The 67,091-nt window shown below is 42.5% G+C and overlaps 1 long non-coding RNA gene across 1 annotated transcript; it reads right to left on the bottom strand.

The window, feature by feature from the left end:
* Positions 1-25,963: 25,963 nt before the first annotated feature.
* Positions 25,964-27,005, bottom strand: LOC109189874. The gene is made up of 2 exons (XR_002055652.1): positions 26,820-27,005; positions 25,964-26,071 (listed from the first exon to the last, which is right to left on the bottom strand). It is a non-coding gene; the product is annotated as an uncharacterized LOC109189874 (long non-coding RNA).
* Positions 27,006-67,091: the final 40,086 nt, after the last annotated feature.

Here is a 67,091-nt window from a genome sequence, read left to right as displayed (position 1 = left end):
CAGGCCCGTGGGGCCTGCTTTAGCCCATATAGAGAACGATGTAGATGACACACAAGGTCGGGGTGCGTGGGGTCTTCGTACCCTGGTGGTTGCTTCATGAAGAAAGTCTCAGAAAGATGTCCGTTGAGAAACGCATTATGAACGTCCAATTGACGTAGTGTCCAGTTATTTAACACAGCAAAAGAGAACAATATACGAACCGTAGTCGATTTGACTACGGGACTGAAGGTGTCAAAGAAATCTTCCCCGGCAACCTAGTTGAAACCTTTGGCAACAAGGCGCGCCTTGTACCGCTCCACTGTCCAATCGGCTTAGCACTTGGTACGATAGACCCATTTGCAGCCGATAATGTTCATTTGCGGCTTAGCTGGGACAAGTTGCCAGGTGTTGTTATGTAGCAAGGTATTGAATTCTTGGTCCATGGCATCACGCCATTGGGAATAACCAACGGCCTGGGAGTAGCAAGTTAGGTCCACAGTCGTATGAAGAGCATAAAACTGTTCACCCGTACCCCGTGTCTTGCGTCTAGTGCGCATGACATGACCTTGTTGTGACGGTTGGTCCTGAGTGATAGGAGGAGGTGGCGGTGGTGGCACATCTTGCAGTGCTAACGGAGGGGGTTCCCGAGCCAGTGGGAGGTCTGGTACTACTGGTACTATGTGTGGTTGAACCACGATAGGTCCGGACCCCCAAGGCGACGTGTGTTGCGCCAGTTGTGAATGGCCCTGCAAAGATAACGGTTTAGAGAAGGGAAAGACCGCTTCATCGAACCGAACATGGCGGTAGATAAAGATCTTTCCCGTTAATAGATCCATACAACGATATCCCCTAAACGAAACCGGGTAACCTAAGAAGACACATGGTGCCGACCAAATATCTATCTTGTGCCGATTGTAGGGCCTAAGCTAGGGGAAACAATGGCACACGAAGACACGAAGGAACATGTATGTGGGTGGGGACTTATGCACACGATAATGTGGACTTTCAAATTGGATAGCAGACGATGGGAGATAATTGATTAGGTGGGTGGCTATTGGCTATTTCAAACGCATAATCAAAATATTTAAGCGGGACTGAACTTTCAGCGAGTAGAGCTAAACCAGTTTCGACAATGTGTCTATTCCGGCATTCTACTCTGCCATTCTGCTCGTGCGTGTAAGCACATGATTTCCTGTGTATAATGCCAAGGGAATTGAATATTTTGTGTAGGCGACGGTACTCACCCCCTAAATCGGACTGTATGGCTTTGTTAGAACGGGAAAACCGTCGTTATACCATTACCCGAAACAAATCAAACACTTTATATATGTCTAATTTTAACCGTAAGGGATAAAACCAGCAGAATCACGAATAGTCGTCTACAAATAATACAAAATAATGAAAGCCTGAAGCAGAAATAATCGGGGATGGCCCCCAAATATTTGTGTACAATAGATCTAGCACATTTTCACTAGAATTAGGAACCCCCTTTAATAGAAAACGCGCCGACTTTCCAAGTTGACATGCCGTACACAACTTTGACGAACTTGAGTTATTTGACGTGACCTGACAATTTCGGAGGACCTGTTGTTGGACACGACTATGCGGGTGACCCAGCCGCCGATGCCACACCTCGTATGATGGCCGAGCACTTATGAACGCAAAATGTGACCGCGGGACCGTTATCCTGTATAAGCCGCCCGAGGTTGGTCCCTTAAGCAGAACTGCCTTGGTGATGCAATCCTTCACAGTAAAGAAATCTTTATGAAACTCGAAAAATACAATATTATCGTTAGTAAAACGATAAACGGATAAAAGCGGTAATGACAGATTTGGTACATGTAAGACATTAGACATATTTAGAGACTGTGACAAAGAAGGGATCGTTGTATGTCCTACACGAGAAACAACCAAACCTGCGCCATTGTCGACCCTGAGCACGTCCCCGCCGGTATACACATCGGATTGAGACAGCATTTGATCGTCAGGCGTGGCATGCAAAGTTGCCCCGGTGTCAGCGTACCATGTGTCCAGGGGAGTGGCCGGCGGTGCCTCGCCGGAAACTGCAACATTTACTTGTTGCTGCTGCGGAGGATCTGTGTAGCGCCTGTAACAGTGAACAGTCGAATGCTCGTGAGATCTGCAGATCTGGCATCGTGGATTTCCACCTCTGCCACGCTCTTGGCCATTTCTGCCATGACCTTGTCGTCCGCGGTTGTGCCCACCACCTGCGGATTGACGACCACCAGTGCGACCTTTGCTAGCGAACAAAGCGGTGAGAGAAGCGGCGGCTAGACCATTACCTGCAGAGAAATCATCGGAGTAAATAAACTCCTGGGCTTGCAGTAGATTGGCCAGCTGAGGAAGGGTGATCGGTGCGCCGGGGGCTGTGAGTGCAGCGGCTAGGGCTCGGTACTCCGGTCGGAGCCCTTGCAGCACGTACAAGACCTGTTTGTCGAGAGATAGCGGACGACCGGCGAGAGATAAATCCTCCATAATTAGCTGGGCACGGCCCAAGTACTCCGCCGACGTGCTGTTTCCCTTCCGGAGGAATTGGAATTGTCCTAGGAGGTTGAGGCAGCAAGCATGAGTGGTTGAACCAAACGCCGTCGTGATGGAGGTCCAGACTTCACGAGCGGTGTTCCGTCCGATAGCCAGGTGCATCACCTCGTCGGAGAGTGACGAGATGAGCAACGACAGGATCGATTGATCCTGTTGCACCCATGCAGTATAAGTGGGATTCGGTACGGTGGTGGTTGTAGTGGCGCCGGAAGCTGCATCGCCGGAGGAGCCAGTTGTTGTGAGGGTGGCCAGCGGGCATGGAGAGTCACCGTCGATGAAGCCGAGGAGTCCATGGCCGCGGAGAAAAGGCACCAATTGCGTCCGCCAAAACAAAAAATTCCTCATCGTCAACTTGAGAGAGACAAAATGGTGAGCAGCGTTGAGTGTGTTCGTGGTGGGCTATTCACAGAAATATTTTAGCGATAGTATCAAACAATTAAAATTTTGAAGTATTCGATTCTTTTCATTTTCCTACTTTGAAAAATGAACCAAACACACAAATATAGTTTTTCGTTGTGTAGCCAACACCGGAAAGAAAAATGTTTTATGAAAAATGAATCATTTTCCAGAAGTCATTTTCCTGCTTTCCAAACTGAGCCTTAGTTAAGTACATTTCTATTCTTAAATAGCTTTGAACCTTTAAATTGTTTAATCAGTTATTTTAATTTCAAGTTATTAAATTGCATCGTTACAATTTCCTGTGGGTTCGACCCTTACTTTGAAAGCTATAACTACAATTGACTCGTGCACTCGCGAGGACATAATTAAAATTGTCCATCATATAGATAAATCCATAAATGTACACACATAAGTATATAACATATATAGACGCAACTCACATTGATGCTTGAACAATTATTATATACCCACTAAGTAAATATAAGCATAGATACAAATGATTGAGGATGAGTAAATATGAGTAATTCATAATGAATATCATGAGTAAAGGGATCAATATAATGCAAATATATACCATCATGACAAGTAACTCGAATGATAAAACAGTCACCGCATTCCAATCACATTTATATGAAAATGTAAGCATCATAGTAAAAGGTTTCTCAAATAGATATGCAAATTATTTAAAACAAATACTCTCACCCTCAAGAAAAATAGAGTATCATAATAGTACTACTGGAGGAATCTCATATCAATCTTATCAGTCTCATCTGTATCATCATAATCTCATCATTCTCATTTGTATCATCATAATCTCATCATTCTCATCTGTATCATGACTCTGGGTCATAGGAGGCAGGCACTCCACCGCGGCGAAGCCCTAGTGAACGGTGTTTCCCACAAAACCACCACATCCACAACAACGGAACCTCAATCATATCATACCGTGGGGAGGGGGGGGGGGGGTAGGAACTTCAAGAATCGTGACTGAACCTAATCCGGGCTTGGCAAGTTTCGGCCGGCCTAATCTCATCTCGCCCACAAATCTCATATCAATTTCTCTTTCTTTTCTTTTTCGGAATCAGGTATTGTACTTTCAGTGTGCGCACCCCCTACTAGGATTCCAAGGCCAGCGAGTACTATCCAACCTAGTAGCCCATGATTTTTCTACCAAGATACTTCAATCATATTTGTCCAGGACTTTTCTACCAGACTTTCTCATCATCATATCTTTTCATCATGTCATCTCATCATTTTTTTTCATCATTTCATCTCATCATTTCATCTCATCAATTCTTTTCATCATCTCTCCTGAAAGGACCATAGTCCAAACGGATCCTCCAAAAATATACATTTACCTCACTCTTTTGAAAAGAGAATGGTATAAGCATTTGAAAATCTTTCTTTTCCAAAATGGGGATCATATATATCATATATGTTTTTCAAAGTGTGTAAAAAGATATAAGTTTACATAGACATATATATTTATAGGTTTTGAAAGAGTTTAAGGCATTAGTATAGGCCTTTCATAAATAGATATATAGCTTTTAGTACAAAAACTTAGGTTTAGGTATAAAAGGATGAGGAATAGTAATTTATGCATAAGTGTTCATGTAATCATGCCAATTTACTCTTCAATACAACTAATCAGTACAAGCTGAGGACTTAAACAAATCCATCATCATTTCATTATTTAATGATAACGTCAACATATACTCAATATTCACAAACCAATGTACCCAAATAACACTTAGTAAAATCATATCTCATGCTTTGGTTGAAAATGAATTTTATTCACATAACATTTAGGCAATTTCACATAAACAAATTGTCAAATTCCCGAGCCTCATGAGCCACACGGGCTCACGAGTTTCGGACTGGGTCAGGACTTCGACACTGAGCCACAAGGGCCCTGCATCGAATCCGCGACCTTGCGAGACTTAGTGGCGGGACTGGAGAGTCCCACCACTGCGTACCGTAGCAGCTACGGCACAGAGTGGCAAGGCTCAAAGAGCCTGCCACTCTGAGCCCTTTGCTCTAGCAGGACTGTCCAGTCCCGTGGCAAGTGCCGCCAGGCCAAATCGCCTGACGAGGCAGTAGCTTCTGAAATGAAGCTCTGCAATCCTTCAATAGCGGAATCTCTTCCTCTAACTACAACATCATATCCAAAACACCCATCAACAACATAATAGCATTAAGACATCGTCATCATCACATTATAGGCACAAAACAACACATAAATCTCTATTTCTAAACACCACAACATTATATGTAACACACAACATCATTCACAGTATTTAGGAAAAAAATACTAGGTTTTGGACATCCATGCATTATATGTAACACCCCGTGTTACGACCCCTAAAACCAATTAATCACTTAACCAATTATCCAAAGAAAGAATTAAATTACAATAATTAATTAGAAAAAAGCCCACCAAAGTCCGTGGGCCCTCACCCCTAAAACCCAACCCCTAGTCCTAAAAGGAATAGAGTTAGCAAGCCTATAGTAATTGGGCCCTAATTAGGACTCTTAGATATATAAATAGGGGACATAGGAGGCACCTAGAACCCCCACCACAATAATCTCTCACCACACAAGGAATTCCAAGAATTCCCCTAGGAGAAATCAAGAAAGAAGAAAGACTTAGAGAAAGACCCTTCATAGCCAAGGAAATCAACTAAGGCTAAGAGGTAACCCATGTCTCAACAAAACCTATTTTCTTAGCTATGATCTCCCTCTAGGCATCCCTCTACATTTTTCTGTATTGATGATTCGGTTATGATATTGATGATGCGATCTTGATAATTGATGTTATGATTTCTTGGGTAATCTTGATAATCTTGATGATAGAAAGAGATTCTTGATAGTTGTGTGATATTCTTGATAAACCTAGATTCCTAATAATTGTGTGATATTCTTGATAAATCGTATTGTTTCTTAATGTTAAAAGATGAATTACGTTCTTGGTAACTTGGATATGATTAGAACCCTAGAATGCGTCGTGAAACTCGTATGTGGTCATTCTTGATATATTGGGTGGAAATTCACATGTTTGGGTGTTAATTATGTTTAGAAAGCATGATAGGATATGTGTCGTATGATTCTTGCTTTTGATCCGTTAATTGTTTACGAATTGTCATCAGTTGCGTTTGAAGGTGTCTAAGCATGGTTTCGGGTTCCACAAAGGTTCCCGAGGAGTTATTTGTGAAAAAGAGTGTAACACCCCAGATTTTCAAGACTTTTTAAAACTTATAATAAAGGTAGAATCTTATTAAATCCCAAGGTATAATACAAGCGTTCGGGGTGTTATGCCACACCTGGGCTAGAGAACCCAAGTGCACAGGCTAACTAACTAATATCCTCAAAGTGTGATTTCATAAACGTGGCACGCAGGCCGAAAGGGAAACTATCTACTTCTACACTCCAAGTTCTAGCGCGCTCCAGTGACTTAATCTTCTGTGCCTGAAAGCCAAATATATCTGTTCAGCGAGAGATGCTGGTAACCCACTCCAACGCGTTGAAATACAATACATATAGAGATATATATAGATATACGAAAACCATTTTGAGCATAAAGATATATCCTACGAACTCTAGCTTTAAAACCGGGAATGACTCGACAGATAAGACCAGACACAAGCAACAGTTATAACGAGCATATGCAGTTCACAACAGGTAAGGCAGATAAGGCAAAGCATAACAATAATCACAACCCAACATAAATCCCACAGTCACATTCCCCCAAGACACTCATAATCACAACTCATCCATATCACAACACATAACACACTTTGTTGGCGCCACAGGACCAATCGCATGCCCATACATGAGGGTCAGCGCATATAGCTCTGACACGGCCCCGCAGCACCCTGCCCCGTATTGCAACACGGGGGGGTCGATCGCAACCGACCGATGAACCGCAGCTCATCATAGTGTTTGATCGCAACCAAACAGTGGACCGCAGCGCAAGAGAATGTCATCTGACCGCAGCCAGGAAAAAGGACGAACCGCAGCTCGTATAGAAACGTTTGATCGCAACCAAACGGTGGACCGCAGCCCAAGAGTATCAATCTGACCGCAGCCAGCTTCTGAACCGCAGCTCAGGATAACCAATCCGATCGCAACCGAATTGGGGTAACACACACACATAACACATAGCAAGCACATGCAACCCATATTACACATTGGGAAGGGGGAGAAAGCGCATAACAAAACCTATGCATGATCCATCACATACAAAGAATAGTCCTAAGGGTTCATACTCCTTCCACCTAGGTCAACGGGATACCAATTCGACTAGCATGCAATATAATAGACTCATAAACCTAAGAACGGTACCCGAAACATCAAACTAGACATAGGCATGATAAACGGAGTCCGTTGGGACACCACGGGGAACGGGGGAACATCAAACGGGGAAGCCGGGGTCCCAAAGAGGGATAATTTCCAGCGGGTAGCCGGTGGGTGGGGGGCCACCCGCCGGCTGCCCGCCGGACTTTACTGTTCCGGGCAGCGGGTTGCCGGCGGGTAGCTGCCCGCCCGCCGGCTGCCCGCTGCCGGAGATATACTTTCCGGCCGTGGGTAGGTGGCGGGTCCCCTACCCCCCACTGACTCTCATCACACAATTCACACCCCGGGAACCGTCGTGGAACCCGAAACCATGCTTAGACACTTTACAACGCAATTAACGACAACACGTAGACAATTAACGGATCACATACAAGAAACGAACGGCACATAACCTATCATGCTTTTCTAAACATAATCAACACCCAAACATGCGATTTCCCCACCCGATAATCCAAGAATAATATCATACGATGCAACCTAGGGTTCTAATCACTTTTATATCAACAAGAATACGATTCGTCTTCTAATTGCAAGATTCGGTAAGAATAACACATAAACATCAAGAGCATCACACAATCATCAAGAACAACACCTAATCATCAAGAATTCCATATAATCATCAAGAGCACCATAATTATCAAGAATCTCCCAATATCAAGATTATCAAGATCCCTCATGGGATCATCACATCAGGCATCAATAATAATCACCAGATCTCGCCATTCACAATAATGTGGGGGAAACCCTAAGGGGGAATCATAGCTATGAAAATAGGTTTTGTTGAGACATGGGTTACCTCTTAGCCTTAATTAATTCCTTGGCTATGAAGGATCTTTCTTTAAGCTTTCTTGATTTATTGATTTCTCCTAAGGGGATTCTTGGAACTCTTTGGGTGGTGAGAGATTATTGTGGTCGGGATTCTGAGTGCCTCCTAAGTTCCCTATTTATATATTTAAGACTCCTAGTTAGGGCCTGAATGGTATGGGTTTACTAATTCTATTCCTTATAGGGCTAGGGCTTACTTTAGGGATAAGGGTCCATGGTCCATAGTGGGCCAAATTAATTAAAGAGGATCCTAATCATAATCTGAATAGTAAAAGGCCTACTTCCATTATTCCTAACAGGCTTAAGACTCTTATTCGGGCAAGGGTCCACGGTTCAGGGTGGACCTTACTAATTAATTAAAGGTAAACCTAACATAATTAAATCATATTTAATTATTTAATTAAATAATTAACCCGGGATTGAAGGCCGTAACACGGGGTGTTAAAAAGAGTCAGTGGGGGGGGGGGGGTATGCGGGAGTAGGGGACCCGCCACCTACCCGTAGCCAGAATGGACGTCGCCGGCAGCGGGCAGCCGGCGGGCAGGCGACTGCTCGCCGGGCACCCGTTGCCCGGAAATTCGTCGCCGGCGGGCAGCAGGCGGGTGACCCTTCACCCACCGGCTACCCGCTGGAAATAGTCCCACTTCGGGATCCCGGCTTCCCCGTTCGTTGTTCCCCCGACCCCCGTGGTGTCCCAACGGACTCCGTGTATCGTGCCTATGTCTAGTTTGATGTTTCGGGTACCATTCTTAGGATGAATGAGTCTTATATATTACATGCTAGTTGAATTGGTATCCCGTTGACCTAGGTGTAAGAAGTATGAACCATTTAGGATTATTCTTAGTATGTGGATGATCATGCATATGTTTCGTTATACGATTTCTCCCCCTTCCCAATGTGTCAATGTGGGTTGCATTTTTTTGCTATGTGTTATGTGTGCATGATACCCCAATTTGGTTGCGATCAAATTGGTTATTCTTGGGCTGCGGTTCAGAAGCTGGCTGCGGTCAGATTTACACTCTTGGGCTGTTCCTGGCTGTGGTCAGATGACTACTCTTGGGCTGCGGTCCACTGTTTGGTTGCGATCAAACATTATGATGAGCTGCGGTTGATCGGTCGGTTGCGATCGACCCCTTCGTGTTGCGATACGAGGCAGGGTGCTGCGGGGCCGTGTCAGAGCTATATGCGCTGACCCTCATGTATGGGCATGCGATTGGTCCTGTGGCGCCAACAAAGTGTGCTATGTGATGAGATATGGATGGTTTGATGTTACGAATGTTATGAAAGTGTGACCATAGGATACATGCTAGTAAACTGTATATGCTTGGTTATGACTATTGGCTGTGCTTATCTCTATCTGTCGAGTCTGTTCCCTATGCTTGTGAATTATATGACTGTTGACTGTGCTTATCCCTATCTGTCGAGTCTATTCCCTGTTTTAAAAGCTAGAGTCTCTTAGGATATATCTTCATGCTTCGAAATGGTTTTTCTTATATCTATATATATGCCTATATGTATTGTATTTCAACGCGTTGGAGTGGGTTACCAGCATCTCTCGCTGAACAGATATATTTGGCTTTCAGGCAAAGAGGGGTAGACACTGGAGCGCGCTAGAGTCTTGGAGCGTAGAAGTAGATAGTTTCCCTTTCGGCCTGCGTGCCACGCTTATGCATTTACATTATTGAGGATATTAGTTAGTTAGCCTGTGCACCTGAGTTCTCTAGCTCAGGTGTGGCATAGCACCCCGCACTCGTTATATTATGTTTTGGGATTTAATGAGAATTTACCTTTATTATATAAGTCTTAAAAGTTAAAAAATTCTGGGGTGTTACAGTTGGTATCAGAGCCTAAGTTTGACCCTAGGATAAGACTCTTAAGACTAGACTTTAAGACATTAGACTTGAACTTTAGGTATTTAGGAACATAGGACTCAGGAACTTTAGGACGCACGGTAAGACTGTGAAACATACACATAACTCTCCCTCACTTTACCCTCCACTTATCTAAGGGGAACTTTTCCTCCGCTTATCACACCAAAGTAAGGATACAAAACTCTCACCTAACGTCCCTATAATCATTGACCCAGAAAGACGACGACATGGCACCAAACAGAAGACAATCAAGGACACCGGAACCCGACATCCACGACCCTCTGACCCAAACCCTACAGCAACTGACACAAGTCGCCCAGGCACTAAGCGATGTAGCTCTTCGCAACAACAGACCCCCACCACCTCCATCGAATACAAACTCAGACGTCGCCCGGCAAGTTTCGAATCATCGACCCCCCACGTTTTCAGGAGAAGAAGACCCCGTAATCCTTGAGGAATGGATCCGGACCCTCGACAAAATTCTAGGGCTGGTGGAATGCCCAGAAGAACGTCGCGTAGAGATAGCCTCGTTCTACTTCGGACACGAAGCAGACCTTTGGTGGATCCACGAGGGACCCGCTTACCGACAAGAACCAGGGTTCGACTGGGAAAACCTCAAAACACGTCTACGAGAGAGATTCTATCCAACACACGTAAAAGCATCTATGCACGAAGAGTTCCTCCATTTGAAACAAGGAACGACCACCGTCATGGAATACCATAAGCGATTCCTAGAACTAGCGCGCTTCGCGCCAGAACTAGTCCCCACTGAGGTAACCAAAATAGAGAGGTTCGTATCAGGCCTCTACTTTGAGGCCCGAAAAGCACTAGTAGTAAGCAGACCCCAGACCCTCAACGAGGCTTACTCCAGTGCCGCGAATCTCTATCGAATCCAACTGCTACAACGAGGGGTTCAAGAACAGATATGGAAAAGAAACACCGGAGGTGGGACACCACCCGTAAAAAGGGCAAGAAACGGCACCAACACAAGACCGAGTAACCTGGCCGGCCAAAGGCCACCCCTAGGGAGCAACGAAGCTAACACAAGAAGCTTCCCTTGCCCAAAATGCAAAACAAAAGCCATAGAGGCAAAGACTGCATGGGCAATCCCTGGCGATGCTTCAACTGCGGGGAAGAAGGACACAAGGCCTTCCAGTGCACTCAACCCCAAGGGCCACGCACCACCACCATGGGTCAACACGGGGGCACCACTCACCAAGGAAACTACAGCGCTCCCGGGAAGATATTCGTCATGAGCCGCACCCAGGCCGAACTCGGGAACGAAGGAAACCTCGAGGAGGGGAAACTAACCCCAGAAGACGAGGACCACGCAAACCCCGCGGAAGAAAACCAAGAAGACGAGTTCTGTCTAGGGTAGACCGGCAAATTCCTTGTAACCACCTTCGTAGTGGAACTATTTACTTAGCTTAATTACTTCGGAATTATTATAAATAAAAGATTATATCGAAATTCGACCCTACTTACAGGGGGTGGAACTACAATTATACATAAGGAAAACAAGCCAAGCCTCCCACCACTAGAAGACAAAAGAAGGAAAAAGACAAGGACCACACCATCAAAAAACGTAATATCACCAATGGGGATTGAACCCTTGACCTCCCACAAACAAGACCAAGATCATAACCACTAAGCTAAAGGTGTTTCTTAAAACCTCAAGGGAACACTCCCTTCTTAAATCTCCCATAAATCCCTAAAACCCCCAAATCCCCAAATCAAAAACCCTTCTTCTTCTCCTTCTTCTTCTTCTTCTTCTTCTCCCACACTTCCTCTCCCTCACCCCTCCTTCCCATCTCACCTCTCCGCCTCCCCAAACGCTGGGCCAACAGCCCCAGCCGGACGCCGTCGACGACCGAAGCCGCCGCCGACCGCTCAGACGGCGCCCCACCGCACACCGTCGTCGCCGACCGGAAGCAAACCGCGACGCCTCCACCACCCGCCACTCGCCCGAGCACACCCCGCTGCCACACACACCACCACTGCCCAGCTCCGTCCAAAAGCCGCCCCCCGCCCCCCCCTCCCACCCCCCCCCCCCCCCCCCCGCTGAACCGTCGCCAGGGCCGATCCATGCCGCCGCCTTTCTGCCGTCGAGAAAATCGCACCGCCGGAAGCTCGCCAGAGTCACGCCGGAGCTTCACCGGAAGTTCATCGGAAAAAGCACTGTCTACCCAAAAAAATGCCGAAAAAGCCCATCGGAACCCGTACCCCGGAATGGAGCAACGCTGGCTATACCGTAATCGGAGGTAAAGCCCTTGAACCCGACCAATTTTCTCTGGAATTGGTCGATATGCTTAATCACCAAGGACTTTTGGATACGTACCTCACCATCAAGGGGGATACGTACCCCGAATTGGTGAAAGAATTCTATCAACATCTAGTAGCCACCAAACGGGGTGATAAACTAGAAATCACCACCAAGGTCCGCGGCAAGGAAATCATACTCTCCGAGGCCGCTTGGCCAAGCTCTTGAAATTGACCACCACGGGTGTGTTAAATTACAACCGAAAGGGGTGGATTGATACCCAAAATACGGGGTACAAAGACTTCCTCGGGTACCTACTCGGGAAAGAGGAAGGGTTCACCTCGGCCACGCGACCAAATAGGAAGTAGCTAACGGCGGAGCAAAAGATATTGGTTATGATTGTAACTGACAGCCTCTTGCTCACAAATAATAAGAGCAAGGACGTGGGGAGCTTCGAGTGCACTTTTGCCTACCTCTTGAAACACAAAATCAAGTTCAACCTACCGGCCCTCATGCTAAAACACATGGAATTTTGCAAGACAAGCAACCGACTTAGCCTGCCCTACGGGATGATCCTATGTTGGATCATGGAGAGAAAGGGGATGGATCTAAGCCACACTGAGGTCAAGACTGTAAATGGCATGATTTTTAATGCCCAGAACCTCCGACGCAATGATATCTACTACACCGAGGGAGGACAGTATGTCACCCTCGAGGAAATTTGTCTCAAACCCGAGGAGGAGCATAGAGAGTTGGTTGACCGATTGGACATCTCTAACAAAAAGCTTAAACCGGCAATGCAAGATTGTGGGGGACTTGAGGGAAGTGAAGATCAGGAAGAGGATAGCGAGCCTAACCCACCGACACACACACGATCGGGAGGAAAACCAAGGGGACAAAACGAAGACTCGGTCAATGAGCGCATCCTAGCACAACTCACCCGGCAAAACCAAATCATGGAAGAAGGGTTCTCATCCCTAATCCACACGACGCGCGCATTAGATCAAAGGGTGGCAGCAATCGAGGCCACCTTGGGCACTCGCAGGGCACCCAGCTCCGGAGCAGGAAACCAAGGTAGACCTAAACTTCCCTATCACCACGACACCAGAAGTCCAGTCTACCCCAGCAAGGACAAAACGTGGGGCCGTGTTCCTAACCAGGAGGCCAAAATACGGGATGTCCAGGGGTGAAAGAATGGATCAACACACCGGGCTTCGGGGACGAAGCCCCTTGTAAGGGGGGGAGAGTGTAACACCCCGTGTTACGACCCCTGAAACCAATTAATCACTTAACCAATTATCCAAAGAAAGAATTAAATTACAATAATTAATTAGGAAAAGGCCCACCATAGTCCGTGGGCCCTCACCCCTAAAACCCAACCCCTAGTCCTAAAAGGAATAGAGTTAGCAAGCCTATAGTAATTGGGCCCTAATTAGGACTCTTAGATATATAAATAGGGGACATAGGAGGCACCTAGAACCCCCACCACAATAATCTCTCACCACACAAGGAATTCCAAGAATTCCCCTAGGAGAAATCAAGAAAGAAGAAAGACTTAGAGAAAGACCCTTCATAGCCAAGGAAATCAACTAAGGCTAAGAGGTAACCCATGTCTCAACAAAACATATTTTCTTAGCTATGATCTCCCTCTAGGCATCCCTCTACATTCTTCTGTATTGATGATTCGGTTATGATATTGATGATGCGATCTTGATAATTGATGTTATGATTTCTTGGGTAATCTTGATAATCTTGATGATGGAAAGAGATTCTTGATAGTTGTGTGATATTCTTGATAAACCTAGATTCCTAATAATTGTGTGATATTCCTGATAAATCGTATTGTTTCTTAATGTTAAAAGATGAATTACGTTCTTGGTAACTTGGATATGATTAGAACCCTAGAATGCGTCGTGAAACTCGTATGTGGTCATTCTTGATATATTGGGTGGGAATTCACATGTTTGGGTGTTAATTATGTTTAGAAAGCATGATAGGATATGTGTCGTATGATTCTTGCTTTTGATCCGTTAATTGTTTACGAATTGTCATCAGTTGCGTTTGAAGGTGTCTAAGCATGGTTTCGGGTTCCACAAAGGTTCCCGGGGCGTTATTTGTGAAAAAGAGTCAGTGGGGGGGTAGGTGGGGGTAGGGAACCCGCCACCTACCCGCGGCCAGAATGGACGTCGCCGGCAGCGGGCAGCCGGCGGGCAGGCGACTGCCCGCCGGGCACCCGCTGCCCGGAAATTCGTCGCCGGCGGGCAGCCGGCGGGTGACCCTTCACCCACCGGCTACCCGCTAGAAATAGTCCCACTTCGGGATCCCGGCTTCCCCGTTCGTTGTTCCCCCGACCCCCGTGGTGTCCCAACGGACTCCGTGTATCGTGCCTATGTCTAGTTTGATGTTTCGGGTACCATTCGTAGGATGAATGAGTCTTATATATTACATGCTAGTTGAATTGGTATCCCGTTGACCTAGGTGTAAGAAGTATGAACCATTTAGGATTATTCTTAGTATGTGGATGATCATGCATAGGTTTCGTTATACGATTTCTCCCCCTTCCCAATGTGTCAATGTGGGTTGCATGTGTTTGCTATGTGTTATGTGTGCATGATACCCCAATTTGGTTGCGATCAAATTGGTTATTCTTGGGCTGCGGTTCAGAAGCTGGCTGCGGTCAGATTTACACTCTCGGGCCGCGGTCCACCGTTTGGTTGCGATCAAACGTTTTACATGAGCTGCGGTTCATATTCCTGGCTGTGGTCAGATGACTACTCTTGGGCTGCGGTCCACTGTTTGGTTGCGATCAAACATTATGATGAGCTGCGGTTCATCGGTCGGTTGCGATCGACCCCTTCGTGTTGCGATACGAGGCAGGGTGCTGCGGGGCCGTGTCAGAGCTATATGCGCTGACCCTCATGTATGGGCATGCGATTGGTCCTGTGGCGCCAACAAAGTGTGCTATGTGATGAGATATGGATGGTTTGATGTTACGAATGTTATGAAAGTGTGACCATAGGATACATGCTAGTAAACCGTATATGCTTGGTTATGACTATTGGCTGTGCTTATCTCTATCTGTCGAGTCTGTTCCCTATGCTTGTGAATATGACTGTTGACTGTGCTTATCCCTATCTGTCGAGTCTATTCCCTGTTTTAAAAGCTAGATTCTCTTAGGATATATCTTCATGCTTCGAAATGGTTTTTCTTATATCTATATATATGCCTATATGTATTGTATTTCAACGCGTTGGAGTGGGTTACCAGCATCTCTCGCTGAACAGATATATTTGGCTTTCAGGCACAGAGGGGTAGACACTGGAGCGCGCTAGACTCTTGGAGTGTAGAAGTAGATAGTTTCCCTTTCGGCCTGCGTGCCACGCTTATGCATTTACATTATTGAGGATATTAGTTAGTTAGCCTGTGCACCTGAGTTCTCTAGCTCAGGTGTGGCATAGCACCCCGTACTCGTTATATTATGTTTTGGGATTTAATGAGAATTTACCTTTATTATATAAGTCTTAAAAGTTAAAAAATTCTGGGGTGTTACATTATACCTCAAGCTTTTTAACCTCAAGAGTCCTTCTATCTCTATCCTCTAGCTAGACCTTCTCCTTTCACCACCTTCTAAGACTCCAAGACCACCCAAACAACAACACATATACACATACACATTCACTGTGAGAAGAAAATAACGCAGGAAGAAGAAAGAAGGAGAACGATGAAAGAGAGAAGGATGCTTACTGATAGGGTCTCTAGCTAGCTTGAAGTCTGGACCCAAAGAGAATAATGAAGAAGGAAATGGAAGAAACTCACTTAGGCTTTGCTTCTACGTTCTCAGAAGAAATAAGATGGGAGGGATGAAGGAAATGAGAGTGAATACTGTAGCTTTTATAGTGAGGGTGCAAAACCCTAGGAGGACACACGACTAAGAGAGGGCAAAATGAGAATTTTGGTTTAAAATTTTGTTTTAAAATTTTGGTTTAAAATTTTGGGTTATAGTTTCGGGTCAAAAGTTGGGTCAAGTTCGGGTATAAATACAATATAAAATTTCAGAAATAGGTTGGTTTCGTTTTGGAATCAAGTTTGGGCTAAAAACAATTTTATCAGATTCACAGGTTCCTCTCAAATAGACTTTTGAGTAAAAATTTTGGTACATAAATATATCGTTTAAATAGGACTTTTAAAACCATAAATAAATATATAAATACCTTATATTAAATGATTTTCTAATAAAGAGTTTAAAAATATTTTATATACTCATTTGGCAAAAATCATTGTAGGAGTAAAAATAATTTTATTTTGAAACTGTTTAAAATAGGAATTTGGAGGAAAATATTTTGGGTTGTCACAAGGTATTTCCCCAAGTTTTCTGTAACCGGAATGTTAGCAATAGAACCCACATGCCGCTTCCTGTTAGGAGTGTTAGGGGAGCAATAAATAAGAGACTTGGAAAAATTTATATTCAAACCTGGCCAATTGGACAACCTTTTTAAACAATCCATAATGGTATTGTAACACCCCAGATTTTCAAGACATTTAAAACTTATAAAATAAAGGTGAAATCTCATTAATTCCCAAAAACGTAACATAAAGAGTATGGGGTACTATGCCACACCTGAGCTAGAGAACTCAGGTACACAAGCCAACTAACTAATATCCTTAATAAAGTAAATGCATAACATGGCACGCAGGCCGAAAGGGAAACTATCTACTTCTACGCTCCAAGATCTAGCGCGCTCCAGTGACTTATTCTTCTATGCCTGAAAGCCAAATATATCTGTTCAGCAAGAGATGCTGGTAACCCATTCCAACGCGTTGAAATACAATACATACATATATATATATATATATATATATATATATATATATATATATATATATATATATATATATACATAGATATACGAAAAGTCATTTCGAAGCATGAAGATATATCCTAAGAGACTCTAGCTTTCAAATCAGGGAACCGACTCGACAAATAGGGGTACACACAATCTATAGTCATAACCAAGTATATACGATTCTCGACATAGGGCACAGTTATAGATAAGCACAACCAATAATCACAATTAAACATGTATAGTTTACTAGCAAGAATCCTAGGGTCACGTTTCCATAACAGTCACAACATCAATCCTTCTTATCTCATCATATAGCACACTTTGTTGGCGCCACAGGACCAATCGCATGCCCATACATGAGGGTCAGGGCATATAGCTCTGACACGGCCCTGCAGCACCCTGCCCCGTCTCACAACACGGAGGGGTCGATCGCAACCGACCGATGAACCGCAGCTCCATATAATATTTATATACCTGACCGATCTTTACCAGCCTGGTTAACAGTTGGGATGGTTCTCAACCCATTCAACTGCCCGTATAGTGGACCTCTGTCCTATATAATATTTATATACCTGACCGGTCTCTTCCAGTCTGGTTAACAGTTGGGATGGTTCTCAACACATTCAACTGCCCGTATAGTGGACCTCAGTCCTATATAATCTTTATATACCTGACCAGTCTCTACCAGCCTGGTTAACAGTTGGGATGGTTCTCAACCCATCCAACTGCCCGTATAGCCAATTTGATCGCAACCAAATTGGGGTACATGCACACATAACACGTAGCAAGTACATGCAGTTCACATTAGCACATTGGGAAGGGGGAAGAAATCGTATAACGAAACCTATGCGTGGTCATCCACATACTAAGAATAACCCTAAGGGGTTCATACTTCTCATACCTAGGTCAACGGGATACCGATTCACTAGCATGCAATATATATAAGACTTATTCATCCTACGAATGGTACCCGAACATCAAACTAAACAAAGGCACGATAGGAGGGGTCCGTTAGGACACCACGAGGGTCGGGGGAACATCAAACGGGGAAGCCGAAATCCCGGGTTGGGGTATTTTCCAGCGGGTAGCCGGTGGGTGAGGGTTCACCCGCCGGCGTGTACTGTTCCGGGCAGCGGGTGCCCGGCGGGCAGCTGCCCGCTCGCCGGCTGCCCGCTGCCGGGGCTGCCCTTCTTGGCCACGGGTAGGTGGCGGGTCCCCTACCCCCACTGACTCTTTTTCACCAAAAACGCCCCGGGAACCTTTGTGGAACCCGGAACCATGCTTAGACACTTTCAAACGCAATTGACAACAACACGTAGTCAATTAACGGATCGAAATCAAGAAACATACGGCACATATCCTAACATGCTTTTCTAAACACAATTAACACCCAATCATGCGAATTCCCGCCCAATACATCAAGAATACCACCATACGAGTTTCACGATACAACCTAGGGTTCTAATTACTTTTAAATCAACAAGAACACAATTCCTAATATCAAGATTCGGTAGGAATATCACATAAACATCAAGAACATCATGCCATTATCAAGAATATCATGTAATCATCAAGAACGCCACATATTCATCAAGAACACCATAATTATCAAGAACCCGTCATCGTCAAGATCATCAAGAACATTAATGGAATCATAACACCAATTATCAATATAACGAATCATCAACACACAATAATATGGGGAATCCTAAGGGGGAATCATAGCTATGAAAATAGGTTTTGTTGAGACATGGGTTACCTCTTAGCCTTAATTAATTCCTTGGCTATGAAGGGTCTTTCTTTAAGCTTTCTTGCTTTCTTGATTTCTTCTAAGGGAATTCTTGGAACTCTTTGGGTGGTGAGAGATTATTTTGGTGGGGGTTCTAGGTGCCTCTTATGTCCCCTATTTATATTCTTAGGAGTCCTAATTAGGGTCTAGTATAATGGGCTTGCTAATTCTATTCCTTTTAGGGCTAGGGTTAGGTTTTAGGGGTGGGGGCCCACGGACTATGGTGGGCCTCTTCTAAATTAATTACTGTAATTCAATCCTGCCTTTGGGCAATTGATTAAACGATTTAATTGGTTTTAGGGGTCGTAACACGGGGTGTTACAGGTATTCATATGGGCTTTCGAGACTTCCCCGAACAGTAAGAGGTCATCCGCGAAGAAAAGATGGGACACACCAATGCCACTTCGCGAGATATGCATCGGATTTTAATTTTTTGCCAAAGTCTCTGCATGGATGATGAAAGAAAGCTTTTCCATCGCGAGAATAAAAAGATAGGGCGCGAGGGGGCCTCCTTGTCCAAGACCCCTCCCGGGGCTAAAGAAAGGAAACTTGCCTCCATTCCAAATAATCCCGATTTTATTTTCCCGGAAGGAGAAAAGAATCAGATTAATCAGTCTAGAAGGGAACCCAAAGTAAATCAGGACCTGTTTCATGAAGCTCCGGTTTAGGCTATCATAATCTTTTTGCAGGTCTACTTTCACAACCAAATAGCCTTCTTTTTCCTTTTTTTTTTAACCTTTTTTTCTTATTCATGGAATGAATTAATTCCTTGGTGAGCACAATATTGTCTAAGGTGGACTTCCCCGGGAGGAAACTGTTTTGATGAGGACCAATGAGATTGGCCATTAACAGTCTCATCCTTTAAACAACCACTTTAGAGATAATTTTGAAAATGACATTAAGAAGGGTGATGGGCTAAAGTCAGTCCCACTTTCGGGATTATCCTTTTTAGGGATAAGAGTAACAAAGGCTTCAAGCATTTTAACCAGGATCATACATGTATCCAGCGCCTCGTTAACGAGGTTGGTAATAGAGCAGCCTACCTCTTTGCAGAAGTCTTGATAGAAAGTAGCCTGAATCCCATCAAGGCCGGGGCTGCCCATTCTTTTCATACCAAAGACGACCTTTTTAACTTCCTCCAAGCTAGCCCCCTTGACAACCCCATCCGCATCTGCCGATGTGATTCTCCGGCCATTGAATGGCTTTGGGAGACTAATCCCCACGTTGGCGGACTTGTCAAATAAATTAGAAAAGAAATGAGAAATGTGGTCAGTAAGAGTTTTGGGATCAGAATTCCACTCACCATTGATTTTGAGGGCACGGATCCTTCCTCTATTCCGTATGATGACTGTTGATGTATGATAGAACTTGGTCTTTCTATCACCATCATGAATCCAAGCTTTTCTAGATTTTTTAAACCAAAGGAGTTCCTCTTGTTCCAACGCTTTATTAAGGTCTACAAGAAGTTTCCTTTCAAGGGCTTGGAGGCCCCAGGAGGTGATGTACCACGGGGAGGATTTGATACCGTGAATCCTAGCCTGAAGTAACCACTTTTTTTCAAGATGTTTCCAAACGTTTCCTCATTCCATTGTTTACAAAGTTTGGTCACCTCGTCAATGGCTCCACCCACATCGTTCTCACGATTCGACCAAGCCTTCTTCTAGATACCCCTATAGTCGTCGTGCATCAACCAAGCGACTTCAGACCTAAAGGGTCTGTTGCTTCTTGGAGGTGCAGAACCCGTAGAACTAACGAAGGAAATAGGATTGTGGTCAGAGTGCGTTCTAGTCAAAACCCTAGTTTCAGCTTTGGGAAACATGTCTTGCGCTTCCAAGTTCCAGAAAACATGATCCAGCTTGAGTCTAATTGTGACACCCCAAAAATCCACATTTCAATCCATGGATTAATTGAGTAATTAATCCTATTTCATTTGAGGAATTAATTCCTAAAATCCTGATTTTTAATACTCAAGGACTAGTATTTGACTAGTCAACCTTTAAGTTGTGTTGTACCTTGTGCTTTGAGGGGAGTTCCCTTGTTCCTTACACTTTCTAAAGGTTAGTAAGGGTATTCTTGTCCTTTCACCAAGAGTTAGTATTGTAACCTAACCTAGAAGACTTCTTCATTTCATTCCTTACAATTCTTAGAAATTAGCTCTACCTTCTCTCTAGAAAAGAAGTGTAGCTTATTCTCCAAGCCAAGTTAAGACCCTTGTCAAGATTTCAAGTTTTGCTTCCAAGATTCAACCTTTCACCTATTTGGGCATCTAGGAGGGTAAGATCTAAGTTTATCTTGTCTTTTTGGTTCCATCTTAGTTGTCTTTTTCTTAAAGGTAGGATCTTTATGATCTTTTGGTTTAATCTTGAAGTGGGTTTGGAAAGTAAGCCTTGTGGGGAGCTTGTTGTGGTGTAGAGTGAAGTCTTTTGGTCTACAAGAGGTAACCCATGCTCTACAAAACCTATTTTGCTTACCTATATGTGATTTCTTGGATGCTACATGTGTTTTGCTATGAAATGTGAGGGTTTATGCATTTATCTTGTGATATTGCATATCTAGAGCTTGTGTTTAGGGTTCCTTTGTGCCATTGCTTGGCATTTTCCATGGTTCAAGTCATTTTGTTGTATTGGGTGAGATTTGGCATGTTTTGGACTTGAATTTGTGTTTGGAGAAGAAAATCCCCGAAGGGATTTGTTGTGGAACAGGAATGTTCCCGCGTGCGGAATGGCGGGCGGGGCACCACCCGCCGGCCTACCCGCGGGTACATAGCCCTGTGGGAATGTGTTCCCGCGGGCGGAACCACGGGTGGGGCACTACCCGTGGGTCCACCCGCGGGTACACGGTGGTGTTTGTTCGGGATTTGTTCCCCGTGATCCGTTTGTCTCGGTATTTGGTCTTTTGACTTCCCGTTGTTCTTTTGTGGAACTATTTGAGCGTCTTCTTGATGTTTCGTATGTCTAGAACTATATGGTAGGTATCCATGTAGGACTTTGGTGTCTTGAATCGTGCTAAGTGTTCAACATATTGTGTTTCGTTGGACCAAGAGGTGTCTTGTGAGTTCCTCGGAACTATCTTGAGTTCCTCGGAACTATCTTGAGTTTCTCCGTTGTTAAGCATGCTAGTTTATTGTCTTAATGCTAGCGTGTGTGTGGTTTGTACCTTCTGTTTGGTTGATGATAACTTGTGTTATTCATCATTGTTGTCGTTTGGTTGTGACCCGTTCCTTGATTGAGTATGTTTCATACCTTCGTTGTAATCCATTGATTGACTCGTGTGAGTGGTGGTGCACTGGAATTCAAAGGAGAACACACTTGAAGATACTCAGGACCTAACGGGTTAGTGCAACGGGGATAGAAGGCCCGCCGTGCACTCCCGTGAAGAGAGAAGGGTGTGGGTGGCGGGCACGAAACCCCCGCCACTCACCCCTGTAACATACCTTGCGAGGTTGTCTCACTGGGGCCAACCACCCGTGACACGTACCCGCAAGGCCAAAAACGGCACAACAGGTAGTAGCCCTCAGCATAAGAAATTCAATGCAACAGTAACGATGTTAATCACTTCATAAGCTAAAATATCAACAAGAAGCTTATCCAAACAAGACCAAAACACCAACAAAACATAAGGAATCAAGAATAGACATCATATCTCAATACTAACACAAAGAACACTCAAGAACAAGGCTTATTTCAAGAACAACATCAAGAATATACTCAAGATTTCAACAAAGACATTCATCATAATATTGGAGTGAGAATAGATTTGTTGGACATGAAAGTTTACCTCTTAGCTAGCAATCTAACCTCTATCTCCAAGAAAGATCACCGTATCATCTCCTCTTCAACTTGATCCTCTAAGAACCCAAAACCCCAATGTAGGAAAAATGAAGACATGCAATAAAGATTGTGAAATAGTGAAGGGAAATGCAAGATGAAGGAAGATCTTACCTAGTCTTATGGTGAAGATGAATAAAAGATAAGTCTTGGTAAGATTTCTCTTGAAGAAGATGGAGATAATTTTCTATTGGGTGGAAGGATGAAAATAGCGTGAAGTAGAGTGGAGCAGGGAGGAAGACAAGTTTAGGATATTTTGGTGAATGTAGATAGGATAACATATTAGATATATGAATTGTATGTATTAGGTTAGAAGGATATACAAATGGGTTATATTATATGGTTCATGGGCCACTTTAGTATATACAAAAATTCAAGGTTCATCTTATATAAGTTGGGCCATCAATAATAAATAATATAAGTAGAATAAGAATACTAAGGTCCAAGAACAATTGGTCTTAGAAGAAATTATGCATATTACATAAATTTTTAGGAATTGGGCTTTAATATATATATTTATACAAGCTAGGGATTTATTTATACTAAAGAAATTTGGCTCAATTGAAGATTTGAAGGAATAAATCCTTTATCAAAATAATTACAAGTACTAATTATAGAATAATTAGTACGGGGTGTCACACTCAGGCTTTTGACCATTGAGCTATGATCCACGCACCATACTCATATCTAAATCTAAAAACTACTCCGTAATAAGTGTGAATTAAAGTTACAGTCTTCATTTATGTTTGTTTTTTCAGTTACTTTTTTTTTTTTTAATATATACATTATGTTATAAGAGTTGTACAATATAATATTTTGGTAAAAAATGCCTCTACCGTTATAACTTCTGTTATATTTTCCAACTGTTGTTGCAATGCACATGCATCCACCATATATTTTCTTATCTTCTTCAATGCTAATAATATATAAACATTATATATTGGAGTACTATATAAGTGATTTTCTAAAATATAAATATCAAATTTATAAAAATGGTTTACATAATAATAATAATAATAATAATAATAATAATAATAATAATAATAATAATAATAATAATAATAAATAATAATAATAATAATAATAATAATAATAATAATAATAATAATAATAATAATAATAATAATAATAATAATAATAATAATAATAATAATAATAATAATAATAATAATAATAATAATAATAATAATAATAATAATAATAATAATAATAATAATAATAATAATAATAATAATAATAATAATAATAATAATAATAATAATAATAATAATAATAATAATAATAATAATAATAATAATAATAATAATAATAATAATAAGAAGAAGAAGAAGAAGAAGAAGAAGAAGAAGAAGAAGAAGAAGAAGAAGAAGAAGAAGAAGAAGAAGAAGAAGATGATGATGATGATGATGATGATGATGAGAAGAAGAAGAAGAAGAAGAAGAAGAAGAAGAAGAAGAAGAAGAAGAAGAAGAAGAAGAAGAAGAAGAGTTAATTACCAAAGTAGTCCCTTGACTATTATAAAATTACCGATTTGATCATCGACTACCATTCTTACTCAATTAAGTCCTTTAACTATGTAAACCTTACTCAATTTAGTCCGTTGTTGCTAACACTATGCGTCTCCGTGTGTTTTAGAGACAATGATGTAATTTCACATGTTTTCTTACTCAAATTAGTCCTCTGACTATGTAAAAATATTCAAAATGGTCCACTCTTATAAAATTGGGTGGAGAAGAGTCAAAGATGCTAAACATCATAAATCTATCTCAGCTTCTTTCATTCTAAACCTCTAATATCCTGAAATAATTACACTTGAAATGCTATAACATCTGTTCAGCAACCTGTGAGGAGAGCAGAGGCAATGGCTGGATACGATCAATATCTTCATAGATTCTTTCTCCTAGTTGCCCCTTCTCCATCGAAATAATAATAATAAAAATGGAAGTGAAACAAAGAAGATGATGAAGAATGAAAGCCAAACCAAAGGAAACAATACTCGACCAAATGAGTACATGCAGATGGTGGGGAACATGGTGGATTAGTTAATAACTCCGGCATCCAATGGTTCCCAAAAGAAATTTAATTTGCTGTTTTGCAAGCTAACTTTAGCGGCTTTGAGATGGCGTACGCTCTTGGACAGTGTACCCCTGATTTATCTAACGTTGACTTCTAATTACTTCTCTTACCACACTCTTTCTCTATAATTAAAAGGATAAACCAGGAAATGGGCGTAACACTACAATAAAATGGATTTCTTGCTTGTATGATCACGGAACACATGTTCGGCTCTCCGGTACTCCCTACAAAATAATCAAAATAAGACTTAGCAAAAAGGTAAAAATCTCTGTCGACTGGCTCGTATTCATCATCGAGCACCGGCGGTATGGCCATATATGACACGCGCAGCGGAAGGAGTGCTAGAAAAAGAAGCTTCTCCACTGGTGGTGTGGAAGTGGTGGAGATTGCTGGAACTACTGTTGGAACCAAGTGAGAGATGTGGGGTACTTTGTTGCCATGTTTAATGGTTTGGGGTTGCTAAATAGGGAGGAGGAAGAAAGCTTATAGAAAAATAATTTTGCCCTCAATTTTGACATTCAACAAACAGAAAATTTAACAGAGGATCAAATTGGATAAAAATTACATAGTTGAGGACTACATCGTGTAAGAATGATAGTTAAGGACTAAATTGATAATTACGACATAGTCAAGGGACCATTTTAGTTATTAACTCTAATAATAATAAACATAACATTGGTCTACATATATAACAAACAAACTCTTAGCTTATTACTTGCAGTCACTTTAATTTGCAAGCTGAAGTAGCTACACAACAGTCTCATCAAAGTAGAAACCTTAGCCTACTTGCTAAAATACACAAGCTTAAAGCTTTAGCTAGCTAGTAAGCTATCACCAACCACATCTACACTTCTGCATACACAGTCAACTCTACCATTATTAACTTATTTATTTGTTTATCACAACACTTTACTACACAAACCTTCCAACTGCATCGATATCCTCCCTCCCTACCTCTTTAATTATTAATACATCCGTAAAGGCAAGAGGCTATAACTTTATCAAATATAAAATATATGACACGAACTCGATCACAAGATAACTAATTAAAGTTGCCATCCATCCATGAAATTTCACCTATTTGGCACGTTCTGTACTAATTGTTCACCACAGCAGCAGTGTTATCAGTGATGTTGTTAGTACTCAAAGAGGCTATGAGACTCTCATCATTATTGTTGTTCATTATTACTGTTTTCTGCTCGCTACTTGTGGTGGGAACTTGATTGGTCTGTGGAGGTGCTGGCTTTGCCTTGTTCCGAGGTGGTGTCTTCGTCGCCGCGCATCTTCTGAACATCCATCACAAAACACATCAATAAACAAACAGATCCAATTATTATTAATCAAAATTTTCATGCATGCAGCTCATCAATTTTATATATAGGATGATGTCCTTATGAAAAATCTTTCGTGAGTTCATGAGAACCAATCTGCTACATTAAAAAAAAAATAGATCTATGCATAAGATTAATTAGAGACTGAGACTGAGCCAAAGGGGGGCGGGGGGCAGCTGCCCCCCTCACCCCACCCCACCCCATATATAATATTTGTATGTATATATGTATATATCTAGTACAAGTTTTAGTATTAGTATAAAAAAAAATTTATTAAATGTTAACAAGAATAGAGTTGGACCAGTTGGTAGAGCACATGTTTGGTAATAGTAAAAGTTAAGGGTTCAAATCCTTTTAGTATTAACATAGTTTTAATTATGTTTTTAAAATTATCTCTTTTGTTTTAATGTTTCGCTTTTACTGAAAAAATTTTATGAATCTGTCCCTACTGCTTCGCCTCCCCCCCTCAATCGAATTTCTGGCTCCGTCCCTGATTAGAGAATTAAAAACGCACCATATATGAAACTTATCCATAGATCTATTTTTCAAATGGACCAGATTGGTTCATATATATATATATATATATATATATATATATATATATATATATATATATATGATACAGTGAAATTAAAACTTAACTGTGCATACATGATGCATGCAATTAACCTAAGCACAAATGAAATTAAATTAGAAGACTTACATTATTATGGTGTTGAGCTTCAACATGGGAAAACTTGGCATGGCAGTCTTGGGAATGAACCTGCAAAATAGAGCCATTCTTGGCTGCACTTGTATCTGCAGTATGGAGGATCGGAGGAGTGCTCTTAATTGCAGAGATCTTTCAGAGAGTTAGTGTATATTATTGTTGATGTAAAAAGAGAGAGATACACACACATATATATATACAAGTCTTGTATATATGTTCAGAAGGATTACAATCATTTACCACAAGCGACAAAATTCCATCCACTAACTATTCAATTGATTAATTATAAGAAAGACTTGCTTTTTGTTCAAAGATGACTTTTCTACCTAGCTTTTGTTGTTTTCATTACTTTCCAATATTACTGTGTCTCTGTCGTTCACACCTTTTTTGTCGTCTAATTATTACTGAGGGATTTTTTTAAAAAAATTTTAATGTATAGTTTTCCACTTCGATCTATCTGTTTTCTTATTAGTATTTTCGGAAAATTATCATTATGAACGTTTGGACCTTGAGAATATAATAAATTTTGAAGTTTTATAATAAATACATTTTTTGATCACGATAGTCGATATGTATGAACAACCTCAACTTTCCAATTTATATATAATTTATTTATTTATTTACTTATTTAGTTTTTATTTAGAAGACCTGGACTTGATCACATGTCAATTGTTTGACTCAAAAGCCAGATTGGAATAATTTTAATATTCCAGTCAAATAATCCGAGTATGAATGCCAAAGGGCAGACTAGCTAGCCAGTTCCCATTTAATTCATATGTACTTCCAAAGAAATTGAATTTCTTAAATACAATTTATCACGCAAAAATCAATTATGTTGTCCATGCATTGCGAGTAAGAAATTTAATTTCTAATAGGGTTGCTTGGAAACTAGAAATATAATTTCCAAAAGTTATTTTCAATTTTTTTGTTTGATTATTTTAAAAAAATTAAATTAATGAAAGATACCCATTATAGTCAAAAGAAAATGATTGATTTTGATGGAAAATAGTTTCTAAAATATTTACTCAAAATTAATTTTTTGGATTTCTATCGTATCTAACGTTTGACACACACACTCTCTCTCAAGTCGGATTAAATCAAGCCAAATAATATAAAAATCTTAAGCCGACCTGTCTCGCAACCCAAAAATGTTTTAAAAGTAAAATTTAAAATTTTTTATTCAATTTCTTTAGATTATAGTTATTACATTTATAAATTTATGAATTTATTTTTATTATAATTAATTACAATTTAAATCATTTATTTACATTTTATTATAATTACTGTTAATTTTTTGTGACTAATTAATTAACTATATATATTATTTTTAATTTATAACTATTTTAATGTAAATAAATCCACAATGTAAGTATAAGGATACAGTGTTTAACTTAAAAAATAATTATTGTTATCATTATTAAAAATAATTAATATTGTATACATTTATTTTAATTATATAATTTCACTCCTATTTTTATTTGTTGAACATTTTTTTTATTACGCATTACGTTTTGTAATTAATTATAATTTTTAATAAGCATCAAACTCACGTTCAACCTGACTCGGTAATATGTGTACATAAAATAATGGTATTTGGTAATATGAAGTTGAATGGAATCTGGCAACCTCATAAGAATACAAACTTAGGTAGGTCAGCTGATATAATCATATAATGATTCCAACAATAAAATAAAATGTCACACCTTCTCCAATCAATTTTATTTAATTGAGGGGTGGTCAGTAAAATTGGTGGAAAATCTTTATACTAGCCGATCACGTGGAACCACTTTTTATTTGTCTATACCACGTCCACACTCACGCGCGACCGCAGTTGACCCAAAAATATTTTACTATAGTTTTTATTTTTTATTTTTATTTTTTAAAAAGCAAAAACGGTATTAGATTACTGAATAAAAACTGATCTGAGACAAAATCAGGCGGACATAGTCCCAATACAACGAGTAAGTCTGAGAGTAGGCCGTTGTAGCTAACGTGTGAGCTAGCATATTAGTGTATCTAGGAACTAATAAGACGGTACAATAATCAGAAAAGGAACGCGTGCAGTGATATTCCTACAATCATTATTAATGATTCCAACATATTACCAGAGCTCAACAGTAGGAATCATTAAATTGTAATGTAGGGAAGAGCAGTCAGTGTGTAGTTGAACAGAAGTTATCCTGCAATCCTTCAACCATGATAACACCTATTTGCATGCTAAGAGCATCCACATTGGTTGGGGAGAATGAGGGGATAATGTAAGAGTGATTAGGAAAGAGAATGTGGGAGGGGAGAAAAAAAAAAAAACAAAAAACAAAAAAAAAAAAATTAAAATAAAAAAATAAGTAATCAGACGCGTCAGGCGCGCCTGACGCGCCACCGGGCGCGTGCGCTTCTTCTTCTTTTTTTTTTTTTTTTTTTTTAAAAAAAATTTTCTGACATTATGCCTACACTTGCAGGACAACTATTTCTAAATTATCTCCCCCCCCTCCCCCCCCCCCCCCCCACATTAGTTATTATCTCTACATGGGAAGAAAGCAAACTGAAATAACTCCACATTATCCACTAGTGTGGATGCTCTAAGGTCTCTGCCATGAGAGGGCAGGTACAAGTTGGTAGAGCTCCATTAATGGCGGCCACAAAGTTTCTAGCTGCCGAGAAGAGCATTGCTCCGAAGGTGGCCTTGTTTGTTGACAGAAAAATCCTGCATCAAAATAGCATGAGTTAGTATGCTCCCAGCCGGTTTCCAAAGAATCCGGAAAAGCTAAATGTCTCGAGCGGTGGAGCACTGCAACTCCGTCCACGCCATTAACCTGCCTCCATGGACGTACTGCCGCCTCGCCTCCATCCACATACATTTCTTGTAAGATTTTCCCTTATAATATATATTGATATTATATATTAAGGCCTTAATTAAGTGGTGCAAGTTGACTAGGCTTATTAAGTGGTGTGGTTGGACTTAATAACTAGTAGCTGTTAGTCAACCAAACTCTGTGCCTAATATAATCCTGTATTGATGGGATACAGGATGGTTGTTGTTAGCACATTCAGTTACGGTACTCAGACCACTCAGTAGATACCAATACACCATCTAGGGTTCTGAGTCAGGTCTGAGGCAAAACATGGCTGACGGTCTACCGTTAAGAGGCAACACAACAGGAACATCAACTATGGCTGGAGATCAAGATGGCTACGCTTCCGCTATCATACGAGGTTAGGTTTCTCGTATACTATGGTTCATATAGTTAGACTATTGTATATCTAACATTTGGTATCAAAGCCTTTATAATCTCTGTCTGGTTGATTTTTATGCCTAAAATCAACAATTAAGATTTTCATATACGTTCAGTTTTGTATATGTTAATCTCTACATAGCCTTGAATTACGTATGTATATTTTGGGTGAATTATTTGTGATTCATTTGGATGGCTAGAATTTACAAAAGAATCTAACCCACTGCCTTCATTGAGTATTGCCGGAATTTTTGTTGTCTGGTGGAGGACTGTAACACCCCGTGTTACGGCCCCTAAAACCATTTAATTAATCAATCAATAGCCCAAGAGAAGGAATAAATCATAATGATTAATTAGGGAAAAAGGCCCACCATAGTCCATGGGCCCTCATATATAAACCCAACCCCTAAACCCAATCCTTAGTTCCAAAAGGAATAGAATTAGCGAGCCTATAATATTAGTTCCTAATTAGGACTCCTAAATATATAAATAGGGGACTTAGGAGACACCTAGAACTTCCCACAAGAATAACGCCCCACCACCCCCAAAAGAGCTCCAAGAATCCCCTTAGGAGAAATCAAGAAAGCAAGGAAGCTTAAAGAAAGATCCTTCATAGCCAAGGAATTAATTAAGGCTAAGAGGTAACCCATGTCTCAACAAAACCTATTTTCATAGCTATGATTTCCCCCTTAGGGTTTCCCCATATTATTGTGTATCAATGACTTGTGATGATTATTATTGATTATTGATGTGATGATCCCATGGGGGATCTTGATAATCTTGATATTGGGAGATTCTTGATAGTTATGATATTCTTGATGATTATATGGAGTTCTTGATGATTATGTGTTGTTCTTGATAATTGGGTGATGCTCTTGATGTTTATGTGTTATTCTTACCGAATCTTGCAATTAGAAGACGAACCGTATTCTTGTTGATATAAAAGTGATTAGAACCCTAGGTTGTATCGTATGATCTTATTCTTGGATTATCGGGTGGGGAAATCGCATGTTTGGGTGCTGATTATATTTAGAAAAGCATGATAGGTTATGTGCCATTCGTTTCTTATATTTGATTCGTTAATTGTCTACGTGTTGTCGTTAATTGCGTTGTAAAGTGTCTAAGCATGATTTCGGATTCCACGATGGTTCCCGGGACGTTTTTGGTGTGAAAAGAGTCAGTGGGGGGTAGGGGACCCGCCTCCTACCCACGGCCGAGATTTCACTTCCGGCAGCGGGCAGCTGCCCGCCGGCGACCCGCTGCCCGGAATAGTAAAACCGGCGGGCAGCCGGCGGGTGGCCCCCACCCACCGGCTACCCGCTGGAAATTCCCCCACCCCGGGATCCCGGCTTCCCCGCTTGATGTTCCCCCGTTCCCCGTGGCGTCCCGACGGACTCCGTTATCGTGCCTATGTCTAGTTTGATGTTTCGGGTACCGTTCGTAGGTTTACGAGTCTATTGTATTGCATGCTAGTTGAATTGGTATCCCGTTGCCCTAGGTCGAAGGAGTATGAACCCCTTAGGACTATTCTTAGTATGTGATGGATCACACATAGGCTTTGTTATACGTTTTCTCCCCCTTCCTAATTTGTAATGTGGGTTGCATGTGCTTGCTATGTGTTATGTGTGTGTTACCCCAATTCGGTTGCGATCGGATTGGTTTTATCCTGAGCTGCGGTTCAGAAGCTGGCTGCGGTCAGATTGATACTCTTGGGCTGCGGTCCACCGTTTGGTTGCGATCAAACGTTTCTATACGAGCTGCGGTTCGTCCTTTTTCCTGGCTGCGGCCAGATGACATTCACTTGGGCTGCGGTCCACTGTTTGGTTGCGATCAAACACTATGATGAGCTGCGGTTCATCGGTCGGTTGCGATCGAACCCTCCGTGTTGCGATACGGGGCAGGGTGCTGCGGGGCTGTGTCAGAGCTATATGCGCTGACCCTCATGTATGGGCATGCGATTGGTCCTGTGGCGCCAACAAAGTGTGCTATGTGTTGAGATATGGATGAGTGGTGATTATGAGTGTCTTGGGGGATGTGACTACGGGATTTATGTTGGGGATTGTTGATGTTGAGTTATGACTGTTGTTTATGCTTTGCCTTATCTGCCTTAACTGTAGTGAACTGCATACGCTCATTATAACTGTTGCTTGTGCCTGGCCTTATCTGTCGAGTCATTCCCGGTTTTAAAGATAGAGTTCGTAGGATATATCTTCATGCTCAAAATGGTTTTCATATATCTATATATATCTCTATATGTATTGTATTTCAACGCGTTGGAGTGGGTTACCAGCATCTCTCGCTGAACAGATATATTTGGCTTTCAGGCACAGAGGACTAGAGCACTGGAGCGCGCTAGAATTGGAGCGTAGGAATAGATTAGTTTTCCCTTTCGGCCTGCGTGCCATATTATGCATTATGTTTTCAATGGATATTAGTTAGACAGCCTGTGCACCTGGGTTCTCCAGCCCAGGTGTGGCATAGCACCCCGTACACTTATGATATACTTGGGATGTAATAAGATATTACCTTTATTATATAAGTTTAAAATGTCTTGAAAATCTGGGGTGTTACAGTTGGTATCAGAGCCTAAGTTCGACCCTAGGAAGAGACTCGTGAGACCAGACTTTAGGACATTAGGCTTGAACTCTAGGTACCTAGGAACATGGGACTCAGGAATCTTAGGACGCGCGGTGAGATTGTGAAACCTACACATAACTTCTGTACACTTTACCCTTCCTCATTCTAAAACCCTTCCCCACTTATCACTTCATAAGAAGTGCATCAGACTCTAATTTAACGTTCTTATGAAACACTGACCAGAAAGACGATAGCATGGCACCAAACAGAAGGCAATCAAGAACTCCAGAGCCCACCTCAGACGACCCCTTGACCCAAACCCTACAGCAGCTAACACAAGTCGCACAGGCACTAAGTGACGCGGCCCTTCGCAACAACAGGCCCCCACCACCTCCATCAAACGCAAACTCAGACGTCGCCCGACAAGTTTCAAATCACCGACCACCCACGTTTTCGGGAGAAGAGGATCCCGCGGTCCTAGAAGAATGGATCCGAACCCTTGATAAGATTTTTGGGGTAGTAGAATGCCCGGAGGAACGCCGCGTAGAGATAGCCTCGTTCTACTTCGGACACGAGGCCGATCTCTGGTGGATCCACGAGGGGCCCACTTATCAACAAGAACCAGGGTTCAATTGGGAGAACATCAAGACACGGCTACGAGGAGATTCTATCCAACCCACGTGAAAGCATCCATGTACGAAGAGTTCCTTCACCTAAAACAAGGGACGGCCACCGTCGTAGAATACCATAAGCGATTCCTCGAGCTGGCACGCTTCGCGCCAGAGCTAGTCCCCACCGAGGTAACCAAGATAGAGAGATTCGTGTCGGGCCTCAACTTCGAAGCTCGAAAGGCGCTAGTGGTAAGCAGACCTCGGACCCTCAACGAGGCTTACTCCAGTGCCGCGAACCTCTATCGAATTCAACTACTCCAACGCGGAGTTCAGGAACAAATCCGAAGAAGAAGCGCCGGAAGTGGGGCACCACCAGTAAAAAGAACGAGAAACGACACCGGCACAAGGTCGAACAACCCGACCAACCAAAGACCGCCCCTGGGAAACAACGAAGCTAATCCAAGAAGCTTCCCTTGCCCGAGATGCAACAAAAGCCACAGGGGCAAGGATTGCGCGGGCAACCCCTGGCGATGCTTCAACTGCGGAGAAGAGGGGCACAAGGCCTTCCAGTGCACTCAACCCCAAAGACCGCGCCCCGCCGCCGTGGGCCAACACGGGGGCACCGGTCATCAAGGAAGCTACGGCGCTCCCGGAAAGGTATTCGTTATGAGCCACACTCAAGCCAACCTCGGAAACGAAGAGGACCTAGAAGGGGGAAACCCAATCCCGGAGGACGAGGACCATACGGATCCCACCGAAGAAAATCCAGAGAACGAGTTCTGTCTAGGATAAACCATCACGCTCCTTGTAACTACCCCCGTGGCGTAAAGACCACTTATTTAGCGTAGCTATTTCGAAAGTGTTATGAATAAAGGTTTTTCTTTCAAATTCCAATTTCCACTACAAAGGTAAAACACAAGTTAAACTATCAACCCAACCTTCCCTCCACTAAAGGACGAAACAAGGAAAAAGACAAAAACCACACCATCAAGAAATACTTAATGTCACCATTAGGAATTGAACCCTAGACCTTCTATTTACAAGTCCAAGCCCCTAACTACTAAGCCATGAGTTTTTCTTGAAACCTCAAGGGAATATTCCCTTGTTAAACCCCTCCAATTCCCCAAAACCCACAAAACCCCCAAATCAAAAACCCTTCTTCTTCCTCCTCCCCTCTTTCCTTCCCACCATTGCCTCTCACGCACACCACCACCCCACACAAGCAGAATCCGGCAGCCACTCGAACGCCACCCCCCCACCGATAGCCGCCACCGGCCGAACGACAACCGCCGTCGCCGCACCGCCTCGCCGCCACTCCAGCCGAGCGACGTCCACCGTCCGAAGGCCGCCCCGCCGTCGACCCGCTGCCACCGCTGCCCAGTCGACCCCACAGCGCCACCACACCCCCCACCACACCAGAGCCGGACCCCACCTCACCAGCGTCGACCTCGCAAACAGAGAACACGCCGAAACCCCGCCGCCGCCTCGCCGGAAAACCGCACCGCCTCGCCAGAGAACCCGCCGGAAAACCGCACCGTCTCGCCGGAAAAATCGCCGCAAACATCACTATCAAACGAACATCACGATGCCAAGGAAACCCCTCGGAATCCGCACCCCGGAGTGGAGCAACGCCGATTACACCGTAATCGGAGGTAAAGCACTCGAACCCGACCAATTCTCTCCGGAATTGGTTGATATGCTTAAACACCAAGGGCTCTTAGAGGCATACCTCACCATCAAGGGGGATACATACCCCGAATTGGTGAAGGAGTTCTATCAACACCTTGTGGCCACCAAACGGGGTGACAAGGTAGAGATCGCCACCAAGGTCCGTGGCAAGGAAATTGTGCTTTCCGAAGGCCGGTTGGCCAAGCTCTTGAAATTGACCACCACGGGTGTGTCTGACTATGACCGAAAGGGGTGGATTGACACCCAAACTACGGGATACAAAGACTATCTCGGGTACTTACTCAGGAAAGAGGACGGGTTCACCTCGGCCACTCGACCAAACCGAAAGTGGCTATCGGTGGAGCAAAAGATATTGGTTATGATTATAACCGATAACCTCTTGCCCACCAATAACAAGAGCAAGGATGTGGGGAACTTGGAGTGCACCTTTGCGTATCTCCTAAAACATAAAATCAAGTTCAACCTGCCGGCACTCATGCTAAAACACATAGAGTTCTGCAAAACAAACAACCGGCTTAGCCTACCTTACGGGATGATCCTAAGTTGGATCATGGAGAAAAAGGGGGTAGACCTAAGCCACACCGAGGTCAAAACCGCCAATGGCATGGTTTTCAATGCCCAAAACCTCCGCCGCAACGACATCTACTTCATCGAAGGAGGACACTATCTCACCCTCGAAGAAATTTGCCAAAAACCCGATGAGGAACGTAGGGAATTGGTTGATCGGTTGGACATCTCCAACAAAAAGCTCAAGCGGGCCATGCAAGACTGCGGAGGCACGGAGGAAAACGAAGGACAAGAGGAGGAAGACGGGCCTAACCCGTCAGTGCACCCACAGCCAGGAGGGAACCCGAGGGGGCAAGACGAGGGTTCGGTCAACGAACGCATAATCGCACAGCTCGACCGGCAGAATCAAATCATGGAGGAAGGGTTCTCATCCCTGATTCGCACCACACGCGCACTCGATCAAAGGGTAGCAGCGATCGAGGCCGCCTTAGGCACTCGCGGTGCACCCAGTTCCAGCGCAGGAAACCGAGGTACAGCCGAAAACTTCCCTATTACAACACCATCAAAAGTTCAGCCTACCCCAAGCCAAGACAAACGTAAGGCCGCAACCCTAATCAGGAGGCCGAGCTACGAGGTGTCTAGGGGTGAAAGGATGGACTATAACACCGGGCTTCGGGGACGAAGCCCCTTGTAAGGGGGGGAGAGTGTAACACCCCGTGTTACGGCCCCTAAAACCATTTAATTAATCAATCAATAGCCCAAGAGAAGGAATAAATCATAATGATTAATTAGGGAAAAAGGCCCACCATAGTCCATGGGCCCTCATATATAAACCCAACCCCTAAACCCAATCCTTAGTTCCAAAAGGAATAGAATTAGCGAGCCTATAATATTAGTTCCTAATTAGGACTCCTAAATATATAAATAGGGGACTTAGGAGACACCTAGAACTTCCCACAAGAATAACGCCCCACCACCCCCAAAAGAGCTCCAAGAATCCCCTTAGGAGAAATCAAGAAAGCAAGGAAGCTTAAAGAAAGATCCTTCATAGCCAAGGAATTAATTAAGGCTAAGAGGTAACCCATGTCTCAACAAAACCTATTTTCATAGCTATGATTTCCCCCTTAGGGTTTCCCCATATCATTGTGTATCAACGACTTGTGATGATTATTATTGATTATTGATGTGATGATCCCATGGGGGATCTTGATAATCTTGATATTGGGAGATTCTTGATAGTTATGATATTCTTGATGATTATATGGAGTTCTTGATGATTATGTGTTGTTCTTGATAATTGGGTGATGCTCTTGATGTTTATGTGTTATTCTTACCGAATCTTGCAATTAGAAGACGAACCGTATTCTTGTTGATATAAAAGTGATTAGAACCCTAGGTTGTATCGTATGATCTTATTCTTAGATTATTGGGTGGGGAAATCGCATGTTTGGGTGCTGATTATATTTAGAAAAGCATGATAGGTTATGTGACATTCGTTTCTTGTATTTGATTCCTTAATTGTCTACGTGTTGTCGTTAATTGCGTTGTAAAGTGTCTAAGCATGGTTTCGGGTTCCACGATGGTTCCCGGGACGTTTTTGGTGTGAAAAGAGTCAGTGGGGGGTAGGGGACCCGCCACCTACCCACGGCCGAGATTTCACTTCCGGCAGCGGGCAGCCGGCGGGCGGGCAGCTGCCCGCCGGCGACCCGCTGCCCGGAATAGTAAAACCGGCGGGCAGCTGGCGGGTGGCCCCCACCCACCGGCTACCCGCTGGAAATTCCCCCACCCCGGGATCCCGGCTTCCCCGTTTGATGTTCCCCCGTTCCCCGTGGCGTCCCGACGGACTCCGTTATCGTGCCTATGTCTAGTTTGATGTTTCGGGTACCGTTCGTAGGTTTATGAGTCTATTGTATTGCATGCTAGTTGAATTGGTATCCCGTTGCCCTAGGTCGAAGGAGTATGAACCCCTTAGGACTATTCTTAGTATGTGATGGATCACACATAGGCTTTGTTATACGTTTTCTCCCCCTTCCTAATGTGTAATGTGGGTTGCATGTGCTTGCTATGTGTTATGTGTGTGTTACCCCAATTCGGTTGCGATCGGATTGGTTTTATCCTGAGCTGCGGTTCAGAAGCTGGCTGCGGTCAGATTGATACTCTTGGGCTGCGGTCCACCGTTTGGTTGCGATCAAACGTTTCTATACGAGCTGCGGTTCGTCCTTTTTCCTGGCTGCGGTCAGATGACATTCACTTGGGCTGCGGTCCACTGTTTGGTTGCGATCAAACATTATGATGAGTTGCGGTTCATCGGTCGGTTGCGATCGACCCCTCCGTGTTGCGATACGGGGCAGGGTGCTGCGGGGCCGTGTCAGAGCTATATGCGCTGACCCTCATGTATGGGCATGCGATTGGTCCTGTGGCGCCAACAAAGTATGCTATGTGTTGAGATATGGATGAGTGGTGATTATGAGTGTCTTGGGGGATGTGACTACGGGATTTATGTTGGGGATTGTTGATGTTGAGTTATGACTGTTGTTTATGCTTTGCCTTATCTGCCTTAACTGTAGTGAACTGCATACGCTCATTATAACTGTTGCTTGTGCTTGGCCTTATCTGTCGAGTCATTCCCGGTTTTAAAGATAGAGTTCGTAGGATATATCTTCATGCTCAAAATGGTTTTCATATATCTATATATATCTCTATATGTATTGTATTTCAACGCGTTGGAGTGGGTTACCAGCATCTCTCGCTAAACAGATATATTTGGCTTTCAGGCACAGAGGACTAGAGCATTGGAGCGCGCTAGAATTGGAGCGTAGGAATAGATTAGTTTTCCCTTTCAGCCTGCGTGCCATATTATGCATTATGTTTTCAATGGATATTAGTTAGACAGCCTGTGCACCTGGGTTCTCCAGCCCAGGTGTGGCATAGCACCCCGTACACTTATGATATACTTGGGATGTAATAAGATATTACCTTTATTATATAAGTTTAAAATGTCTTGAAAATCTGGGGTGTTACAGGGACTGCGCTGGCTATGAGGTGCCCACGATCACGGCGACATGAAGATGGTCGCTGGTGTGTCCTCCGTCCATTCCGATGACCTCTGTAAGCAGCTGCGGTTCAGGCGGTGGCCAGCGTTGGTGGAGGTGGTTTGGCGACTTGGAGACGACGGCGGCGTTCTGGCGTTGCAACCAGTAGAGACGGCGGCGACGAAGTTAGGGTTGCCAGGCGACGTCGCTCTTCCTCTTCTTCTTCAGGCGACGCCGGCGCTGCTACTCTGGCTCCAGTCAACGACGAGGGATCTGCGGCACCAATGAGGTAAGGCTTCTGGCTAGGCATAAAGATGAAGATGATGGAATATATTATTTGGGCCGGGTCAGTTTTTTGGGCAGACCTGGTCTAATGTTATATATAAACAATATCTTGGGCCTCTTTTAAGTTTATTGGGCTTCTTTCAGTTTTTTTTTTCCTTCATCTTATTTGAGCTTTGACTAGCCAATTGTTTAATTTAATTTCTCCTTAATTAATTATTAAATTATCATTCTAGAGCAAATATTAAGTTTTAATTTGCTATTTGAATTTTAATTTAATGTTAAGGTGCAAATTAAATTGCCTCGAGTGTTGCAATTTATTTAGTATATATGGGTTAATAATGTATTAATTTGCACATCCAAGCATGCTATGTATATTTATAAATTATTGTTATAATTATATATTCATAATAGCATGCATTAAGGTTGGATTTAGCATATTATTAACTCATAAATTCATTATTAAATATCATTCAATTTTGGATCCTTAAGTCAATTTTAGGTATTATGACCTACTAAATCAGCTTGTTTGGTTTCCCCTTAATTTTGAGCACATTCCAGTTTTACGTGTCTTTGGGACTTTATAACCTATTTTGAACAAGCTATTTGTGACCTATCTTGGGTCATTAAAGTATGGATCCCACCATTTTGATTGATATTTTAATTACAGCTTCTTATAACATGTTTATTAAGTTTTAATTATTACTAACTACCATATTTTGGTATTCATCGTTGGTAATAATATTAAGTTTTGGGTCTACTTCAGTATTAGACCATTTTTCATCCATGTTATAATTCACTTGGGCCATTGAGGTTTATGTGCCTAATTTGAGTGATTAAGTGCTATAATTATTGTCTCAGCCTATTTAGAGACATTAAGGATTTAAGGATTTAATTGTTATTCTGGCCATTAAGAACTATAACTATTGTTTAAGTTGATTAAATTTTTAATCTATCAATAGTTTTCAGGGCATTAATAATAATATTAAATCTTTAATTTTATGGCAAAAGCAATATAGTTGGTATATTGTATATATAATGGTAATTTGGTTATTACCTTAACTTTAGTCTCCCTAAGTATCATAATAGTCATGGTTAATTATTATGTGGTAAAATTGAGGTTAGTATTTGACATCCCTTAATTACAGTTTTGCCTTTATTGTAATTATTATTAGTTAGCATTATTAATTACTGTTATTAAGTTTAGGGGCTAATCTCATTTTATTACTTTTCATAATAATTATCATTTAATGGTAATATGCTATATTTGGTACATTGGCATGGTTACCACTTCATTTTACATGACTATTAATGTTGGTAATTAAATCCTACTAATAAATTTTTTAACGTACCATTTGACGCTGCATCGAGTTTATTGACACCGATAGTGAAGATTGGGAGAATTCTGGAGTTTTTCTTCTCTTGTGGATCGTCATCATTGTTAGCGCAATGGGCAGATGCGATTTGCATCATTAAGGTTAGCCATTAATTATCTTTTATGACTATTATTGATAATTAGTGCTACAGTTACAGTTAACCGCTAATCTGGACTAGTCACATATTTTATCTTTAGAAAATGGAAACATTAAAAGTGCATTACCATACTTTGATTTGTCATTATTATTAATGTTAATAGTGATTATAATGTTACTTATTGTTATTAATAATTAATTAATGATATCATTAATATTGCTATGGTATTTAGATATGCATCTTAAACTGTTTCCAAATAAAGGTTAGCGGTTTTAACCATTGTTTTTCCATATTTAGTCTCCTGCATAATGTGATAATATTATTATGGCTATTTATTGTTATTTTGGTTATTTGCAATTTTTCCATTAATAATAATAATATTATCAACTGGGTTACGGAGAGTGATTTTGAATCAATTTAGTAATCTTGGAAAAATATTTTTTCTAGGCAATTGACTTTTGCCATTAATTCCATAATTCATTTAGTTTTTTGAATTATGATTGCCCATATTTGGTTAAGTATGAATAAATGAATATTTTGTTTAAATTCATATTCGTTAGTTGGTTCATACTCCTTAGATTGTTTTATGCATTCGATCACATTAAGTGCATAATATTAAGTTTAATTATGCAATTAAGGTTTGTGAGATTTTGCTTTACAAATGATAGCATATCCTTTTGGTTTGATATTGTTTGAAATTGTAAATTCAGTTATTTCTCATGAATTTGATCTTTATGCATTAAAACATTTTCCCATGGGCTTACAGTTTAAAAAAATTTTAAAGTATATATTCAATACATTATTATTCAAAATGTTGGGTCTCTTTTGGTTTGGACTCATCGGTGTTTGAATATTAAGTTTATACTTTAAAATCTCATATTGTAAATTGCTTTAAGTTATGCAATTTGTTTGGAGTATATGAGTTTAATGTTTAATTTTATGCATATTTGTCCTAAGCATAATATTATGTTTTAAATTATGCAATTTTATTATGCCTTTAGCAATGCATACTTAGATGGAATTATATTAGTTCCTATTTAAGTTGGACTTACGCATAAACTTTAGTCGCGGTAGTGCCTGAATTTAAGCACATTTAGTCCGCTATTTTTAGTTCACCATTTAAGCTTTAATCATAGGTGAACCTTATAGTTTTCTGGTGTATACCATACAGTTTACTGGTTTATACCCCAAACAGTTATACATTAAGTATATATGAATCGGGGAGACATACTAGTTTTAATGGCCATGACTTAAGAACATCTTGAGCCACTAGTCTCCTTAAATTGATACTCTATTTAAGGAATTGGTTTTCAGTGAGACTTAGTCTCTAACCGCCTTTCCTTGGAGTATATTTAGATTTTCCCATCACAATCTGGTATAATCTGTTTGTCAAAATTTTAAGTATTTCTTGCCAATGTGATTTGATTTCGGTTCATTAAAGAATAGCCAAAGCATCTTTAATTTACTGAAGTCTCTTAAGTTTTTAATCTTGGTTAATTAAGGAAATGCTACAGTATATTCAGCTACCTAAGATTATTAAGTTTTAATCACATAAAGTTTAGGCAAGAATTTGATAATTGTCTAGTGATCTTATAATTTTAATTTGGTTTGGGAGTAGCCACAACATCCTTAATCTGTTAAAATTATATATTAAGCGGTTTATTTTGATCACATAAAGTTTTGGACATATCATTTGTGATTAATTGTATGTGATATGATGAAATTTAGCCCACAGGCAATTTCGTTATATTTGTATAATTAATCAGGATGAAATACTGGACTATGGTCATAATTTAGCCCACAGGCAATTATGTATCGGATTGTAGTTTAGTAGTTTTATCAGTGACGATAGACATAAATGAACTTATTTACTTTATGGTTGTTTGTAAATAATTTTCAATTCTATCATGAAGTTTAATTTTATGATGTAAACTTTAGATCATATTTCTTAATTTGCCCACAGGGATTAAGAAAAGGAACATGATTTCTTAAGTTTTATCATAATGGTTGTAATGAATCTTATTGACTAAAACTTTAACCTACAGGCAAGTTTTATGTCATTTGATTCTTCAACTCATTTGATAATGGTTTCATCATAAATAACATTTTTCAATTAGATCTAATTGAGTAAAACTTTAGCCCACAGGCAAGTTTTATGTCACTAGATTCTTCTGGCTCTTTAGTAATTGTGAAAAATATTATCATAAGGGTTTCTTAATTGGATTTAATAGAATTAAAACTTTAGCCCAAAGGCAAGTTTTATGTCAATAAATCCCACCACCCATTAGATGATAATTTTATCACAATTTCTTAGAGTTATAAATCCAGTTCAATTATAATTCTAAGTTTCATGATTTGCATAGGCAAAACATGTATTCAGTCACTTCCCAAAATTTAGTCACTTCTATTAATTAATCCACGAATCTTGCTCGGTTCTTCGGACTAACTGTAGTAAGTTACGTGATTTGACATACCTCTTGGATTCCAATGATGATAAAATGTATCTTTTGAGCCAAATTCTATCTTGGTTTTGAAAGATGTATTTTGTTTATTTTAGTATGTCCAACTATGGTGGGGAAATATATCTTCATTATTTAGTTGGACTTTAATTGGAACAAAAAATTGATTATTTAGTATGTCCAACTAATGGTGGGGAATTATGTCTTCATTTGTTAGTTGGTCAATAAATCAATTATGAGTATGTATATTATTAAGTTCATTTTATTAATTTCGCTGAAGAATGTTTTAATCAGTGGGAGTGATCATTTAGGAAAAAAGGATCATTAAGATACTCCACTAAAGTTTATGGATTATTGGCTTCATACATTTCAAATTGGATTGTATGTTAAACAACAAGTCCATAATATTCCACAAGTATTAATCTTGTATTTGTTCATATAAATTCATAAGTTCAAATTATTGAACATTTGGTTGTGCAACATATTTATGAAAATGTTGTAACAATATTATGGAATTTATTAGAACAAAAGCATTTAACTTGTGTTGCACTGTAATTTAATAAATTCTTCAGTGACTTAATAGAGATGAGAACTGATTGTATTATATTTTCTGAACTTGATTACAATGAGATCAGATGATGTGAATATAAAGAATAGAGAGTCACAGTGTGACAATGATAAGAAGTAGAGAGTCACAGTGTGACAAGGATAAGAAGTTCTAAACAGACTCATATACATAGAGTCCTAATACTCCCCCTCAAGCACAGTGTATACTAGTAACCTGTAGCTTGTCCCTTAAGGAAGAAAATCTAGGTCCAGGCAGAGCTTTGGTGAAGATATCAGCAAGTTGATCCTTTGTGGAGATGAAGTTGACTTGGATATCGCCCGAAGCTACTCGATCACGAACAAAATGATAATCAATCTCCACATGCTTGGTGCGTGCATGAAAGATTGGATTGGCACTCATATATGTAGCTCCTAGATTATCACACCATAATTTTGGAATGGAAATACCCGGAATCTGTATCTCACGCAATAATGACATAATCCATAGAACCTCAGTGGATGACCTGGCAACAGTTCTCTGTTTCTTGCAAACCCACGATATAAGATTATTCCCCAAGAAAACAGCAAAACCACTCGTGGATTTTCGATCGTCAGGACAACCAGCCCAATCAGAATCAGAGAAAGCATGAATGTCTCTAGATGAGCACCGTCGTATGCGTAAACCATGATCAACTGTTCCCTTAACATACCTGAGTACCCGTTTGAGCTGCTCCCAGTGTGATATGGTGGGGGCATGCATATGCTGGCATAACTGATTAACTGCAAAGGATAGGTCAGGTCGTGTGACAGTGAGATATTGCAGTGCTCCAGCTAGACTCCTGTACTGTGTGGGATCATCATATAGATCTGAATTGAAGGGGACAGTTTTCGAGACAAAGATAGGTGTAGAAAGGGGTTTGCATTCAGACATTCCAGCCCGTTTTAAAATATCATTCATATACCGTTGTTGAGATAAAATAATCCCATTGTCACTCTTAACTGTTTCAATACCCAGAAAAAAATTTGGTTCACCAAGATCTCTGATTTTGAATGTAGCAGACAGTTTGGACAAGAGCTGAGACATAATACCTTGATCACTTCCCATTACAAGAATGTCATCCACGTACACCAATAGATAAACCAAAGCAGAGTCTTTAGAGTAATAGAACAGAGAGACATCTGTCTTGGATGCTTGAAAGCCAACCGATAGTAAGAACGTATGTAGTCGATTAAACCAAGCTCTGGGAGCTTGTTTTAACCCATACAGAGATCTTTTTAACAAACAAACATGATTCGGGAAGTTAGCATCAATATAACCAGGGGGTTGCTTCATATAAACTGTTTCAGCCAGATTACCATTCAGAAAAGCATTATGAACATCTAGCTGTTTGATAGACCACCCAGATGATAAAGCTAGAGATAGAAGGAGTCTTACAGTCGTAGGCTTTACCACTGGACTAAAAGTGTCGAAGAAGTCCTGACCTGGAACCTGATTAAAACCTTTCGCAACCAGCCTGGCTTTATGCCTTTCAATAGCACCATCAGCCTTTCTCTTCGTACGAAACACCCATTTACAGCCAATAATATTCATACCTGCAGTGGGTGGAACTAGAGACCATGTGTGGTTATGCAGGAGAGCATTGAATTCTTGGTCCATGGCTTCACGCCACTCAGGATATTTGACAGCTTGAGAGTAACATGTGGGTTCCGTGGGATGCACTTGAGCTGCTAAAGCAAAAAGAGGAGCATCTGCGTTGCTGCGAGTGGCCATAGAGTGAGTACGGACATTGGGCCTGATGGACCGCCCACGTGGACGGCCTCGCCGGCGAGCAACAGGCTCCACAGGATCACCCGACGAGGTAGCTTGTCCAGGATCCACGGCTGGTTCGAATGAAGCAGGTAGCGGCGGTTCTGGCAGCTCATCATTGGACACGGCAGGAATAGGTGTGCTGTGACTGAGAACAAATTCCACCCAAGGTCCAGAAAACGGAGTAGATAGATCCTGCAAAGAAGTTTTAGTAGCAAAGGGGAAAACTTCTTCATCAAATCTGACATGCCTGCATGTGTAAATCTTATTAGTATGTAAGTCCATGCATCTGTACCCCCTAAAGGACTCAGGATAACCTAGGAAGACACATGGAGAAGACCTGTATGACATCTTATGACGATTATATGGTCGAAGATGAGGGTAGCATAAACACCCAAAGACACGAAGAAAAAGATAGGAAGGAGGGGATTTATGTAATAGGAGATGAGGACTGGAGTTATTTAATACAGAAGATGGCATTCTGTTAATTAAATAGACAGCAGTCTCAAAGGCAAAATTCCAAAATTTCAAAGGAACAGAGGCATGAGCTAGAAGAGCCAGACCAGTTTCAACAATGTGACGATGTTTTCGTTCAACACGACCATTCTGTTCATGTGTATAGGCACATGATTGTCTATGTTGAATTCCTAATTGAACAAACAAAGAATGCAACTTTTTGTACTCAGCACCTAAATCAGACTGAATGGCCTTTATTTTGCAATTAAAGGACCGTTCAACAAGAGTACGAAATTTATCAAAGATGACATAAAGATCATACTTTAATTTCATAGGAAAGAACCATGTATAACGGGAATAGTCATCCACAAAGATCACAAAATAACGGAAGCCAGAAGTAGATAAAGTGGGCGCAGGACCCCAAATGTCTGTGTAAATAAGATCTAGGACTTGAGAACTAGAGGAAGCAACACGGGGGAGGGGAAAACGGGCAGATTTGCCTAATTGACACGCATTGCATAAAGAATTATGACAACGAATATTATCACGAGACCCACTAACCAAACAAGAACGAAGTATATGGCTAAGAACACGATTATGAGGATGACCTAGACGATTGTGCCAAGTGGAAGCCGAGGCACGAGCGGAAATAAACGCTGACGGAGACGAACTAGGTAATGAAAGTGTGTATAGTCCCCCCGAACTATTGCCCCGAAGAAGTATTTCCTTGGTATTGATATCTTTTACAACAAAAAAGGAGGGGTGAAACTCAAAAAAGACTTTATTATCGGATGCAAACTTCTGAACAGATAATAAAGAATTAGACAAACGCGGAACGTGAAGTATATCAGACAATGTAAATGATCTAGAAGGGGTATTAAAAGAGGCATGGCCAACATGACTAATAGATAAACCCATACCGTCACCGACACGTAAAGTGTCATTACCAGTGTACTTCTCCGATGTAGAAAGAGCAGCGACGTTCGGAGTTGCATGATTTGTGGCTCCAGTGTCCGGAACCCAAGTATGAGAATTTGACGAGGTTTTAGCAACTAAACCATTCTGAAACACCAAATTAGCCTGAGAACCCGGAGCCCCTGAATATCGCCGAAAACAGTTGACTCCCGTGTGACCAAAACTTTTGCAAATTTGACACGGATCATTATAGCGCCAAAAACAATTGGCTCCCGTGTGACCAAAACGTTTACAAATTTGACACGGATCATCATAGCGCCAAAAACAATTGGCTCCCGTGTGACCAAAACGTTTACAAATTTGACACGGATCATCATAGAGCCAAAAACAATTGACTCCTGTGTGGCCGAAACCTTTACAGATTTGACACGGATCATCGAAGCCACGTTGCTGACCTCCACGGTAATTAAGGTTGCCATCGCAGCGCTGCATCTTCTTAATTTTATGAATCACAAAACCCTAGCTAACTGATACCAGATGAGAACTGATTGTATTATATTTTCTGAACTTGATTACAATGAGATCAGATGATGTGAATATATAGAATAGAGAGTCACAGTGTGACAATGATAAGAAGTAGAGAGTCACAGTGTGACAAGGATAAGAAGTTCTAAACAGACTCATATACATAGAGTCCTAATAATAGAGTCTTTAATTAGTTTCTTCGAAATTGATCCTGAGCCATTTTGGTTTGTAAGGCTCAAAGCAATTTTGTGAGACATATAAGTAAGACTCATTATGTTCAGTTCATTTAAAGTGAACATTGAAGTTATTTGGGAAGTTATGGTGTATGTTTAAGATTCCAAATTTATGGACTTAGACCTTTGGTTTATTGTCTAAGTTATTGGAATGCTTCTGTGACTTGACTATCTTTTGGCTATTTTTGATGAGTGGGAGTAACAGACGTGTTAACTCCAAGCTCTTAGCTGTTAGAGATAGTACTTAAAGTTAACTTATAAAGAAGTCATGGAATATAGTTAGCATTATGCTAACATTAAGAGATCTCTACTTAAGGCATGCTTATAAAGTTTTAGAGATCATACAGTGTACTCTTTTGTACAATTTGGATGTGTTTTCTCCTTCAGTTGTGCACATAATGTATTTTGAGAAACATCCCTTAAGGTACCGAGAATAAACATAGGGTTTGTTCATAAAGGACCTAAGTTGGAGAATTAAAATGCATGTGACCATAATGGATACTACTCTGATTAAATAGAGGACATATCACTATGATTCGTGTGTTTTGTTCTTTGATGATGGTTGTGCTGGTACTTGCACCAAGTGGGAGAATGTAAGATTTTCCCTTATAATATATATTGATATTATATATTAAGGCCTTAATTAAGTGGTGCAAGTTGACTAGGCTTATTAAGTGGTGTGGTTGGACTTAATAACTAGTAGTTGTTAGTCAACCAAACTCTGTGCCTAATATAATCCTGTATTGATGAGATACAGGATGGTTGTTGTTAGCACATTCAGTTACGGTACTCAGACCGCTCAGTAGATACCAATACACCATCTAGGGTTCTGAGTCAGGTCTGAGGCAAAACATGGCTGACGGTCTACCGTTAAGAGGCAACACAACAGGAACATCAACTATGGCTGGAGATCAACATGGCTACGCTTCCGCTATCATACGAGGTTAGGTTTCTCGTATACTATGGTTCATATAGTTAGACTATTGTATATCTAACATTTCTCGGTCTTAGCAGTTTCGCCTCCCAAATAGCACCTTTCGTGCCTTCCACAGTTCATGCATGACAACTACAACTTAGGCCAGTGTGTTTTCCACACGTTCTGCAGAACACGACATGCCTTTGCATCGTGTTGCCTTCGCCGTTGATCTGTCTATCATCACCGGAACTCCATTGTTGACAAAAACTGAAGGGAGAACAACCGATATTTCTTTGATGTAAATTTCTAGTGTTTTTCCTCCATCAACAACAGCCGCCGGCGAGGAGAACGTAAAACAAAAGGCAATCCGAACAGGCAGGAGGGGGAAAAAATATGCATGTATATCCAATTGAAAAAACAAATCATACTTAATGCGAAAAAATAAAATTTTTCAGCAACCTAGACAAATATAATTGCAAAAGGAATATTCACATATTGTAATCTCAATTATACAACAATATATACAACATATGTAAATATTATATGCAATTAAAAGAACCAAGCAGAGATTATACAGTGTCAAATACAAACTGTTAGATTAATTATGTCACATGGAATCTTTAATACGTGACATAAGGATCGTAATGAATAAACTAACATCTAGCCATAGCTCTCAACGGATGATGATGGAGTAATCCTGGACGGCTTGCAAAGTGTAAGTGTAAAAAATGTTACACATTAAAACCCACTTAAGTTGGCTTAAGTTAGTTGTCAAAATGATTAGTGGTTAGGTTCTGGATCTAGTCCAGTCTCTGTGTCAGCACGCTAAGTCTGGATCAGTGCTAGGATGCAGTCCAGGAAAGGTGAGGCTTATTCAAACATTTATTTTGGTCAAGACCCTACTTCCATGGGATTTTAAATCAGATGATGCAGCTTAATTTGAGGAATTAAGGGCTGCACTTTTTCAAACCAAAGAGGTTTCAAATTACTTCTATAAAATGCTACTTTGTAAAGCATTAAGGTTGAAGATTCAAGGATTAATTTTAAAGAGTTCATTCATGATATTCTGTCCTAATTATCCACTCAATTTATACAAGTAAAGAAGGTTTCTCAACTGGTTCATGTTGCAGAGAAGATAGCCTGCACGTCAAGTTCATAGTGGTGCTGGAGTAGGCTTTGCAGTAGTTGTAGTTTATATACTTCAAAGTGTAATGTACTCTCTTATTGTACTCCTGTTGTTCATCTAGTGGATTTGGGTTGACGTGAGTGGCCCCGTAGATGTAGGAGTGAGGCTCCAAACTGCGTGAACATTTCCTGGTGCACGATTCCATTTATTGCTTTTATAGTTAGTTTCTTTATTCTGTCTGGAGTATATCCTGGAGCTAGTCCAGCTTAATAATTGAGTTAAAATTACTAGGAACCTTTAGGTTATCTCTTGCATTCAAGATCCACGAGCTTTTTCACAAAGTTTACGTGAGTATTTTATCTCACTTCTACTTAGCTCTCTTTAGATGGTGTATGAGGAATGTAATGTGAGCAGTGAGAGGATTGGTGACCTTAAATAACCACGAGCCATCATTGTGGTAGTTGTATATCATTAGGTCTCCTAAACCCTAACCAAACTTCTAGTCATAAATGAAGTCTAGCTATTAGGCTATTAGTGTTGCACCACATATCAAACACTTAATATTATCATAAATCATCTTAATGTTATAATAATAATAATAATAATAATAATAATAATAATAATAACAACAATAACAATAACAATAACAATAACAATAACAATAACAATAACAATAACAATAACAATAACAATAACAATAACAATAACAATAACAATAACAATAACAATAACAATAACAATAACAATAACAATAACAATAACAATAATAATAATAATAATAATAATAATAATAATAATAATAATAATAATAATAATAATAATAATAATAATAACAGGAAAACGTTACACTGAAGAGTTCATCACAACCACAATAGTCATCATTTCTCTTCAAGGGATATGGCCAAACCATCAACTCCAGGACCTAAACTTTTTCTCAAATTAGAGAAGTAATCCACTATATGACCAGAGAAAATAAGGGCAACATTTGCATTAACTCCAAACAGAGGATGGAATCTTTTAGCCTGTCAACTGTGGTTATCTAATTAGCAATCAACGAAATCAACGTGTTCAAGGGCTTGTAGGCGGTCAGCCTCGCCCACTAAGAGACTTAGCTGACTCTGGTGTTTGATTCAAGGTGCTGGGTGCTCAGTGGCTTGTAAGCGGTTAGCCTCATTCATTAATAGAACTTAGCTAATTTTGGCGATTGGTGCTCAGGGGCTTGTAGGCAGTCAGCCAACTAAGGGACTTAACTGATTTTGGGTGTTAGTTCACAAGGTTCATTTGGCTAGTATGAAATGCAGGCATTCATCCTCGTTCACTGTAGGACTTAGCTAATTTTTGCGATTGATCAAGACGATTGGTGCTCAAGGGCTTATAGGTAGTCAACCTCACCCACAAAGGGACTTAACTAATATTGGGTGCTAGTTCACAAGGTTCAATTGGCCAGTATGAAACATGGGAAGTCAGCTCTGGCCGTTGAAGGACTTAAGCGGAATTTGGAATTTGCAAGTAACAAAAGGCGAACGAACAAGACTAGCAAGAAACAGAACTTTCATTAGACCCTCAAAGGGAAAGAGTGCATTGCATCATAAAAGAAGGGGAAGCCTTACTGACTACCCTAATTAGCTGATTAGCTAGTGGCAGCCTCCTTCATTTTCCAAGTGAAGGCTTCAGTCGAGGTAGTAGCGTCCTCGACTCTTCTTCTTCTCCTTCTAAGTCTAGCAGATCAGCTTCTGACGCCCCAGCCAAAGCTTCACAATTGGCAGCCAAGTTTAGATACTCAGTGTACAGCAGGATCTGCTAGTTGCCACCTTGTCTGGCGACTTGTTGATCCAGGCCGTCTGCCCCCTGGTCAGGTGCGGGGGTTGCAGGGCTTGTGCGTAATCCTCTAGAGCAGCCGCGAGTTCGTAACAATACGGGCTGAAGTTGATGAAACGGGCAGCCATGTCGGTGTAGGCTTCCTTCTAGTAGTCTTCCGTGCCGAGCAGGGCCAAGTATTCATAACTTGCAATCGACCCCAGCCAACCTATGACTGTAACACCCCGTGTTACGGTCCCTAAACCAATTAATTATTTAATCATTTACCCAAAAGGAAGAATTAAATTTCATTAATTAATTAGGAAGGGTCCACCATAAGCCCATGGACCCTTATCCCTAAAACCAATCCCTTAGTCCTATAGGAAATAGAATTAGCAAACCCATGCCATTTAGATCCTAATTAGGACTCTTAGATATATAAATAGGGACATAGGAGGCACCTAGAACTCACACCACAATAACTTTCACCACACAAGAATTCCCAGGAATTCCCATAGGAGAAATCAAGAAAGAAGAAATCTTAAAGAAAGATCCTTCATAGCCAAGGAATTTAATTAAGGCTAAGAGGTAACCCATGTCTCAACAAAACCTATTTTCCTTGCTATAATCTCCTTCTTTGGCTCCATCTATATGCTTGTGACTTGATGAATTCCTTTATGTTATTGGTGATATAATCCGGTTGATTGATGTGATGATTTTATGTGTGATCTTGATGATCTTGATGTTAAAAAGAGGTTCTTAATATTTATGTGATGATTATTGATAAATCTTGATGTTTCTTGATGATAGAGATAAAATATGATTTTGATGATTTGGATGGGATTAGAGCCCTAGGTAGGATTGGGAATTGGTATTGTGATGTTCTTGATTTATATTTGGGTGGGAATTCGCATGTTCGGGTGTTATTTATGTTTAGAAGTCATGTTAGGATGTGTTCAATATGATTCTTGCTTTTGATCCGTTAATTGCCTATGTGGTGTCGTTATTTATGTTTAAAAGTGTCTAAGCATGGTTTCGGGTTCCACAAGGGATCCCGGGACGCGTTATTGGATGAAAGAGTCAGTGCGGGGTAGGTGGGGGGTATGAGGTAGGGTGCTGCGGGGCCATGTTAGTGCTATATGCACTAACCCGCATGTTCGGGGCATGTGATTGGTCCCGTGGCGCCACCAAGGTGTGCTTGTATGATGTGAATGATGATTGAATGATGATATGGATGATTCGAAAGTAAAACTGTGACCTTAGATACATGTTCTTTATGATGTTGTCTCTATATAATTGTTTATCATGGTTGAATGTGCTTATCCCTACTTGCCGAGTCTATACTTGATTTTAAACTTAGAGTCCCCTAAGTATATATCTTCATGCTTCAAAATGGTTTTCGTATATATATATATATATATATATAGGGTTGAGTTCAAATGAGGACAACAATATATAGAGGACTGTGAGAACAAATAATGGGCACATAACAAATTACTATCATGCACATAATTTAATACATAATGGCACACAAGAATACATGTAAACATCAGGTTTCGAACCCAGGCTCTATTAATTAACAAATGTATGCATGCGACATACAAACTGTGGCACACGACTATATTCGGCCATGCACACGACATACAGACTAATGACACACACTACATTTGTCCTCACAATCCTCTATAATATAGTTGTCTTCATTTGAACGCAAGTCTATATATATATATATATATATATATATATATATATATACCTATATTGTATTTCAACTCGTTGGAGTGGGTTATCGGCATCATTCGCTGAACAGATATATTTGTCTTTCAGGCACAGATGAGTAGACACCGGAGCGCGCTAGAGATCCGGAGCGTAGATTAGTTAGTTTCCCTTTCGGCCTGCGTGCCATGATTATGTATTGACATTGCTTTGAGGTTGCTTAGTTAGTTTAGCCTGTGCATCTGATTTTCCAGCTCAGATGTGGCATAGCACCCCGCACTCTTATGTTGATTTTGGGATTTAATGAGAACTCACCTTTATTATATAAGCTTTAAAAGTTTAAAAATTTCGGGGTGTGACAGTTGGTATCAGAGCTTAAGTTTGACCCTAGGATAAGACTCTTAAGACTAGATTTTAGGACATTAGGCTTAAAACTCTAGGAGTTCAGTAAGATAGGATTTAGGGATCATAGGACGCGCGGTGAGATTGTGAGACCTTAAACTTCCCCTCACCCTAATTCGCACTTAATTTAAAAGAACTTCCCCTACACTCATAGCGTCAAGGTAAGGATGCAAAATAATATCGGCCTATGAACCCCAGGATGGAACCGAAAAGGAAACAGGCAAAAGCACCGGAACTCCCCACACAAGAATCCTTGATTCAGAATCTGCAACATCTGGCCCAAGTTGCCCAGACACTAAGCAACACAGTCCTTCAACCGTCACCACCAAACAGAAACTTGGAAATCCACCGCCAAGTCTCGGAACACCAACCGCCTACCTTCTCAGGGGATGAAGACCCCACAATTCTCGAAGAATGGATCGGAAACTTCGACAAAATATTCAGAGCAACGGAATGCCTAGAAAGCCACCAAGTAGAAACGGCCTCCTTCTACTTCAGACACGAGGCCGACATCTGGTGGATCCACGAGAAACCCAGTTGCGAGCGAAGCCCGGGATTCAACTGGGAAACCCTAAAAACACGACTACGGGAACGATTCCACCCTAGTCACATGAAAGCAACCATATACGAAGAATTCCTCCATCTAAAACAAGGAGCAACCCCAATCGTAGAATACTACCGGTAGTTCCTCAAGCTAGCTCGCCTCACCCCCGAACTGGTACCTATAGAGACAATCAAAATCGAGAAATGTATAGTGGGCCTCAACCTCGAAAACCAGAAGGCCCTAACCATACGAAAACCAAGAACTCTTGAAGAAGCCTATGCCAAGGCATTCCAACTACAACAAATACCGGGCAAGCCACAGGAAACACACCAGGGACACAAAAGGAAAATCGAAGGAAACCACGCAAACCCCCTCCGAGAGCCAAAAACCGCCAGGGCCACCTCATCCCACAAGGCCGTAACACCAGCCCCCACAAGGAAGGTGGGAGCCACTAAAGGAAGGATCCTTACCATAAGCAAAGCCAAAATCAGGGATAGCAACATAGTCTCCGGAACCTTCCTCATACACGCCACCCCCGCCACCGTACTATTTGACTCGGGGGCTACCAAGTCATTTATAGCAACCGAATTCGCCACACAACTCGGTCTTAACACCAACACAAGAGTACAACTACAAGTCAAGGTGGCATCCAGTGAAATCATAAAATGTGACCGCATGTACAAAGACATAATGATCACCACTGAAGGAGTGGAATTCCCTAGCAACCTAATACAATTCCGACTAGATGGGATATAAGTGATCTTGGGCATGGACTGGCTAGGGAAATTCCAAGCACATATCCTATGCGGTGAACAAAAAGTGGTCTTGCGGGGACCAAACGGCAAACGGGTATCCTACCACGGAACCCACAAGAACCCGGAAATCAAATTAGTGAACATGATAAAAATGAAGAGATATCTGACCCAAGGGCACGAAGCCTTCCTATGCTCAGTCAAAGATCTCGACACCAAAATAGCCGAACCCCAAACCATTCCTGTGGTAAACGAATTCACCGATGTCTTCCCAGACGAGATCCCCGGAGCACCCCCAACCAGAGAAGTCGAATTCACCATAGACTTGATGCCTGGCGCTGCCCCGATCTCAAAACCACCCTACAGACTGGCACCAAAAGAAATGAAGGAACTGAAGGCACAACTTCAGGAGTTACTAGATAAAGGATACATCCGCCCCAGCACCTCACCATGGGGAGCACCAGTACTATTTGTTAAGAAGAAAGATGGGAGCATGCGTCTATGCATCGACTACAGGGAACTGAATCAAGTTACAATAAAGAATAAGTATCCTCTTCCCCGAATTGACGACTAGTTCGACCAACTTAAAGGAGCAGAGGTGTTCTCGAAAATTGATTTAAGATCCGGGTACCATCAGATAAAAGTGGCCGACCCAGATATTCAGAAAACAGCCTTTCGAACCCGCTACGGCCACTACGAATTCACGGTAATGCCCTTCGGACTCACCAATGCACCTGCTATATTCATGGACCTCATGAACCGAGTATTCCGGCTCCACCTAGATGACTTCATCATCGTGTTCATCGATGACATCCTGGTCTACTCCCGAAACAAGGAGGAACATGAAAAGCACCTCCGCACAACCTTGCAAACCCTGAGAGAACACCAGCTATACGCCAAATTCTCCAAATGCGAATTTTTTGGAAGGACAACGTGGCCTTCCTGGGTCACGTGATAACCAAAGAAGGGATTAGGGTGGACCCAACCAAAATCCACGCCGTCAAAGAATGGCCCACACCAAAATCACTTTCGGAGATCAGAAGCTTCCTAGGGTTAGCAGGCTATTATAGGAGGTTCGTACCCAATTTTACCAAGATAGCTCAACCCCTCACTAAGCTCATGAAAAAGGAAACCCCCTTTCGATGGGACGACAACTGCACCTCAGCCTTTCAAGAATTGAAAGAAAAGCTGACCACAGCACCCGTCCTAGCCCTTCCCTCTGGAATGGAAGGATTCGAAGTTTTCAGCGACGCCTCCAAAAATGGGCTGGGATGCGTACTAATGCAAAGAGGCAAAGTAATAGCATACGCATCCAGGCAACTCAAAACCCACGAAGAAAACTACCCCACACACGACCTCGAGCTAGCTGCCATCGTGTTCGCCCTGAAAATTTGGAGACATTACCTATACGGAGTGCAATGCAAGATTTATACAGATCATAAAAGCCTGAATACATCTTCACCCAGAAAGATCTAAACATGCGACAACGATGATGGTTGGAACTTATAAAAGATCACGACCTAGATATCCAGTACCACGAAGGGAAGGCTAACGTCGTGGCAGACGCCCTAAGCCGAAAGACTAACCACTCCCTCAACACCACCTGGATCCTGCCAGACGAGCTATACAAGGACTTCCAAAGGTTGAATTTGGAGGTAATAGAGCAAGGACAAACAAATTCTGAGATCCACCTATTCAATGTCAGAATCATACCCACACTACTCGAAGAAATCAAGGTCGGGTAGCATCAAGACCCAGAACTAAATAAAATACGACTCGACCTAACTCAGGGAAAGTACGGACCATTCGAAATATGCGAAGATGGCAGCCTCCGCTATCAAGGAAGATGGTGCGTACCCACAACACACCCCCACCTAAAATAACAAATCCTGGAAGAAGGGCACAACTCACCATACTCGGTGCACCCCGGAGGCGACAAACAATACCAAGATGTGAAAAAGATGTTTTGGTGGCCCAACATGAAAAAGGAAATCGCAGACTTCGTGGGCAAATGTCTAAACTGCCAAAGGGTAAAAGCCGAACGATGCAAGCCAAAAGGACTCGTACAACCCCTTGAGATACCACAGGGAAAGTGGGACTATATCCATGGATTTCGTCGGGGGATTTCCCACAACACCAACAGGCAAGGATAAAATCTGGGTAATAGTGGACCGGCTAACCAAGACAGCACGGTTCATCGCTATGAAAGAAACATGGACAATGACACAACTAGCCAAGGCTTACCTAAACCGAGTAGTGAAGTACCACGGAGTCCCCCGAAACATTGTGTTCGATAGGGATCCCAGGTTCCTCTCACAATTCTGGAAGTCTTTACAAACAGCCATGGGGACACGGCTAAACCTAAGCACTGTCTTCCACCCCACTACCGACGGTCAAACCGAGAGAACCATTCAGACTCTCGAAGACATGCTAAGAGTATGCATGTTAGACTTCCAGGGGACATGGGAAGAACACCTAGACCTCATCGAATTCTCTTACAACAACAGCTATCACGCGAGTATCCGCATGGCTCCCTATGAAGCGCTGTACGGTAAAAAATATAGAACCCCCTTATGTTGGGAAGACATAGTCGGCCCAATGATGCTGGGACCCCAATACTTACAAGACACCATAACTAAAGTCAAACACATACAAGAAAGAATGAAGGCCGCCCAAGACCAACAAAAATCCTACGCCGACCTGGGAGGAAAGCAAGCCGAGTTCGCCGCCGGAGAAAAGGTCTTGCTAAGAATCTCACCCACACGAGGGGTGATGAGGTTCGGAAGAAAGGGGAAACTCAGCACCCGGTTTATCGGCCCCTACGAAATCATAGGAAAAGTCGGGAACCTGGCCTACCACCTCGCCCTACCCATCGAACTGGAGCGAGTACACAGCGTATTCCACATATCCCAACTAAAGAAATATATACACGATCCAAGCCACGTGCTACAACCCGAGGCCGTGGACCTTGACGACGCACTAACTTACGAAGAGAAACCCATAAGGATCCTGGACACCAAAACAAGAACCACCCGCCAGCGAACCATAGAAATGGTAAAAATCCTCTGGACCAACCACGGGACCGAAGAGGCAACACGGGAACTCAAAGACACAATGAAGGAACGCTACCCCGAACTCTTCACACAAGGTAACCAAGGCAAAAGCATAGGATAAGGGAAGAGGTCACTCGGTAAAGATCAAAGCTTCGGGGACGAAGCTTCCCGTTAAGGGGGGGGGGGGGGGGGAGAGAGTGTAACACCCCGTGTCACGGCCCCTAAACCAATTAATTATTTAATCATTTACCCAAAAGAAAGAATTAAATTTCATTAATTAATTAGGAAGGGTCCACCATAAGCCCATGGACCCTTATCCCTAAAACCAATCCCTTAGTCCTATAGGAAATAGAATTAGCAAACCCATGCCATTTAGATCCTAATTAGGACTCTTAGATATATAAATAGGGACATAGGAGGCACCTAGAACTCACACCACAATAACTTTCACCACACAAGAATTCCCAGGAATTCCCATAGGAGAAATCAAGAAAGAAGAAATCTTAAATAAAGATCCTTCATAGCCAAGGAATTTAATTAAGGCTAAGAGGTGACCCATCTCTCAACAAAACCTATTTTCCTTGCTATAATCTCCTTCTTTGGCTCCCTCTATATGCTTGTGTCTTGATGAATTCCTTTATGTTATTCGTGATATAATCTGATTGATTGATGTGATGATTTTATGTGTGATCTTGATGATCTTGATGTTAAAAAGAGGTTCTTGATATTTATGTGATGATTCTTGATAAATCTTGATGTTTCTTGATGATAGAGATAAAATATGATTTTGATGATTTGGATGGGATTAGAGCACTAGGTAGGATTGGGAATTGGTATTGTGATGTTCTTGATTTATATTTGGGTGGGAATTCGCATGTTCGGGTGTTATTTATGTTTAGAAGTCATGTTAGGATGTGTTCAATACGATTCTTGCTTTTGATATGTTAATTGCCTATGTGGTGTCGTTATTTACGTTTAAAAGTGTCTAAGCATGGTTTCGGGTTCCACAAGGGATCCCGGGACGCGTTATTGATGAAAGAGTCAGTGGGGGGTAGGGGAACCTGCCACCTACCCACTGCCCGTGAATCACCGCCAGGCAACGGGCAGCCGACGGGCAGACGTCTGCCCGCCGGCCACCCGCTGCCCGGAAGTTCGCCACCGGCGAGCAGCCGGCGGGTGGTCCTCCACCCACCGGCTACCCGCTGGTTTGTTACCCACCCCGGGTCTTTGGCTTCCCCGTTTGATGTTCCCCATTCCCCGTGGTGTCCCAACGGACCCCGTTTATCGTGCTTGAGTCTAGTTTGATATTTCGAGTGCCATTCGTAGGATAGAGGAGTCTTAGGATTTGCATGCTAGTTGAATCGGTAACCCGTTGGCCTAGGTGGAAAATTCATGAACCCCTTAGGACTACTCTTAGTAGGTGAATGATCACACGTAAGTTTATTTTTACGTCTCCCCCTTCGCAATGTGCTATTACGTGCTACAATGTGTTATGTGATGCATGATTCCCCAATTTGGTTGCGATGAAATTGGCTATACGGGTAGTTGGATGGGTTGAGAACCATACCAACTGTTAACCAGGCCGGTTGCGATTGGTCAGGTATATAAATATTATATAGGGTTGCGGTCCACTGTTTGGTTGCGATCAGACGTTTTACATGAGCTGCGGTTCATTTTCCTGGCTGCAGTTTGTGATTCACTTCTTGGGCTACTGTAACACCCCAGATTTTCAAGACATTTTAAACTTATATAATAAAGGTAATATCTCATTACATCCCAAAGTATATCATAAGTGTACGGGGTGCTATGCCACACCTGGGCTAGAGAACCCAGGTGCACAGGCTGTCTAACTAATATCCATTGAAACATAATGCATAATATGGCGCGCAGGCCGAAAGGGAAACTAATCTATTTCTACGCTCCAATTCTAGCGCGCTCCAGTGCTCTAGTCCTCTGTGCCTGAAAGCCAAATATATCTGTTCAGCGAGAGATGCTGGTAACCCACTCCAACGCGTTGAAATACAATACATATAGAGATATATATAGATATATGAAAACCATTTCGAGCATGAGGATATATCCTACAAACTCTAGCTTTAAAACCGGGAATGACTCGACAGATAAGGCCAGACACAAGCAACAGTTATAACGAGCATATGCAGTTCACAACAGATAAGGCAGATAAGGCAAAGCATAAACAATAACCATAACTCAACATCAACAATCCCCAACATAAATCCCGTAGTCACATCCCCCAAGACACTCATGATCACCACTCATCCATATCTCAACACATAGCACACTTTGTTGGCGCCACAGGACCAATCGCATGCCCATACATGAGGGTCAGCGCATATAGCTCTGACACGGCCCCGCAGCACCCTGCCCCGTATCGCAACACGGAGGGGTCGATCGCAACCGACCGATGAACCGCAGCTCATCATAGTGTTTGATCGCAACCAAACAGTGGACCGCAGCCCAAGAGAATGTCATTTGACCGCAGCCAGGAAAAAGGACGAACCGCAGCTCGTATAGAAACGTTTGATCGCAACCAAACGGTGGACCGCAGCCCAAGAGTATCAATCTGACCGCAGCCAGCTTCTGAACCGCAGCTCAGGATAAAACCAATCCGATCGCAACCGAATTGGGGTAACACACACATAACACATAGCAAGCACATGCAACCCACATTACACATTAGGAAGGAGGAGAAAACGTATAACAAAGCCAATGTGTGATCCATCACATACTAAGAATAGTCCTAAGGGGTTCATACTCCTTCCACCTAGGGCAACGGGATACCAATTCAACTAGCATGCAATACAATAGACTCATAAACCTACGAACGGTACCCGAAACATCAAACTAGACATAGGCACGATAACGGAGTCCGTCGGGACGCCACGGGGAACGGGGGAACATCAAACGGGGAAGCCGGGATCCCGGGGTGGGGGAATTTCCAACGGGTAACCGGTGGGTGGGGGCCACCCGCCGGCTGCCCGCCGGTTTTACTGTTCCGGGCAGCGGGTCGCCGGCGGGCAGTTGCCCGCCCGCCGGCTGCCCGCTGCCGGAAGTGAAATCTCGGTCGTGGGTAGGTGGCGGGTCCCCTACCCCCCACTGACTCTTTTCACACCAAAAACGTCCCGGGAACCATCGTGGAACCCGAAACCATGCTTAGACACTTTACAACGCAATTAACGACAACACGTAGACAATTAACGAATCAAATACAAGAAACGAATGGCACATAACCTATCATGCTTTTCTAAATATAATCAGCACCCAAACATGCGATTTCCCCACCCGATAATCCAAGAATAAGATCATACGATACAACCTAGGGTTCTAATAACTTTTATATCAACAAGAATACGGTTCGTCTTCTAATTGCAAGATTCGGTAAGAATAACACATAAACATCAAGAGCATCACCCAATTATCAAGAACAACAGATAATCATCAAGAACTCCATATAATCATCAAGAATATCATAACTATCAAGAATCTCCCAATATCAAGATTATCAAGATCCCCCTTGGGATCATCACATCAATAATCAATAATAATCATCACAAGTCATTGATACACAATAATATGGGGAAACCCTAAGGGGGAAATCATAGCTATGAAAATAGGTTTTGTTGAGACAGGGTTACCTCTTAGCCTTAATTAATTCCTTGGCTATGAAGGATCTTTCTTTAAGCTTCCTTGCTTTCTTGATTTCTCCTAAGGGGATTCTTGGAGCTCTTTTGGGGGTGATGGGGCGTTATTCTTGTGGGAAGTTCTAGGTGTCTCCTAAGTCCCCTATTTATATATTTAGGAGTCCTAATTAGGAACTAATATTATAGGCTCGCTAATTCTATTCCTTTTGGAACTAAGGATTGGGTTTAGGGGTTGGGTTTATATATGAGGGCCCATGGACTATGGTGGGCCTTTTTCCCTAATTAATCATTATGATTTATTCCTTCTCTTGGGCTATTGATTGATTAATTAAATGGTTTTAGGGGCCGTAACACGGGGTGTTACACTCTCCCCCCCTTACAAGGGGCTTCGGGGAGTGTTATAGTCCATCCTTTCACCCCTAGACACCTCGTAGCTCGGCCTCCTGATTAGGGTTGCGGCCTTACGTTTGTCTTGGCTTGGGGTAGGCTGAACTTTTGATGGTGTTGTGATAGGGAAGTTTTCGGTTGTACCTCGATTTCCTGCGCTGGAACTGGGTGCACCGCGAGTGCCCAAGGCGGCCTCGATCGCTGCTACCCTTTGATCGAGTGCGCGTGTGGTGCGAATCAGGGATGAGAACCCTTCTTCCATGATTTGATTCTGCCGGTCGAGCTGTGCGAGTATGCGTTCGTTGACCGAACCCTCGTCTTGCCCCCTCGGGTTCCCTCCTGGCTGTGGGTGGACTGACGGGTTAGGCCCGTCTTCCTCCTCTTGTCCTTCATTTTCCTCCGTGCCTCCGCAATCTTGCATGGACCGCTTGAGCTTTTTGTTGGAGATGTCCAACCGATCAACCAATTCCCTACGTTCCTCATCGGGTTTTTGGCAAATTTCTTCGAGGGTGAGATAGTGTCCTCCTTCGAGGAAGTAGATGTCGTTGCGGCGGAGGTTTTGGGCATTGAAAACCATCACCTCGGTGTGGCTTAGGTCTACCCCCTTTTTCTCCATGATCCAACTTAGGATCATCCCGTAAGGTAGGCTAAGCCGGTTGTTTGTTCTGCAGAACTCTATGTGCTTTAGCATGAGTGCCGGCAGGTTGAACTTGATTTTATGTTTTAGGAGATACGCAAAGGTGCACTCCAAGCTCCCCACATCCTTGCTCTTGTTATTGGTGGGCAAGAGGCTATCGGTTACAATCATAACCAATATCTTTTGCTCCGCCGATAGCCACTTTCGGTTTGGTCGAGTGGCCGAGGTGAACCCGTCCTCTTTCCCGAGTAAGTACCCAAGATAGTCCTTGTATCCCGTAGTTTGGGTATCAATCCACCCCTTTCGGTCATAGTCAGACACACCCGTGGTGGTCAATTTCAAGAGCTTGGCCAACCGGCCTTCGGAAAGCACAATTTCCTTGCCACGGACCTTGGTGGTAATTTCTACTTTGTCACCCCGTTTGGTGGCCACAAGGTGTTGGTAGAATTCTTTCACCAATTCGGGGTATGTGTCCCCTTTGATGGCGAGGTAAGTATCTTAAAGCCCTTGGTGTTTGAGCATGTCAACCAATTCCGGAGAGAATTGGTCGGGTTCAAGTGCTTTACCTCCGATTACGGTGTAATCGGCGTTGCTCCACTCCGGGGTGCGGATTCCAAGGGGCTTTTTCGGCATCTTGAATTTTTCTTTTGGCGGTGAGGAATTCCGGTAGAAATTCTGGTAGCTTTCCGGCGGGTCTCCGGCGAAGTTTCCGGCGGTGGTTCGAGCCGCTACAAGGTGGCGATGGTGGGCCGGAGCTCGGCGATTTTCCGGCGGGGCGGTGGAGGCCTACGGTCGCGTGGGCGTTGGTGGCAGCGGGCGAAGCTTGGGTGGATGGCGGGCGGCGTCGCTCGGGTAGGGAGGCAGCAGGTCGCCGCTGGGTGCTCTCCGGGCGATGGGCGAGGTCGGCTGGGATGGCGGCGCGGCGGTGTGGCGCTTAGCGGTGGCGTTCGGCCGGCGACGGTGGTGCGTGGTCGTCGGTTCTGCTGGGGTGGGGCGGCGAGGTGTGTGAGGTGGGGAAGGGAAAGAGTGGGGAAGAAGAAGGGGAGGAAGAAGAAGAAGGGTTTTTGATTTGGGGGTTTTGTGGGTTTTAGGGACTTGGAGGGATTTAACAAGGGGTTATCCCCTTAAACTTTTAAGAAACACTCATGGCTTAGAGGTTAGGACTTGGATTTGTAAATGTGAGGTCTAAAGTTCAATTCCTAATGGTGACATTAGGCATTTCTTGGTGGTGTGGTCCTCCTTTGTCTTTTTCCTTATTTTGTCCTTTAGTGGGGGAATGGTTGGGTTGATGATATAACTTGTGCTTTATCTTCGTAGTGGAAATTGAAGTTTGACCAAAGATCCTTATTCATAATACTTTCGAAGTAGTTAAGCTAAATAGACATAATGTTTTCGAAGTATTTAAGCTAAATAGGTGGTCCATACGATACAAGGGGTGGTCACAAGGGGTGTGATGGTTTATCCTAGGCAGAATTCGTTTTCTGGGTTTTCCTCGGTGGGATCCGTATGGTCCTCGTCCTCCGGGATTGGGTTTTCCCCTTCTAGGTCTCCTTCGTTTCCGAGTTTGGCTTGCGTGTGACTCATAACGAATACTTTTCCGGGAGCGCCGTAACCCCCTTGGTGACTGGTGCCCCGTGTTGACCCATGGTGGCGGGGCGTGGTCTTTGGGGTCGAGTGCACTGGAAGGCCTTGTGCCCCTCCTCTCCGCAGTTGAAGCATCGCCAGGGGTTACCCGCGCAATCCTTGCCTCTGTGGCTTTTGTTACACCTCGGGCAAGGGAAGCTTCTTGGATTAGCTTCATTGTTTCCCAGGGGTGGCCTTGGGTTGGTCGGGTTGTTCGGCCTCGTGCCAGTGTCGTTCCTTGTTCTTTTCACTGGCGGTGCCCCACTTCCGGTGTTTCTTCTTCGTATTTGTTCCTGAACCCCGCGTTGGAGTAGTTGGATTCGATAGAGGTTCGCGGCACTGGAATAAGCCTCGTTGAGGGTCCGGGGTCTGCTTACCACTAGCGCTTTCCGAGCTTCGAAGTTGAGGCCTGACACGAACCTCTCTATCTTGGTTACCTCGGTGGGGACTAGCTCTGGTGAGAAGCGCGCCAGTTCGAGGAATCGTCTATGGTATTCTATGACGGTGGCCGTTCCTTGTTTTAGATGAAGGAACTCTTCGTACATGGATGCTTTTACGTGGGTTGGATAGAACCTCTCTCGTAGTCGTGTCTTGAGGTTCTCCCAATTGAACCCCGGTTCTTGTTGATAGGTGGGTCCCTCGTGGATCCACCAGAGATCGGCCTCGTGCCCGAAGTAGAACGAGGCTATCTCTACGCGGCGTTCCTCTGGGCATTCCACTACTCCAAAAATCTTATCAAGCGTCCGGATCCATTCTTCTAGGACCGCGGGATCCTCTTCTCCCGAAAACGCGGGTGGTCGGTGATTTGAGACTTGTCGGGCGACGTCCGAGTTTGCGTTTGATGGAGGCGGTGGGGGCCTATTGTTGCGAAGGGCTGCGTCACTTAGTGCCTGTGCGACTTGTGTTAGTTGCTGCAGGGTTTGGGTCAAGGGGTCGTCGGTGGCGGGCTCTGGGGTTCTGGATTGCCTTCTGTTTGGCGCCATGCTATCGTCTTTCTGGTCAGTGTTTATAAGAATGCTAAGTTAGAGTCTGATGCACTTCTTGTGAAGTGATGAGTGGGGAAGGGAAACGTGTAGAGAAGTTATGTGTAGGTTTCACAATCTCACCGCGCGTCCTAAGATTCCTGAGTCCTATGTTCCTAGGTACCTAGAGTTCAAGCCTAACGTCCTAAAGTCCGGTCTTAAGAGTCTTTTCCTAGGGTCAAACTTAGGCTCTGATACCAACTGTAACACCCCAGATTTTCAAGACATTTTAAACTTATATAATAAAGGTAATATCTCATTACATCACAAAGTATATCATAAGTGTACGGGGTGCTATGCCACACCTGGGCTAGAGAACCCAAGTGCACAGGCTGTCTAACTAATATCCATTGAAACATAATGCATAATATGGCGCGCAGGCCGAAAGGGAAACTAATCTATTTCTACGCTCCAATTCTAGCGCGCTCCAGTGCTCTAGTCCTCTGTGCCTGAAAGCCAAATATATCTGTTCAGCGAGAGATGCTGGTAACCCACTCCAACGCGTTGAAATACAATACATATAGAGATATATATAGATATATGAAAACCATTTCGAGCATGAGGATATATCCTACGAACTCTAGCTTTAAAACCGGGAATGACTCAACAGATAAGGCCAGACACAAGCAACAGTTATAACGAGCATATGCAGTTCACAACAGATAAGGCAGATAAGGCAAAGCATAAACAATAACCATAACTCAACATCAACAATCCCCAACACAAATCCCGTTGTCACATCCCCCAAGACACTCATGATCACCACTCATCCATATCTCAACACATAGCACACTTTGTTGGCGCCACAGGACCAATCGCATGCCCATACATGAGGGTCAGCGCATATAGCTCTGACACGGCCCCGCAGCACCCCGCCCCGTATCGCAACACGGAGGGGTCGATCGCAACCGACCGATGAACCGCAGCTCATCATAGTGTTTGATCGCAACCAAACAGTAGACCGCAGCCCAAGAGAATGTCATCTGACCGCAGCCAGGAAAAAGGACGAACCGCAGCTCGTATAGAAACGTTTGATCGCAACCAAACGGTGGACCGCAGCCCAAGAGTATCAATCTGATCGCAGCCAGCTTCTGAACCGCAGCTCAGGATAAAACCAATCCGATCGCAACCGAATTGGGGTAACACACACATAACACATAGCAAGCACATGCAACCCACATTACACATTAGGAAGGGGGAGAAAACGTATAACAAAGCCTATGTGTGATCCATCACATACTAAGAATAGTCCTAAGGGGTTCATACTCCTTCCACCTAGGGCAACGGGATACCAATTCAACTAGCATGCAATACAATAGACTCATAAACCTACGATCGGTACCCGAAACATCAAACTTGACATAGGCACGATAACGGAGTCCGTCGGGACGCCACGGGGAACGGGGGAACATCAAACGGGGAAGCCGGGATCCCGGGGTGGGGGAATTTCCAGCGGGTAGCCGGTGGGTGGGGGCCACCCGCCGGCTGCCCGCCGGTTTTACTGTTCCGGGCAGCGGGTCGCCGGCGGGCAGCTGCCCGCCCGCCGGCTGCCCGCTGCCGGAAGTGAAATCTCGGTCGTGGGTAGGTGGCGGGTCCCTACCCCCACTGACTCTTTTCACACCAAAAACGTCCCGGGAACCATCGTGGAACCCGAAACCATGCTTAGACACTTTACAACGCAATTAACGACAACACGTAGACAATTAACGAATCAAATACAAGAAACGAATGGCACATAACCTATCATGTTTTTCTAAATATAATCAGCACCCAAACATGCGATTTCCCCACCCGATAATCCAAGAATAAGATCATACGATACAACCTAGGGTTCTAATCACTTTTATATCAACAAGAATACGGTTCGTCTTCTAATTGCAAGATTCAGTAAGAATAACACATAAACATCAAGGGCATCACCCAATTATCAAGAACAACACATAATCATCAAGAACTCCATATAATCATCAAGAATATCATAACTATCAAGAATCTCCCAATATCAAGATTATCAAGATCCCCCATGGGATCATCACATCAATAATCAATAATAATCATCACAAGTCATTGATACACAATAATATGGGGAAACCCTAAGGGGGAAATCATAGCTATGAAAATAGGTTTTGTTGAGACATGGGTTACCTCTTAGCCTTAATTAATTCCTTGGCTATGAAGGATCTTTCTTTAAGCTTCCTTGCTTTCTTGATTTCTCCTAAGGGGATTCTTGGAGCTCTTTTGGGGGTGGTGGGGCGTTATTCTTGTGGGAAGTTATAGGTGTCTC

The sequence above is a fragment of the Ipomoea nil genome, unplaced genomic scaffold (assembly GCF_001879475.1).
Source record: "Ipomoea nil cultivar Tokyo-kokei standard unplaced genomic scaffold, Asagao_1.1 scaffold1568, whole genome shotgun sequence".
Lineage (NCBI taxonomy): Eukaryota > Viridiplantae > Streptophyta > Magnoliopsida > Solanales > Convolvulaceae > Ipomoea > Ipomoea nil.
This window is presented reverse-complemented; position numbering and strand designations above follow the sequence as displayed.